At 34.1% G+C, this 71031-nt stretch overlaps 8 protein-coding genes across 9 annotated transcripts; 2 read left to right on the top strand and 6 right to left on the bottom strand.

The window, feature by feature from the left end:
- Window positions 1–12481: 12481 nt before the first annotated feature.
- Window positions 12482–20874, top strand: LOC125839736 (protein ALTERED PHOSPHATE STARVATION RESPONSE 1-like). 2 transcript variants are annotated; one of them, XM_049518729.1, is made up of 5 exons: window positions 12482–12693; window positions 13647–14921; window positions 15523–15734; window positions 16201–16424; window positions 19971–20874. In XM_049518729.1, the coding sequence occupies exons 2-5, from the start codon at window positions 13775–13777 to the stop codon at window positions 20683–20685; spliced, it is 2298 nt and encodes a 765-aa protein (XP_049374686.1). In that variant the 5' UTR covers window positions 12482–12693; window positions 13647–13774; the 3' UTR covers window positions 20686–20874. The 2 variants fall into 2 exon arrangements, with proteins under 2 accessions (XP_049374686.1, XP_049374685.1); XM_049518728.1 differs by lacking the exon at window positions 12482–12693 and adding an exon at window positions 12733–12812.
- Window positions 20875–22149: 1275 nt separating this feature from the next.
- On the bottom strand, window positions 22150–23592 carry LOC125839773 (uncharacterized). Its single transcript, XM_049518773.1, has 2 exons — window positions 23397–23592; window positions 22150–22491 (listed from the first exon to the last, which is right to left on the bottom strand). The coding sequence occupies exons 1-2, from the start codon at window positions 23510–23512 to the stop codon at window positions 22287–22289; spliced, it is 321 nt and encodes a 106-aa protein (XP_049374730.1). The 5' UTR covers window positions 23513–23592; the 3' UTR covers window positions 22150–22286.
- A 3564-nt stretch (window positions 23593–27156) lies between these two features.
- On the bottom strand, window positions 27157–28287 carry LOC125839763 (chlorophyll a-b binding protein 4, chloroplastic). The gene is made up of 2 exons (XM_049518764.1): window positions 27924–28287; window positions 27157–27809 (listed from the first exon to the last, which is right to left on the bottom strand). The coding sequence occupies exons 1-2, from the start codon at window positions 28067–28069 to the stop codon at window positions 27158–27160; spliced, it is 798 nt and encodes a 265-aa protein (XP_049374721.1). The 5' UTR covers window positions 28070–28287; the 3' UTR covers window position 27157.
- Window positions 28288–29588: 1301 nt separating this feature from the next.
- Window positions 29589–37294, bottom strand: LOC125839731 (nuclear pore complex protein NUP133). Its single transcript, XM_049518719.1, has 8 exons — window positions 37017–37294; window positions 36389–36513; window positions 34351–36177; window positions 32874–33592; window positions 32466–32618; window positions 32012–32342; window positions 31675–31742; window positions 29589–30729 (listed from the first exon to the last, which is right to left on the bottom strand). The coding sequence occupies exons 1-8, from the start codon at window positions 37205–37207 to the stop codon at window positions 30175–30177; spliced, it is 3969 nt and encodes a 1322-aa protein (XP_049374676.1). The 5' UTR covers window positions 37208–37294; the 3' UTR covers window positions 29589–30174.
- A 1138-nt stretch (window positions 37295–38432) lies between these two features.
- LOC125839767 (putative glycine-rich cell wall structural protein 1) lies at window positions 38433–39162 on the bottom strand. The gene is made up of 2 exons (XM_049518767.1): window positions 38966–39162; window positions 38433–38860 (listed from the first exon to the last, which is right to left on the bottom strand). The coding sequence occupies exons 1-2, from the start codon at window positions 39102–39104 to the stop codon at window positions 38433–38435; spliced, it is 567 nt and encodes a 188-aa protein (XP_049374724.1). The 5' UTR covers window positions 39105–39162.
- A 706-nt stretch (window positions 39163–39868) lies between these two features.
- LOC125839770 (uncharacterized) lies at window positions 39869–47545 on the bottom strand. Its single transcript, XM_049518771.1, has 3 exons — window positions 47245–47545; window positions 40565–40757; window positions 39869–40298 (listed from the first exon to the last, which is right to left on the bottom strand). Exons 1-3 carry the CDS (start codon window positions 47296–47298, stop codon window positions 40168–40170), a joined length of 378 nt encoding a protein of 125 aa, XP_049374728.1. The 5' UTR covers window positions 47299–47545; the 3' UTR covers window positions 39869–40167.
- Window positions 47546–49299: 1754 nt separating this feature from the next.
- On the bottom strand, window positions 49300–53002 carry LOC125839775 (CRM-domain containing factor CFM9, mitochondrial). The gene is made up of 4 exons (XM_049518775.1): window positions 52834–53002; window positions 52384–52633; window positions 51182–51583; window positions 49300–50626 (listed from the first exon to the last, which is right to left on the bottom strand). The coding sequence occupies exons 1-4, from the start codon at window positions 52905–52907 to the stop codon at window positions 49649–49651; spliced, it is 1704 nt and encodes a 567-aa protein (XP_049374732.1). The 5' UTR covers window positions 52908–53002; the 3' UTR covers window positions 49300–49648.
- A 15383-nt stretch (window positions 53003–68385) lies between these two features.
- On the top strand, window positions 68386–69432 carry LOC125839757 (mitogen-activated protein kinase kinase kinase 20-like). The gene has a single exon (XM_049518755.1). It carries the CDS (start codon window positions 68386–68388, stop codon window positions 69430–69432), a length of 1047 nt encoding a protein of 348 aa, XP_049374712.1.
- The last annotated feature ends 1599 nt before the right edge of the window (window positions 69433–71031 follow it).

The raw sequence follows: 71031 nt of genomic DNA, 5'->3' as shown, positions 1-71031 counted from the left end.
TTGTATTGTTAATTGTTGGAATATGAGGATGATGAAGATAGCCATGGAAAGAGGGTAAGTTGATCAAACTTGATAAATATTGTATAATTGGCATGAAATTGAGTATTGTGGCTTATGGCCTTTGAAAAGGGTGGTAAGATGGCTTGATCTCTTAGTATTAATATAATTGTTATTGGTTGGTTTGATCCACCTTTGGTGGAGGTGGTTATTTGTTGTATTATTGTGAATTGAGGCCATGAAGGGAATTATGTGAATGTTATTATATTGTTGTATTATTATACACATATGAGGCTATATGTAAAGTCCTATATGAAGCTATATGTAAAGTTTTATGTGAAGCTATATGTGAAGGTATGATGTGAATGAGTTTTATGTGAAGTTATATGTGAAGGTATGATGTGAATGAGTTTTATATGAAATTATATGTGAAGGTATGATGTGAATGAGTTTTATGTGATCTTGTGATGATCCTATGTAAAGTGGATAGCATTGTGAGTTAAAGTATGACTTCTCATGATGTATATATGAAATGATGTTGGATTATGAAGTATCCTTAAATGAAAATGTTGTGACTTGGTTGGTAGACTAAAGTGTCCCTCCTTGTTACTTAAAGTCTTGAATGCATAAATGTGTGAAGTGGGCAGAACTAAGAAATGGTGCCCTTTCTATAAATGCTAAAAGAGGAATTCTAGGCTAAGACTTGAATCGGCAAAACTAAGAAATAGTGCCCTTTCATAAGTCTAGCTTTCCTAAGTAAATGTAAAACCATGAAATCGGTAGACCTAATGGTGGTAGCCCTTCTCATGTGTGAAATGATGAACCTTGGACCGGTAAGCTTAAGGCATCCTTAATGAAAAATCGGTAGGCCTAAGGCACCCTTCCAGGGGGATTTAATGAGCTATCCTTAATGAACCTTGATCGGTAGATCCTTGTGGTGCCCTTCTTGGTAGATGTGCTATGGGTCGGTAGACCTAATGATGGTGCCCTCTCTAGCACATACATGTGAATGAAGTTACTCCATGGGAACTAAGGCTAAGCACCGAGTGGATATGGTTAAGATGGTAGCTCTCCCGAGTATGAGGTAAGAGTACAATGAACATCTTTGGATATCCCATAAACCATGTGCCTACATGGGATGTGTCCTAGTTCTACCCTTGGCAAGTAGAACACCTTCCACGGTGTAGGGTTTTATGACACCGGATTCCATGTCTAGCTCGCATGGTCTATGTCGGTTAATGCCTATTCCCATCATGTGGGATGTGCACTCTAGTTATTGGATAGGTTCTACAACGTGTATGTAGTAGTATGAGATGCTATCTACACATGGCACGAGTAGGCTTTTAAGATGCTAAAGTGAGTTCCCTAAGCCTTAATGGCTAATGTATGAAAGTCCTTTAAATACATGAATGTCTCCAAAATGGTTTCTTAAAGAATGTTGGTCTATTGATGTTAGGTTGTGAAGGAAATGTCCTTATCTAAGGTAATCTTGGGGAACACTTAAGTGTGCTTGAAGAGGTTGTATGGGCGGTCACTTCTTGTCTCACTCAAGTGTGTCTTAAGATTATATTAGGTAGAGGTCCTACGGTAATGAAATGACATATGTTCTTTTAAAGTTAAGCATGGGTTGTATATGGACATATGTTGAGTATATGTATGGTTGGCTATGGTCTTATATGTTAATGTTGACTTGTATTATGTCTCTTATACCTATAAAGGAAAGGTTTTATCAAATGATATGAAAGCATTTACTTCGTTGAAATTGTCCTTTTTGGCATGTTTTTGCATGGTCTCCATACTTAGTACTTAATTGAGCTAACCCTTTTCTTTCCCTTTTTGGACTAAAGTGTAGGGATTTGGAGATGATGACATGTCATGGCTATTTGATAGGTTTCTAAGTGTTGAAGATGAAGACTTGGTGAGTCCGCATATATTCGAGGACAATACCCTATATGTTCTTTTATGTCTTTTTAGTATTGTTTAAGTTGTGTATGGGATTGGTCCCGAATTTTGTATTCTAAAGTATTAGATGGTTTTGAGACATCATGTATAAAGTCTAGAAAGTCTTCCGCTTGCTATATATATATATATTTTTTATTTTTTTTATGAAATGTTTTCTTGGTAAAGAAAGTTTTAAATTCCTTACGGTTTTTTTGTGTCTATGCGATGAATGAATGCTAAGAGGCTTGTATTAGACCTCTTCGAGGTCGAGTACGCCGGTTACGACTAGGGGGTGCTCCCGGGTCGTGACAACGACCTTTAGATCCACTATTCTTGCTTCTTCGGGTGCCATTCCGGTAAATGTTCTAGCCTCTTCTTCTACAATCCGCCTAAGAAGAAGCATCATGCCTTTGTTGTAGCCTTTCCAGTCTGGTCCATTTTTCTTTTTATTAATATTTCTTGAGCTTTATAAACTCTTTTTTACTTCTTACCTTTCATTATTGCAGGCTAATGTTCTAACGTTTGAAGGTCTTAGAAGAATGATCGAGGACAAAAAAATAGATGCAGGATGAAATTGATCAACTAAAGGAGAAGCTTCTGACCTCAGAAAACACCAAGCTTAAGATAGAGGTTAATCAGTTGACGAAGACTCTGGAAGCCTCGAATGTTGACCTCGCCTCATTGGGGCGTGAAAAAGAGGCATGCAGTCAAGAGGTCGATCGATTGAACTTAGAACTGGCCGAGTTCAACAAAAATGTGATACATTGCATGGAAGACTTAAGAATACATATGTTGGGGGAGTCTTTTCCTGTAGAAGATCTCTAAGCAAAAATCGAAGAGCATAATTCTTCAAAGGTGGCATTGATTATTGGTACTGATCATTTTTTTTTCATTCTTACGAGGTGGATAGAGCAATTTTCTTGATCCTTTAGACTTGTATTCTCTTGAACCAATATTTTGTGCAGATTATGCATGTTTCATGGCGTTGTAGTTTATTTGAAAGACTCATACTTGGATGGTAATGAGTTTACGATAAATTGCACAACAAAATTCATATATGCCTTCATCTCCAAGATATTAAGTCTTGCAATTATATGTGTTGTCAATGATATGTGTGTGCATGATACATGAATTATCAAACTTCTTGGTGGTTGAGGTACCCATTAGTGTTCCAAAAAAAAAATACTTATCAGCAATTTCTGAACACTCTTTCATAAGCTATAATTTTTTTTTAGAACTTTAAGTTCTTGAAAAATAGCATTAATGTTGCCGACGATATTCGTTCGTATAAATATTAGGCTTAATCTGTTAGATCAATTCAACATTGCTAATTTCAGTAATAGTAGTTGATTTCTTAGTGTATAGTGCAATATCAAAATCTAAAATTTCAAAATGAAATTTAATTTATTTGCACCAATCTGAGAAGTTGAGTCTATTAAAGATCACAGAAAGAAAAAAAACAAAGTGCAAATAAAAAGCTAGTGTTGAAAATGAAATAGGCTTATTTGTTAATGCAAGACATTATAAACTTGAACATACTTCATATTCATAAATGTTTTATGTACTCTAAAATTTATTTTGGTGTCTTTATTTGGGACAAATATCAACATATAACTTTGAACATACTAATGGTGTAGAAAGAATCTTATTTGATAATCTTTAATGTGTCAATCACCAATATTTATTATTCTTAAATATAGAAAAAAACTAATTGCACATATAAATTATTGATTTAATATTCAATAATTAGAAGAACAATTAATCAACATTTGGGCGATTAAGAAATAAATTATAATCACGAACTTCAATTTATCCATAAATTCATTTAAAAGCATTAGAATCATGGATAATTGAACATAAATTTATTCATTATTTTAAAATTGATTATCATAAAGATTCGAACACATCAATTATTAAATAATCATACATATTAATTTTTTTTTTTTAAAGTTATGGATAACATCTATGTTGAATTCATATCAACATAACAATAAATGATTAATCAAACTTTACCGTGTCAGGATCTTAATGAATTAGCCAACTCAATATCATAATTAAAATTCTTAAGGTTGAAAATATTGACGAAAAATAATTAGTTCCTAAATTATGCTCTGATACCATATATAAAATTTTCTCGATATAAATTATGACTAATTGAAAATTCGACATGACTTTAAGATATTGAAACTTAATAATTTTTACAACACATCATATAATATTACTTTAATTCAAAAAATATATTTAAATTCATGACGTGTTCTTGAATTATCTTTAGCAAAAGTGATTAAATTTTTAGGAGAAACTGATTTTTCTCGCTTGCACTGCATTCTTTCTCACGTTATTTGATGAGAATGTCATGAATTACTGTTTAAAGAGTATTATTTTTTAAGGTCTTTATAATCTTATTACACACAGAATCGTCGTATATATAGTTGAGATATTAATTTCTTCATGTATAACTATGAAGTCATAATGAGATAATTATATAAGAAAGAATTATACAAGTGTGACACAAACACGACATGTGTCATAAGGTATGACACATTTCTAGCATATTTGACATGTTTCAAAATGGCTATGACAATTCTTATATATGCTTGACATAACTCATACATGTAACTCCTCTTACACATATATGATACTTGTTCATCATGTATCGTGCAATATGACATATGTCACGGTGATTAATTATGTTGACATATTATGTTTCTTAGACATTTTTTTTATAGATATGAAGACCTCTCAATTATGAAATAGTCACTTGGTAAGACTTTTTATTGAAGTGGGAGTTGTTTAATTGTCTTAAATATTACTTCATAAATTTTAGCTAATATTTAATATTAATTAGCTCCTTAATGATTAAACTCAATTTAATGATATATATCTTACATGAAAATCATAGGAATAATAATTGATTAGTTGATGAAGCAATCAAAAAATTGGGAATTCCAATGAAATGTTACTTTATAAGAAATTAGAATTTTATTTTCATGCTTCATTGACAAGTACGGAGAAGATAAAAAGAAAAATGAGAAATCCTCCTCCTTCTCTTTATTGTTCTCATTAAGCCTCAACATTGACATATGGAGTATAAGAAATAATTTTTTTTAAAAATAATCCGAACTTGTGATGTTTAAATTTTTCATTTTATTTATTTGGTTATAAAAATATGTTATTAAGAGTAAAATGAAAAAAAATTAATCAAATAGTTTATGCATATATAAAATATAATAATTTTGTAATATTAATAAGGAGCTGTGCGCACAGAACAAAAAAGATAGGTTATTATTTTTTGAATTTGGGAACACTTGGGGAGAATTGCATTTTTAATTATTCCAAGCATTTACTTGTGTTAATTAATTAAGAAAAAAATCAGTAAGTAATGATCCTTAATCATATGCAATTAGATGTGTTTCCTGCTAATCTTTTCCTATATTACAAGTACTAAAAAGTTGAATAGAGAAAAAACAAATAAAACTTTAGATATGTTTTTTTTTTCTTTTCCACAATTTACAATATCTTTTTCTTTTTAAAGCTATTGTGAACTCAAACCATTATGCAAAAATGATGCATCTTCCTTTTCTAGTTTGTATTTTTTAATTCAGAAAGACATCCTTCTTCACTAAGTTACTTTAATCCACCTATTAAGTTATTAATTATTAATCCTAATTGATCTAGTTAGTGCAACTATATGTCAATGTTCTTATCACCTTCCATTTTCAATTACTTTCTGACTTACCTTTTCATAAATATTTATATCTCTAAAGAAGTAGTGAAGTTTAAAATATACCCCTCAATCTAAAATAAGTGTTATTTTATTTTTAAAAAAATTATATTTTAAAGTAAGTGTCATTTTAACTTTATGGTCAAATATATTTTTGAACATAAGTCTTGAAAATCTGATTCAAAATTTATGATCAAACATATTTTTAAACATAAATATAAAATCTAATTCAAAATTTATGGTCAAAACCTTTAAAAATTAATTCAATAGATATGGTCAAACAATTTTAAACATAAATCTTCAAAATTTGATTCAAACTTTATAGTCAAATAGATTTTTGAACATGAATCTTTAAAATCGAATTCAAAATTTATGGTCAAACATATTGAACATAGATCTTCAAGTTCTGATTCAAAATTTATAGTCATACATAAATTTAAACATAAATTTTTAAACTCTGATTCAAAATTTATGGTCAAACATATTTTTGAACACAAATCTTTAAAATGTAATTCAAAATTTATGATCAAACAAAATTTTGAACATGAATCTTCAAAATATGGTTTAAAATTTACGACCATATAGATTTTCTATACAATGGGTTTTCCAATACTTAAATCAATACTTTCGGTCTTTCTCATTCATTTTACTTCTCCAATTTATTAAAAATAAACATTATTAATTTGTATTTGCCAGTTTAAATATTCAAAAAAGAATATTTTTCGCGTTCCTAATTTCCTTTATCAACTATAGTCATTTTCTAAAATGTAAAATTATTATATTTAAATAGAAATATAATAAAAATATTTTATTATTATTTTTTAAATAAAGATATGCAGTCAACACACAATTTATCTTTGGTTTGTATATAAGTTATGTTGAGATTAGTTATGATGAAATAAATTATGTTGGGATAAGTTATGCTGAAACTATTTCTTATTAATTTTCTTATTGATTGTTTGGTTTGTTGTATTCAATATAATATGCATTGCATAAATTATAAGAATAAGTTGGTTGTTTACAAAAATATCCTTCACTTAATTTGTTTTTTATATTTTCTTTGCAAGCTGAGTTATTCATTCTTAATATAAAACTTTCATCTTGTTTAGCATAAATATTTTTGTGTGTATATTCCAATGATTATATTGTGTGCATTTAAAATAAAACGGTCATCTTATTTTGCTTAAAAATAAAACTTTCATCTTAAGTTTGTTAAAGTAAAAGATGAATTATTAGTTATGTCATTTTATTTAAGCACATATCAGTCTTAAATTGTAAAGTATTAAAGTTATCTTTATTTTTAGTGATATATAAAACATAAACTTTCAAGTGATTAAATATATAATTAAGAAAATATGTAATTCAGCAGTAGATAAATTAATATACAAACAAACATAATGATTAGTCAAATGAATTTACAAGTAAAAATTATATTTATATTGTGTAATTTTTTAATGAAAAAATATGAAAGAATAATCATAAAAATAAGAGGTGGTGAATGTTATTATACATAATATTAAAATAATGTGAATATACATAGATGTGAAAAGTGAAATATAAAAAGAATTTCAAGGGACACTTTTATCATTTAACCTATTTTAATCCAGAATAAGTTATTCCGTCATTACTATTCTATTAAAAGAGAAGAATAATTTATTTCGATACTAATTATTAATTTCGCAAGATGCAGTCAAGAATCAAATGCACGTGTGAAGGGAATTAAGAATTTGTAGTCTTAACTTTAAAGAATAAATATGTAGGACTAGTTGTGCATTCTTTAAATAAACATGTGAAATGAGAATCCTGTGTTATACTAATTTGTTGAGGTGCATAAAAATTAGGGGTAGTAATTAAGCGGATTGGATCAAAATAATGAATTAGAATAGGTAGTGGTGTTTGTGGTTCGGTTTGGATTGATTATTGGTTAAAATTAAAATCAAAATCAAATCAATTTAATTGATTTTTAAATCTCTAAAATCAAATCAAACGAAAAAAATAACCGTCGATTTGGTTTGGTTCAATTTTCTAATTTTCAGTTCTAAAGTAATAAATATTTTGATACGTATCTCGATAAACACATACACCTAATACATGAACAATCTATTCGAAAACTATTATGGATTCAATTAAGCAATACTAAAGTTATTATTACACGAACAAAGTGATTCAATTAAGAGAAAATGTGACTATTTATGTGAAGTAGAGTAGGTAAATACCAAAATAATGGATTTTGATGGACTTGGACTTAGGGTTATAATAGTTGGAATAAAATTTGGGCTTAAAAAATGATAAAGTTAAAGACTTAAGTTAATTAAAATTTAACAAAATACTTATATTTTATTTATGAATAATATATAAATAATTATAAAATTTATATATCTAATTTCTCGGTTCGATTTGATTATTTTTGCGGTTTTTGTTTTAGTAAAACCAAAATCATACCAAATAATATCAGCTTTCAAAATTTAAAACCAAATCAAATCAAATATCAATTTTTTTAATCGATTTAATTCGGATTGCGGTTCGATTTGATTTTTTATGCATAACCATAAACAATCTTATGAATAGGTTTATAAAAAAAAGGATAAAGATCCAATCCAATTCAAATTTACTTGGCTCAAAACAAGTTCAGTAACGGATCACAATTCAATCCATCTATTTTTTACTAAGTTTTAATTGTTTTATTTATTCTTTTATGAAAAAGTTTATAAGTATCTAATCAAATTATTATTTTTCTTTATTGTGTCATTTTAAAGTATTTTAACAATATTTCTCATTAGACAATCTACATTTCAACTCAACTTTTAATGAGCTAAAATATGTTGGATTGAAATGAATTGAGCTAATAAATGAGTAAGTCAATAACTCATCCAGACTTAGAACGGATTGAAAGGATCAAATTATTTCATGGATCAAATAAATATTTATTATTTTTAAAATTTTAATTAATATGTAATGTACTTTCAGCATAACCTATTTCCTGGGCATTTGGGTCAGATGAGAAAGTAAATTTTGAACATCGTCCCACCCGTTATAATAATATTGTCTTATTCTTTGGCTGTATGACAATTAGGAGAAGCAGCCAGACAAGAAAAATACAAATAATAATAATAATAATGGAGCTTTTACCCCAAAGTCAAATATTTGCATTATTTTTTATTTTGACATCAAATAGACAACAATTAATTTAATTTAAAGACTAACAGCGGCATTCATTTTTTTAATAAGAGTAATATTTTGTCCTTCTCAAGATTTGATCCGATTAGTTTTAATTTTAAAAAATTGGATCGTGAAAAAGTAAAGTAAGTAAATACTTTCTTATATTCTAATATAGTTGTCGCGTTTCATTTTGAAGAATTAATTTTATTAATTTTAAATTAAATTAAATTAAATTAATTTAATATTTAAAATTAAAATTTAAATATTTAGAATATTCAAAAAGTATTATAAATAATATTTTTTTCATATCAAATATGATTAAAAATATATTTTAAAATATTAATAAAAAATTATATCATTTAACTTTAACTGCAGAGTGTCACAAAACAATAAAAATGACCACGTGATATAAAATTATAATTTAAAATCATAATATGAAATTATATGAAATGAAGTTGAAGCTTGTTTGGATATGCATATGGATTTTTAAGTTGTATTTTTTAATCGTAAAAAAATCCTAAATTGTGAAAATTATCAAATTGCCCTAATTTCTTATACATCAAATAAGTAAAGTTTATAACTTTTTTTTTTTTGTTTTTTATACCATATATAACATATCAAATGAAAAAAATATTTTGATAAAAAATTTCATAAATCAATTTAGATTACATATCAATCTAAATCTTAATGGACTGAACTGAATTGAGTTAAAATAGATTGAGCTGATAAATAAGCGAATTTTAACCAAATCATATTTGAAGAATCGAGTAAATTGAATTGATTGAGCTTGATTTTGATACTCATAATATAACGATTACCTCTCTCGTAACAATAATATATATAATTATTCATAGGAATATATATAACCTTAAAAAGACAAATATGAATTAAAGCACGTAAATTAAATAAGAAAAGGACGTTTATGTCCCACAATATAGAATAAGAGAGGCAATTTCCTTGGAATATGAGTAAGTGGAAAAATTGTACGATTATGTTTTTTCATAATGACTTTGTTTTGTCCCATATTATCTTCGTCAAAATGGAAATTATTAATTAACGTATATATAAGTTAGAAATTAGAACTAATGATGAAGTAATTGAATTTCAAAATTGATCATCATCTAAAGGCAATGGCATTATTGAAATTTTGTAAAGAAAGAGTGGCATTTTCATCGCAACTTATTTCGAGGCATCCCGGTGGTGGTATTAATTAAAGCTGGTTTTGCTTTATCTTTTTTGCTTTATTGGGCAACTTTTTTTTTGTTTTTGTTTTCTTCAAAATAGTTTTCTTTCTTTTTAGGAGTAAGCTATGATAATGTTCCTATCATTTTTTTAATTACGTGATTTCAATTTATATATTGGAAATAATAAGATGTTAATACAGTAAACAAATGTATTACAATTGTTTATAGGTTAGGTTCATTTACGAAAAAGGAAAAGGTTAATCTGTTATTTATTTACTTGAGTTCAGGATCGACTCATATATAATAATTTTATTTTATTTTAGAGGTTATTAATTAGACATAGTGTTTTAAAAAAAAATATTTAGTGAGTTAAAAACGATTATGATTAATATTAAAATTATATGATGAGTTAATATTAAGCACTAGTTGGTGGTTGAAATATTATTTCTCTGCTCTTTCGATATTCAATCATCACAATAAAATATGATATGATATGATATGATACATTCCTTATTATTTCGATATAAGTTTGTGTTAAAAAATTAACTATCTATTTTAATTTTTTTACTATACTTCATCTTTAAAATTGATTAAAACTGAAAGAGTACTTATAAGTCTTACGAGAGAAGTGGTTGTCATCCTAGTTCATTAGCACTAAGGGGAGATAAGATCACGTTTTATTCTTTTAAAAATATATTTTAAAATGATATAGCAAACACATTAAGAATAAAAAAAAAGGGGAAATTCAAAAAGTAGAAGTTTAGTTCATACTATGAAAAGGTGTTATGCTCGAGTATCACCTATTAATTTATTTATTTGAGACTTTTCGTTGGACGTTTAATATTTGAACTGAGACACGATTAAATTTATTTATGTCGCAAATTGAAAGTAATATTGTTTCCTAATAAAAATAATTTTATATTTAATAGGACTCGAATTCAAAATTAAATAAGAGTGAAAAAGTACTTACAAGAGTTACAACTCCACTTCAATCCTATATGTCTTTAATAGTTGATTAGAATTATATAAAGTATTAGTTATGAGAAAATCTGTATTATTTTATGTAAGATTTAGTTATTTATGTACTGATTTTTCCTTCTTCTCTATCATGCATAAAATAAAACCAAACATCATATTAATTATATATTACATAAATAATTTGCCTATGAACCAACTATTTTTTAATACAAAATTTAAGACCTTTATAATTGTATCTCCAACCAGCTAGTGGTAAATGAAGGAATGAAGAGGAATATGATTCCTATTCAAATATTCTTTCTAAAATCAAACACATGAATTTCATCTTTAATTTTAACTCCACAAATTTTAAATAGCATAAAAAATTATTTTAAATTATTTATGACCAAATGCCTACTAAAACTCATAATAAAATGGTGATTATTATCGAGAACCTTTCGAACAAGTTTATATGTGAACACCATCTTTTGAAAATGAATAAAAACAATAACTAACGAGCTTTACAAAAAGAGGTTCAAGTTATTGATTTGAAATTAATTAATTTTTCATAGCAATGAGTGAACTAAATAAATTACCTGAAAATAACTAAGATTTAATTATTTTTCCTATGTTTTTTTTTTTGTTCTATTATTCTTTTTTCTCCTTTTTTAATTTTGTAATTCCACAGTTTCACATAATATATCATGCATTAAGAATTTAAGATGTTTGGATATAAAAAAAAGTACTTATATAACTATTGAAAAATATCAATTATCTCTATTCTCTACACATGTTCATCATTATTTTTATATATATTTCAAAAACTTGATCATAGTGTCAACAATTTAATAGAATAAATATTAATCCAAATTTAATAATATAGGGAGAAATATATATAAAAAAAAAGTTGGAAGAGAAGTCATATCTAGTCACACACAACAAATCATACAGATATTATGAAATTTATGAACACCAAAAAGAAGGGGAAAAAGTAAAAAAATAAAATAAAATAAAATAATAACAAGTGTCAAAAATCATATGAACAGTATGGCCAACAAGCAAAAGCATATGAGTACATTAGTACATCTTAGCCGATAACTTTAAATAGTTTTCATTTATTAAACTCAATTTATTTTACTTCACTTAAATTTAGTTCAAATTATTCATGTACCACCACTCTAGTCATGCCAAAGTGTACATATATATTCTATTTAGGGACCATCATTTAAATCATAATCGCAATTAGTAAAAATTTATAAATCTACTCTCTTCAAATAATGGTATTCTTATATAACTCTTCAGCCAGTTAGCTATCAATCATACACTAGAGATATTTTTGGATCAAACAATTGACGACAAAGATAATTTTAGATCAAAATATTAACTGAAAAGTTATTACAGTATGAATTTTTTTAGAATGAGTGGTATTTGCGTAAATAAAGAGAAGATGAATGGCAGTAAGTATAAAAGCGTCAAATATTCTGAAACTTCACCATATTCTTACTTTACCTTATTTTTTGCTTTTCGGTGCTACTATTCTTCTTCTTTTATGGGTTTTGCTTTTTTTCTTCACTTTAAATCTGTTTTGACCGTTGCTTTCTCTCTCTAACCCCCACAACGTCTCTTTGTTTTTTTCCTTCTTTCTTTCTCTCTCTCACGCAGTCACACACTTAGCATTGATCACAAATTCCCACTTGGGTTATTCTTTCTTCTTCATCTTCTTATTGCCAGGTACGGATTTTTCTTATCATGTACAATTCTTCTGTGTTATCTTCATTTTGTTTGTTCGGAAAATGGGTTTGTTTGTTGTCAGGGAGTGAGAAAATCATGAAAGCAAGTTCAGTTTTTGTGTGAGCTTCGTTGATTCACTTTTCTTCTGCTTCAAGATTTTAGCCCTTTATTGTTAATTTCTTAAAGGAAATGTTAACATTTTTGTGGGATTCTTTGTGTTTATTCGAAGATTTTTGTGGCTAATTTGGGAAATATTAAAATGGGTTGCTATTTTTTTGTGATTTATTAGCTGAATGTACTGAATCCACTTGCTATTTTTGCTTTAACGTGTGAGGGTGCATTGCAAACTCAGTTTTTAGTTTTTGGAATTAATAGGTAATTTAGATTATTTAATCTCCATACTTTTCCTTAAGAACCCTTCTTTTTTTCCTTTTTCGGTTCATCAGTTTTACTGGCTTGTGGAGTAGTAGTAAGCTGCTCAAAATCTTTGCTAAATTTGTTCTTATTTTTTTGCTAATGATCTTCTGTAAATTGTTATTGCCTTTTCAAGCAGATAAGGATGGTAAACTGCTTACATAATTTTGTTCTTTAGTTGCTGATAAGTACGAATTTATCGATTTTTTGGAACTTGATGTGCTCTTACCTGAATGCGTGGAAATATATCCTTAATTGTTAACGGTTTTTTGGATATAAAATTCAACATTTTTCCTGATATGATCTTGATCTCTTGGAGATGAAGCAATTCTATTTGTTGAGACCAAGCTATTGCAAGTGCTTTCAAGTTTTCTTTATTCTTATGGCTTATTAACAAGGCAAAGAACCTAAATATGCCATTGTTTCCAATAATTTATGTATAGAATAGCTTCTTGTTTGTTTCTTTTCTTGTTGGTTATATTTCTTTTGATTCTATCTGAAAATGTAAATTCTGAAACTCGCTTTCTTGTTTTGAACAGTTTGCTGGTTTCCATATGAATTTGGTGACCATATTAAGAGGACTTAATCTCCTATCCTGTTTTGATTCGGGCCTGAAAAATTCGTAGGCTTTTAGAAGAGAAGAGAGATAAAGTTAATTTTGAGAGAGATGGGATGTTCTTCATCCAAGTTGGATGATGAAGAAGCTGTTCAACTTTGTAAAGATCGAAAGAAGTTCATTAAACAAGCAGTGGAACAGAGGATGCGATTTGCTTCTGGACACTTGGCTTATATCCATGCCATGGAAAGAGTTTCAGCTGCTCTTCGAGATTATGTTGAAGTCGATGAACCTCGTGAATTTTTGCTGGATTCTTTTAAAACTCCACCCTTTACACCTGTTAAGAAAGTAAGTCCTGGTTTCATCTCCATAGAACCAAAATCCTTTTCCATAACACACTTGAAGCCTGAACCAAAACCCAAATCTACTATAAAAATAAATTATCTTAGGTCAGGTGGGAATCCTGCTGTTTCTGTTGAAGAAAGACCTCGGTCACCTGAAACAGTTAGAATCCAGGCTTACTCCCCAGTGCATCAATATGGGATGGATAGTTTCTTTTCTATGCAATCCTCACCGATGAACCCTTCGATTTTTCAATATTCCCCCAACAACAGGCCTAATTTGCCTCCCCCTTCACCACAAACATCACAGTGGGATTTTTTCTGGAATCCATTTTCTTCACTTGATTATTATGGTTATCCTACGAGAAACAACAACCTTGAGCAGACAATTCTCGACGATGACAATGATGGGCTAAGACAAGTTAGGGAGCAAGAAGGGATTCCTGAACTAGAAGAGGAAACAGAGGTAGAAGAAACTGATCATGGAGAGGATGTGAAAGAGGATCGGACCAAAGGAGTTCACAGTTGTGATAAAGATGAAGTTATGGTGGAAGATGTCGACGATGACGATGACGATGATGATGATGATGATAGCGATGAGGAAGAAACCGATGATGAACATGAAAATGTTCCCCATATTCAAGAATTACTATCTAAGCCCAACCAAACCACAACAGTGGCAAAGACTCAGAATGTAGGGCAACTCAGCAATAAGGAGACAGCAGTTGCTGATCCTGAAGCAAAAGAAGAAACACCTGGATTTACTGTTTATGTAAATAGAAGGCCTACAAGCATGTCAGAAGTTATTAAGGATCTTGAAAGTCAGTTTATGATTGCTTGTAATTCTGCTAAAGAGGTGTCAACTGTGTTAGAAGCTATCAGGGCTCAGTACTCATTGCAATCGAGTGATCAGTCAGGTAAGGTGTTTACATAAAATGCTTCACAACACTTTTCTGTTTTTCTTGTTCTTCATGACTGTGCACCCTAAGTCAAATATGTATGCAGTGGAAGTAGAAGTCACATTATTTTAGCCTGTTCAAGATCCAAGAGCTAGGTCCTTGCATGTTCCTAGTAGCATGGAAAATGCTACTTTTTTTCTTGCTTCTAATCTGGACCGTTCTTTAAGGTCTATTGCCAAAAGTAACTGATATATTACGGGAGAAATGGCAAGCTTCAAACAGTATACAGTCGCATCGTTAGAAGAAACCAAGGTTCTTTGAGCAGGAACAATCTAATAAGAAGAGTTGTTTTTTCACTTTGAAGCTCAATGTTATTCCGAAGTGATGTGCTTCCTATGAAAGCTTCTTTATGCCATTTTCTCATGCAAATGACATAGAAGTCAACTAGAAGCAGTGCCATTTTTTCTGTTAAAGAAGTGAGCAAATGCTTATTTTTCTGATTGTCATCAATTAATCCTAACACCTCCAGATTTGTCATTCAAAGGATTGTTGCCATGTTATTTGGTCAAAGTTTTGAATTATTTATGTTTGGATGCTTATCTTCTTATTTTATTTGCAGCGATGAAAATGTTGAATCCAGTAGCTCTGTTTCGCTCAGGATCATCAAGATCATCCTCGTCGAGATTTTTGATTAATCCTTCAACTTTAAGAGATGAAGGTTATCAGAGCAGTAGTGACTTATCCGATGAATCTAGCGTGCTCTCAAGCAGTCATCAATCAACCTTGGATAGATTATATGCCTGGGAGAAAAAACTATACGAGGAAGTCAGGGTATGCTTCTGCTTCTTAAAGAAAATTTAAGATATAAATCAATTTCGACTAGTTTGTCTAAAAGTAGGACGAAACACTAAACTGTTGGAAAGAGAAGAATTCAAATATGACTCTTGAGCAAGAAGAAGAATTATCACTGTTCATTCCAGAAATAACAGGAAAATGCAAGACATGCATGTATATATAAAATGAAAGGGATGCATGAATTCCATTTATTACCTGCTGAAAGTAGAATGAATTCAAATGTGATTCTTGAGCAAGAAGGATAAAAATTATTGTTCATTCCAGAAATAACAGGAAAATGGCAAGACATGCATGTATGGATAAAACAAAATTATTGCTTAAAATTTCTTTTAATTTATCTGACCTCCAAACATGTTTCTCTTAAGTAACATTTTCCTGTTAACCTAATTACTCTAAGATGTTGTCGTGAACATCAGTTATTCACTATTATAATGTTTGATAGGCAGGTGAGCGGATCCGGCTAGCGTATGAGAAAAAATTGGCTCAACTCAGAAATCTAGATGTGAATGGAGCAGACCCTTCGTCTGTGGATAAAACGAGAGCAGCCATTAGGAATCTGGACACTCAGATAAAGGTTTCAATCCACTCTGTTGAATCTATCTCAAGAAGGATTGAAACTTTAAGGGATGAAGAATTGCAACCTCAGCTTTTAGAATTAGTGCAAGGGTATGTTTATGATATCCCTCTTACTGTTCTTCAGCTATCTATACTTGCCAACCATTCCAGTGCTATGATTTATTTGCTCAAACTGTCATGTTATTGAAGCTTCCCCCATATCCATACATAATACATACACATGTATGTATGTACGCATAATCTGCTCGCATAATTTAATTGTATATATTTGTTACCAAAAAAGATTTAAAAGAGAACTTGAGAAGTTCCTTTAATGATATAATCAAGTAAGACATAAGTAAAACATTTTGAACGGATAAAGTATACGACCCGCCCATATTTGATATGGATAAAAATTGGTTAAAAGAGATGACAAACATTTCTTTTTTTTTTTTTTTTCTCTTTTTAGGGTGTGTTTGATATGAAAGGAAATATTTTCCACGGAGAGTTCCAAGTTGGGTTCTGGATGGGGGATCAGGGTTAGGAGTTAGGTCTCAAAACGTGGTAGGGAGTCGGGTCCGAGAGATCAGGGTCGGGTGTCAGGTCCTGGGTCGAGGTTGAGAATTGAGTCCCCAATCAAAGGTCGAAAGTTGGGGTCAGGATTGGGTCCCAGGTTGGCATTGGAAGTTGGGTGACGGGTCAATGTGAGGAGTCAGAGTCAGGTCCTAGATCAAGGTTTGTAGTAGGGAGTTGGGTCTAGGGAAAGGAGTCAAAAATTAGGTATAGGGTCCGGAGTTGAGGGTTAGGTATAGGGTTGGAGTTGGGTATTAGGTCTCATGTCAGGGTCGGCGTGAGGAGTCAGGTTAGGGTCAGGTGCCAGGAATTAGGTCTAGGGTAGAGTCAAGGTATAAGGTCGGGAGTTGGATTTCGGGTCTCATGTCAAGGTTGGGATAATTATCCCAGTTCGAGGTTGGATGTCGGGTCCCAGGTCGGGGTCGAGAGTTGGGTCGTAAGTCACGGTTAAGAGACGATGAGTTAGGTTTTAGGCTGAGATTCGGGTATAGGGTCAGGAGTCAAAGAGTTAGGTCCTGGAGTCGGGGAGAGGAGTTAGGTCCTGAGTTGAGAGTTGGGTCTCGACTTGGGGTTGGGATTCAGGTCTTGATCAAGAGTCGGGTAGTTAGGTCCCAAGTTGAGAGTTAGATCTCGACTTGAGGTTGGGATTTGGGTATATGGTCAAGAGTCGGGGAGTTAGGTCCTGGATGAGAGTTAGGTCTCAACTCGGTATTGGGATTTAGGTCTAGGTTCAGGAGTCAGGTAGTGAGGCTCCAGCTTGAGAGTCGAGTCTCGGTGTGAGGTTGGGATTTTGGTCTAGGGTTAAGAGTTAGGTCCTAGGTTGAGAGTCAAGTCTCAAATTGAGGGTTGGATTCGAGTTGAGAATCTCAAAGGGTTCTCGGGTCTTAACTCAGGGTTGGGATTCGAGTATAGGGTCAAAAGTTGAGGAGTTAGGTCTTGAGTCAAGAATAAGGTTGACTCGTGGTTGGGATTCGAGTATAGGGTCAAAAGTTGAGGAGTTAGGTCCTGAGTCAAGAGTAAGGTTGACTCGTGGTTGGGATTCGACCCTCGAGTCTAAGATCAAGAGTCGGGATTTAGGTCCCGAGTTGGGATTTGGGTCTAGGGTCAGAAATCGGAGAATTACGTCTCGGGTCGAGAGTTGAGTCTCGACTCAAGGTTAAGGTTTGGGTTTAGGGTTAGGAGTTAGGGAGTTAGGTCCTGGGTCTTGACTCGAGGTTGAGCTTCGGGTTTAGGGTCAGGAGTCAAAGAGTTAGGTCCTAGGACAAGAGTTGGGTCTCGACTTTGGGTTGGGATTCGGCCCTCGGGTCTAGGATCAAAAGTCGGGATTTAGGTCTAGGGTCAGGAGTCGGAGAATTACGTCCCGGGTCGAGAGTTGAGTGTTGACTCAAGGTTAAGGTTCGGGTCTAGGGTTAGGAGTTGGGGAGTTAGGTCATGGGTCTTGACTCGAGGTTGAGCTTCGGGTTTAGGGTCAGGAGTCAAAGAGTTAGGTCCTAGGACAAGAGTTGGGTCCCGACTTTGGGTTGGGATTTGGGTCCCAGGTCAGGGAATTAGGTCTTGGGTCGGGTCTTAAGTCGTGGTTGAAATTCGGGAGCTAGGTCTTGGATTCCCACTCAACTTGGGGTCGGGATTCGGATCTCGACTCAGGGTTAAGGTTCGGGTCTAGGGTTAGGAGTTGGGGAGTTAGGTCCTGGGTCTTGACTCGAGGTTGAGCTTCGGGTTTAGGGTCAGGAGTCAAAGAGTTAGGTCTTAGGACAAGAGTTGGGTCTCGATTTTGGGTTGGGATTCGGGTCCCAAGTCAGGGAATTAGTCTCGGGTCGGGTCTTAAGTCGTGGTTGAAAATCGGGAGCTAGGTCTTGGATTCCCACTCAACTTGGGGTCGGGATTCGGGTCTCAGGTCAGGGTCTAATCTGGTGCTAGGTCTCGACTTTAGGTTGGGGTTCAGGTCTATGGTCAAGGAGTTAGGTCATGGGTTAAGAGTCGGATCTCGACTCTAGGTTGGGATTCAGGTCTATGGTCAGGAGTCGGGTCCCAGGTCAGGGAGTTAGGTCGTGGGTCGGGTCTCAAGTCGTGGTTGAGATTTGGGAGCTAGGTCCAGGATCGGGTCTAACCTCCGGGTCGGGATTCGGGTCCCAAGAAAGGGTTCAATCGGGTGTTAGGTCTCGACTCTGGGCTGGGATTCGGGTCTATGGTCAGGAGTCGAGTCCCAGGTTAGGTCTCAGGTCGTGATCGAGATTCAGGAGCTAGGTCCTGGATCAAGTCTCAACTTGGGGTCGGGATTCGGGTCCCACGCCAAGGTGCGGCTGGTGTTGGGTCTCAGGTCGAGCTTGGGAGTCGGGTCCAAAATTAGGTTCGAGATACATGTCCTGTATGGAGGTCGTAGTCGGGTGCTGCGTACCCATTTTTGGGTGGTGAGGTTGAAATAGTTTTTAAAGAAATGTTTTACTTTATATACAAAAGTCATTTTTCTTAAATTTAGAGGAAAGTAATTCCATTTTAAAAATATTTTTCAAAACATTTCAGTCAACCAAGTATATGAGAAAATTGAATTTTTTTTTCATAAAATGTTCTCCTTCATACCAAACACACCCTTAATAAGTATATTTTTTTGAGGTTACTACACCCTTTCATACTTTAAAGGAGTGCAATTGGTGGATACCCATGGGTTTCCTTATTTTATGATGTAAATAATATGGGTTGATACATATTTGACCAACTTCTCAAATGAACGGACATCTGAATTGAGCGAATAACGGTAAATTTTATCCATTTAATCCACCCCTAGCTGTCTACTAGAATTATTTACAGCATATCAACTATGTTTATTTCTTTCATATCAAATTTTCCAGAAGGATCCCTAAGGTCTTGGTTTTTGCACATTTAGTTATTTAGAGCTTCAGAGACTCTGTTCTTTTGATGTCCCCCAACTTTCTCAATTTGGTTTGGTTAGTCAATTATTGGAGCTAAACTTTGACATCAATACAGTTGCTAATTAAAATTCAATGATCGAAGTTAGGTTTCTTCTGCTATTAAATGTTATTTGCTGCTATGTACTAAAAACTTACAACATAGCTCCTTTGATGACAGGTTAGGAAGAATGTGGAAGGTTATGACAGAGTGCCACCAAATGCAAAAGCATACTCTAGATGAAGCCAAGCTCTTACTAGCTGGCACACCTTCAAAGAAGTCCGGTATAAGGAAGTACACAGTCATGTCACCTTCTGAGCCTCATAGGCTAGCCCGTTCTGCTGCTAACCTTGAGATGGAGCTCAGAAATTGGAGAGCCTGTTTCGAGTCATGGATCGTTTCTCAACGATCATACTTGCATGCTTTAGCAAGCTGGCTTTTGCGCTGTGCTCGTTCAGATTCTGACACATCAAAATTTCCCTTCTCTCCTCGTCGTTCCACGGGAGCTCCACCAATATTCAGCATTTGCATCCAGTGGTCCAGGTTATTAGACTCCATCCAGGAGACACCAGTGCTTGAAGGACTAGATTTTTTTGCAGCAGGAGTAGGCTCACTCTATGCACAACAACTAAAGGAAGATTCCCGCCGGACTCCTGGTGGGTCAAAGAGTCTCGGCGGAGAATCTGATGGGAACATGGATATCGTGGAAGTTGGACAGCTTGATGAGGACATAATGACAGCAGAAAAGATGGCTGAGGTTGCCATTAGAGTGCTATGTGCAGGAATGTCAGTTGCTCTGACCTCACTGACAGAGTTTGCCATAGCTTCAGCTGATGGATATACTGATTTGGTAAAGAATTGTGAGAATATCAAACAGCCACAAAATGCATTGTAATTTACATTAAAAATATTAGGTTAGGTAGGAAGGAATGCAATGTAAATTATATGTTGAGTAACTTGAGCCATAGAGGTGCCTTAACCAATCTGGGCTACTGATTATGCAGAACACAGAAGGAATAGAAAGCTATATAGAGGTGCCTTGATATATCTATATATATATTAGTTTCAATCTGAGCTTCTGATTGATTTTAAGTGTTGTAGATTTAAATCTAACACCAACTTTAAGGTATAATCCCATTCATAACAAAGTAAACATACTATGTTGCACTAAAAATGCTCTTAACATATTAATCAAGCAATATGATTCATGGGTTGGCTAGCCATTTGAGTATTTCAAGTGTGGTGAAGTTGGTGTTGCAATAGGATGGCGCTTGACTTGTTCAATCAAATGGAAACAAGAAATTGGAACTCGATGATAGCCTGATTTATAATGAACGACAAGTATTTGGATTGTTTGGGCTTGTTTTCTGCTATGTTGAGTGATAGCCTTATGCCATAGACGAAAAACCGAAAAAATTGCACAATTTCTTTAAGTTGGCTCCCAAATGTCAATAACATATCGTGGATCATGGTGAGACTACGTATTGCTCTCCCAACTTCCTACGGAGGTTTCCGTAAAGGTTTGGCAAAAAAGCCGTCCGGAAGCCATTTCCCTAGGATATTAATGGGCTAACACACACGAAGAACTGAGAAAATCACCTAATTTCTGTAAAATTGCTCCTAAATGCCCAATATATGTCCGAAAAATGTTTTGGTTTCACGTATTGCTCCCCCCAACTCCCTACGGAGGGTTTTGTAAAGGTTTCGAAAAAAAATCGTTTTAGAAGTCATATCACCAAATATTTATGAGCTAACACACACGAAAAACTAAGAAAATCGCCTAATTCTTATAAAAATGACTCCTAAATGCCCAAAATATGTCCGAAAAATGGTTCGACTTCACATACCTCTCCCCCAACTCCCTATGGAGGGTTCCGTAAAGGTTTGCCAAAAAAAATTGATCGAAAACCATATCACCAAAAATTCAGAATATTGCCTAATTTCTGTAAGTTGACCCCCAAATGTAAAAAATATGTTGTGGCTCATGCTGAGACTATACGTACTACTCCCCCAACTCCTTACTTTGAGTTCCGTAATGGTTCTACCAAAAATTGACTGGTAGTCATATCAACCAAATATTCATGGGATAACACACACATAAAACTGAGAAAATTGCCTAATTTCTGTAAATTGACCCCTTAAAAATATGTCATGGAAATGGTGAGACTATACGTATTGCTCCCCAAATCTCAGCAGTATTAATCATGTGTTTGATTTCTCTATGTCAAATTCAATTCACTATACATCCAAATTCTAAAATAAACAACCAAATCGTACATTATAATATGTCTGTGAACCAACAAACCTATCGAGATCCATTGCAAAGTAGATCCACAGAGGAATCAGAATTATCATGAAATTTCATATAATAGTAGATAACATTTCCAGAATAACTTTCGTGTATGATCAAATTTCGACAGATTCTAAGCAATTCTTTAGCAAAAGCAGCATCGACAACTATTTTGAATATAATAAGCTTGTATAGTGTAAAGTAGATCAAGCCTGACTAAGTTTAGAACACTCAGGGCACTGAAAGTGTCCTCTAGCTCGACATTTCGTACAAGAAGAAGAGGATCCTACTTTTGATTTTTCCTCCAAAAGAATGAAATTGAATGCTCCTCCTTTAATTGTACCAGATCCTTTGCAACTTGAACATGCTATCAGTCTCAAATCTCCACATTTTTTGCACATTCCCAGTGAACTGCTCATAGGAAAAACCATTATGTATTAACACTGAAATAAAAAAGCAGTTGGGTTCTTGATGATCAATAAGAGCTATGAACTATAATTAGTTGAGTTTAAGTTGTATGCACCAATATTCAAACCACATTTAAAGTAGTGATGAAGTGGCACACTGTTCGAAACTCGGTGAATAACTGATCTGTCCCTCTAAAGTTCTCCCCTCCATTTCAAAATAAGTTGTAATATTACTAATGTTCTTTCATTTTACCCTTTTCCATGACCATGAAACTACTAAAGAGCTAATCTTTTTCAAGATATGTTAGTAATGTTGGATAAGGCACAAGTACCCCTAGACTATGAGCGAAATCTCAGAGACTCACCTTAACTAAACTACGGTCATATTACCCGAAACTCATTTTTTTTTTTGTAATTTTGTACACCTTTTGGCTTACGTGGTATGCTCCATGACTTCACACCGTAAGAGATATTTGGATGTCAGGTAAGCCAAAAACGTGCACAAAATTACAAAAAAAAAATGGGTTCATGGTTAATAGGACCTTAGTTTAGTTATGTATATCTGTGCGATTTATGTCATAGTCTAGGGATACTTGTACCTTATCCCTAGTAAAGTTAGTAAATACTTAGTACATTTTAGGAATGAGTAGTTTTATAATTAAGGTGTATGCTCAAACTAAAAACATCACTTATTTTGAAATGAAGGGAGTATCAGTAGTCTTTTGTCAGGATTTGAATCCATGACGTGTGCTTAATCCACACATTAGGTAATTTAGAGTACTATTAATGCGTAAAGATTCAATCATTGGTATTAATTTACTCAAATCGTAATTCATTGACATGGATAAATATACAAGGCAAAACCCAAAAAGGCAAAAACAAGAAATAAGTAGTTATAGTGCATAGTACCTGCGTTGAGAAGTAGAGATGAAGGAATCAATTTTGGGAGCATAAATGGTGGCAGCAAGTAGTAAACCACCCACTCCAAATCCTGCTATTTCACTTGCTGTTATGTGTTCGAACATTTCCCCCTTTTTTTTCTGCTTAATTAATGTTTACAAATTTGCATAAATAGAAAGAGATGATATGTTCAAGAAAAGAAAGCAATACTCTCTTATCCCAACTATTGGATAAGATATGTGGGGTTATTTGTTTTGCAAATTATTTATTTATTTTTTTAAAAAAACTTAAATTTGGAGCAAAGAGATCTAGGACAACATAAATATATTTAGTGTAATTTCATAAATGAAATCTGAGAAGGGTTATTTCTATCTTTATAGGATAGAAATGTTGTTTTTAATAGACACCCAGCTTAAAAGAGGAATTATTCATAAAATGATTGCAGAAAAGAAAAGATGACAACAAGATATCAAGATACAAAACAAATGAAGCAACATATAGTAAAAACTAAGCAAAGAATACGAATTATGCGATTACTAAATATTACTACTAATAAGGAGAAAAAGATATGAGGCTAGCCTCCTACCTCTCCCACCTAAGCTAACTACTAACTTCTAACCTAATATTCAACCTCGTATCTTCCTATTTAAGATCGTGTCCTCAATGAATTGAAGTTGTGTCATATCTTATTTAATCATACATCATCCCACCCCTATTCTTTTTTGACATGCCTCTAAAAAAAATATTGATGACAGTGGTGTCAGATTCAACTTTCGTGCACCTCGACTAATTCTATGAGATACCTCTTAAGAAAATTAATGACTGTGGTGTCAGAGCCAACTTTTGCGCACCTCGACTAATTCCACGGGATACCTCTATCTCTTCTAACTCTTACTATAGTCAACCTCTCACACATCCTAACTGGTGCATTTGCACACCTCCTCTTAACATGCCCAAACCATCTCAGTCATGTTTCTCTCATCTTAATTGCCACGGAGGTCACTCTTTCCATACTCCATATAGCTCCATTCTTAATCATATATCTCTTCTAATATGCTCACACATCTATTTAAGTATCCTTATCTTCGCTACATTTATCTTCTAAATGTAGGCCTTTTTGTCTTGCTAATTACTTTGTGCTCTATACAATATCTAATCTAACCACCACTCTATAGAAATTACGCTTAAGTCTTGGCGACACATTAATAATTATAGCATTATCATTTTATTTATATCTCGACACTAGTAAATAAAACACTAGAGAAATTCATTAAAGTTTTCTATTTAATTGGGAGAAAAAACATAAAGTCACCACTGAAGTTGTCTCGAATTTTCAAAAAGACACATTAACTTTGTAGGTGTCCTATTTTCCCATTGAACAATTTAAGAGTGTTATAAATATCCTACTTTTCACCCAACCTCAATTGCAAGAAAAGAAGTGCAATCACGCATCAATTGTTGTTTGCCACGTATTAAATTCTTTTAATTTTTCATTTTTAGTTTCATTTTCATTTTATCTATTTTTATTAGCTTTATTTTTATTTTTTCCAAAAATAAGAATAAAAATGGAGTTTCATAGTACTCTCTAATCAATCGAATAATGGAGTTCACATTTGTTTTTTTTTTTAAAAAAAAAAAAGAGGATAAAAGAAGAAAAAGAAACAAAGAAAAGCAAGAGACGAGAAAAAAAGTGATAAAAATGGATGAAGTAAATGGATCTTCTATGTTGAAGAAGATGAAGAAAAGGTAATTGGGTTTTTGAATTTGGGTGAAGAAGATAATGGAAAAGAATGAATTTTTCAAAGAGAGAGCACCAACTTTGAGCTTGCTTTGGAAAAAAAAGTTGAAATCGATTTTAGACCTACCAACGACTCTTTTCTCTTTAAATTTGGGGAAGATGATGTAAATTAATTAAATAATTATTAATAAAGAAATAAAACAATACGTGTCACTTTATAGCTGGTTAATGACAGTGAAAACACTGCCTCATGTGCGTGGTAACAACCCAGACGAGGAAATGGGTCAAAATGGCCCATTTACAAAGATATTAAATAGTTCTGTGGAGTGATAGGACACTTCCAAAGTTAAGGTGTCTTTATGCAAATACGAGACAACTTTACTGGTGACTTTATGTTTTTTTCTCATTTAATTGGTCATATAAAATTATTTATCAATTTTGTGTTTCTCAACTTGTATCTTATAGATATATATAAGCCGATTAAATTAAATTCGTGTTGAAAAATTCCACTTTCGATATAAGTGCATCTTGTCAAAGAAATTTATTTCATTTCAATTTTATATCTCTAAATAAAATTTTATTCTAGACTTCCAATTATGTTAAGTCGACATGATACCCTACCTTTAGTATTGTCGTGACTCAATCATTCTTTCACTCATGCAAATAAGATAATTAGATATTTTTTCTTTAAGAATCTTAGAAGACTAGCAAATTCATTCATTTAATCTGGATGAATAATGAATTGTCTTAGATAATATGAACTATATTAGTCAAAGTGAATAAGTGAGATTAAGTGGTGGAGTTAAAAATATAAAAAGATATGTTAAAAGTGATATTCTAATTCAGGCTAATATTAAAATAGTCTTACATACTCACTCAAGAGTCAGTGGATCAGTCAAATTATTTGTTCATTAAGAGTTTTATGTTAATTTTATACAAATACCTTTTAATTTTTACATATATATATTTGAGTGTTCGAACACCCGAATAACTCTCCGTGGGTCTGGCCCTGGTTAAGGATCATTTTGGTCATTTTCTCCATTTTCCCCACATCAACTTGCAATCCAAAAATGAGAAAAATATCATACAAGTTTTTCAATTTCGTCTGTATGCAGTATGTGGTGGAGCTACACTTGTCCAAAAGGAATTAATTGACATAGTCACTATCAGTTTGGAAAATTATGATTGGTTGAAATTCATTATATATGTATATTTTCCTTATATTTGAATATAATTACTGAAAATGCTAATAACCACCGGTTAATCTAACGCTTTGACCTTACTATTCATAAATTTCAAATTTATGGTATGCATCTATATACTAAAACATGAATTATCGTAATTTATTTCCTTAGTTCAGAGTAAAGGACTTCTGCTGCCAGCTGAACTTTACATGTTTTAATGATATTCATCCTTCTTATTTCATATTTTCGTTTTTCATTCAAGGTGATATTCTAATCGCCTTTGTTAGGAGCGTTTTACCCTCCAATATGGATTTTTCGATACCAATCAGGATTTCGTAGGGTTCCAATGTGGATATCGGACACCGAATGAGAATCCAAAAAAATAAAAATAAAGAGAAACATACTTAGCACTGGTTTATGTTAAAAAAATATACGATAATTATGTTTCAATCCAATTTTCAAAGGTCATTGTGTGGACAAGTGATTTAGTACGAGGAATAAGAGAAAATAATTCTGGAACAAATGTTGGATTATTAATCTTTCATTTGGTTAGAGGTAAAGCTAGATCCGGAATTATTCATCCCACCATCAATTCAATAATGATGGATAAATATAACTAATCATATGAGCTATCCCAATCCATGAAAAAACATTGTCTATCCCGTCTCTCGTACCAAACGACCCATTAAGCAAATATTATACTTAGGGGTAAAAAAAGGAACACCACTGAGAAACATGTTAAAATATCAGCATGTTTAAATAGTGCATCAAGGTACAAACCAATTTTTCACAAGCATAAAACTTCATTAATTAGCCCAAATTTTACAGATTACATACTACTAATTACTTCACTTTCCGGGTACAAAGTTTGTGGCGTAAGCCCAAGCGTTGTTAGCCACTGGGTCATTAATATGGTCAGAAAGGTTCTCAATTGGGCCCTTTCCAGTAACAATAGCTTGAACAAAGAATCCAAACATGGAGAACATAGCCAAACGTCCGTTCTTAATTTCCTTGACCTTCAATTCAGCAAAAGCCTCGGGATCATCAGCAAGACCGAGTGGGTCAAAGGCACCTCCTGGGTAGATCTTGTCAAGACCCTCACCAAGTGGGCCTCCACCAACTCTGTAACCTTCAACAAAGCCCATAAGAACAACTTGGCAGGCCCAAATGGCTAGAATGCTTTGGGCATGGACAAGGTTTGGGTTTCCAAGGTAGTCAAGCCCACCTTCTGAGAAAATCTGAGATCCAGCCTTGAACCAAACAGCCTCACCGAATTTAACACCGTTCTTCGAAAGGATTTCGGGGAAAACACAGCCCAAAGCACCAAGCATAGCCCAACGGCAATGGATCACCTCAAGCTCACGGTTTCTAGCAAATGTCTCTGGATCAGCAGAAAGTCCAGCCGTGTCCCATCCGTAGTCACCTGGGAATTCACCAGTCAAGTATGATGGTGTTTGCTCTGAAAATGGGCCCAAGTACTTAGGACGGTCTTCTCCGTACCTATTTCATAAAAATAAAAAGTTCCTCAGATTGAAATTTCAAAATTACTGGATGATTGTATTTATAATACTAGTAGAAATATTTCAAACAATAAATTTGGATAGAAAGAAATACCAGATGCTTTGAGGAGCGCTTTTAACAGTTCGTCTCATGGTAATACGGCCTTCACCGAAGCTACCAACTTTCCTAACAAACTCATTTTGTGATTTACCAACTGCTTGACCAACAAAGGCTGATTGTTGAATTGCAGAAGTGGCCATTTTTTTTTTAATTTGCTGAAGTTTTTCTTTTTTTCTGATGATATGAAAGGAAGAAGGAGATGTGGGGCAATATATATGCAAATTAATGGATTTTGAGGATTACAAGATGTACAACTAAGCAATTGTTGATTGGTTATGGTTTAGTATTTGGATTTCCCTTATGACATATAGAGGCCTCTGTTCTGCCACGTGGAGTTGAGACATCTGTTGGGTGAGATTTTCTCTCAGTTTCAGATATGCAGCCACCGAATAATTTTGTATGGTTCCGATCGTGACATTATTTGATTTGACATGATATTTATAATAAAAGAAATTGATATTTATGATCTAAAATAATCTTAAGCTTTCTAAAGTTAATTTATTTCAAATTATAATTGGATAATATTCTTTTGAGTAAATTAAAAATGAAAGAATTCACATAAAATGACGGGAGAAAATATTTCAAAAGAATCTTTCACAAATGTACCAGTTTTACAAGGACCCATCAATATTCCAACTCAGCAAATGAAAATTATTTTATGTGGGTGTTAGTATTGAGGGGCAAAAGTGAATCAATATAATACTAAAGGCTAGAAATTTTTGGGACAAAAAATCGAACATAAGGTATAACTTGCTTAATTAAGTGAATAGATTAATAAAACCTTCTTAAATCGTCGTTATTTTTTTATTTTCGCATCTATATTATTGGGTGGTTATATTACTTCTTTTGGACTTTTTTATCAGTAAAATCGTATAATTAAAATAAATAAATTTATATAGGATTTAGAACACGCGTTTTAATTTAATCCTTTTAAATCTGCTTAGTAGCAATTTGAATATTGTTAAATTAATAAGTAAATATACAAGTGAAAGGGTAAGACAGCGAAGCGTATAGAGAACGTTGGACTTAGTTCTGGTGATGTATGAGAATGAATATGCTTGGAAGATAATACCTTAGTGAACAATATAAAGTTGGAGCTCTAAGAAATTGTATAATGATGTTAAAATGCTAGAATTCAGAATGTCTTTACAAATGAGTAGAGTAGACAATTTATAAACTATAATAGTGAGGCATCTTCCAATAAGAAAGCTCCACTAGAGTCAGTGGACCATACTTGTCGTTAGTGGTGCCAGCTAATATTCCTTCCACACTTAGGTGGTTCGTACAAACTCGTCTATGCACCTCACCTGATCTACGACTCCTTGTCCCTTTTGCTTACACAACAACAGTGATAGTTGGATGGATTTTTTAACCTATTCCCTCAAAAAAAATCAACATATACTATCACTTCAAACCTTTTGGAGTGTGATGTCACGTAGCACATCATATTGCTCTCGAGAGTATTTTTTTAACATGAGTGTATGATAGTCAAGGGTTCAATAAATACTAATAGTTTAGGTATAACATTCGCAAAATAATTATAGTTCAATAAATACCAATAAGTTTAGGAAATTTTTGACCTATCTATCTTTTTCTAATTTGAATAGTTGAGGTAATTTTGATCCTTTTTACATTATTTAAAACCAATCACGACTCATATCAAGTGTGAATAACCCTTTTCTATTTCAAGAAATGATCTCCTTTGCTGTAACAATATACAAACACCTCACAATCAACATAAAATGCACTGTTTTCTTCTGAAAGAATCAGTATAACTCTCTGAAACTCATATGCCTGACTAATAGTTGTCACTTGTGATCATCAAGCCAAAATACCTTGGATTTGTGATAAACACGCAGTATGTCTGAATGACAGCAAAACAGAGCTCCTACGAAAGTAGGCAAAAGTTTTTTTAAAAGAAAATCATAAAGTACATTTTAACTAAATTTACAAGGCAAAATCTCCCCTGCTTGGTGACTTAGAACTCTTAAAAGAACCCAATGTTCCGGCACTGCTCATCAATCATTCTAAACAAACTTTGTTTGACACCTCCAAGCACTCACCCTGCATTGACTCAACTTCAACGAGCACTGATAAAGAAACACGATTGCCATATACAATTTCATCCATCGGTGTTAAAGAACTGCAGATCAAGCTGCTCATGCTCATGCTCAAGCGGCAAAAGAAACACTGCAATTATGCAGGGTTAGCTCAAATGTCCCAGTCATTCAAAATGCTAGGACAATTACTCCATTGGGGTAGGTCCCTCCTCTTCCACAATACTAATGGTATCGGAATGAACACTTCCTAGCATAACTGATGTGAGCATTAACTTGCCGGCATCAGGATAATCCTTGTGCTGCATCAGTATTGTTTCCACAGAGGATTCCATGTTCTTTAAAGTCACTTGCTCGGAATTTTCTAGCCTCAGTGGCAGCACTTCCTGGAAATTGCCCTCAAAAGTTTCAGCTTTGAGGCCATAGCACCTGCTGGAAGCCTGGAAAAGAATGGTGTCTTTTAGAATGCTCAAAGTCTCCTCATCACCCCATCCCTCATCTACTGATGCTTGATACAGCCTCTCCCAGTCGTCCTGATTGGAGGCATTTCTCCAGCAGTCCTCCAAGAGGCTTGCATTAGACTTGATAAAAGAGGAGCTGGTCCATGCAAAAATGTCAAAAACTCTCAACGAAAGCTCCCTATCCTGAGTTTTAAGGCACAATTCAATAAGGTCCACCGGAGGAAGAAGCTGCTGGCTAATATTTTGCCTTTCATCGTCCGGAAGGAGTTTCATTATTTCTTCCTGCGAGAGAAGTAAAATTGACAATAAGAGACGCCTGCACATACGCGCACACACACAAAGAACAAGTGATCAAGCACAATGGATATGGATAATATATGGGCACCCAAGGGGTGTGGCTTAGTGTTCAATAAAATGGGTGGAAACCTTGGAGGCCACGACTCAAATTCCAACACAGACCAAGAAAATATTAATTGATTTCTTTCCCATCTGCCTAAGTCTTTGGTAGGCAAAGTTATCTAGTGTATGTGCTAATGAGAGGCTATGTTGCTTGGACTATTCAAAAATGTCGATGGGTGTGTGTCTGATTCTACAAAAGTGTATTTTGAAGAATCTGGCATGGGTGCTGCATAATTTTTGAAAAGTGCGAGCAACATAGGTGAGAGGTACCAGGTACTCGATGGAATAGTTGAGGTGTGCGCAAACTGCCCGAACAACACCATTATTTAAAAAGAAAATAGTTAACAGAGATGGAGAGAATAGGAGGATATTCATCTATCAGAGTTCCTTCACCACAACAACCAACTGGACCATTAAAAGAAAAAAACAGAAAACAACAATAACAAAAACAGAAAGTGGGGCACTGACTGGTTGCATTTGCCTGGATGGGGCACTAAATTTGGCTTGTTCAACCACAGAACTAAAACAAACCTCTCATTTCCTATTAGATTCTCATATCTTTCTTTTAGAAAAGCTGTCTCTGGCTGATTACAGCCTAACAGTAAACCATACAACACATTTTCATGTCAAGAGATAGATGGACCATATTAAGGGTAACAACCCCCGAGATAGTAAGGTAGAAATTGATAGTCACTGCTAGTATTATGGCTAATGTCCTAATAACTTTTATGTTTATCATTGTACATCTTCTCTTCACCAACTTATACTGAGGTGACACAGAAATCCTCAGCTCCAATAACCGAATAAGCAAAAAAACTAAAATGATACCTGCAAGTTCAGAATCTTTAAATCAGCCTCTATGCGCTTCACCTTTGATTCAAAATTAGCACTTCTTCCTACCAAGAGATGAAGTAAACATAAGTTGTCACCAGTAAAAAGCATAGAAGCAATATGAAAATGATAAACTGGAAACATGAAATTTGCTAAAAAGATATGGAAAAATGAAGAAGATAAAGATTCAATAAGCTCAAATAATTATAACAAATCTGGGATCAACTGATATAATGAGAATAAATCAGCCATTTTTACTATTTGGAAATTTTAATCAAACTTCATCAAAATCTTCTCTAAATTTCTTGATTTAAATAGTTAAAGGAAAAAATACCTGCCAATGCAGCTACTTTCGAGAGATTCAGAAGCCTCCTTCTTTCCACCAAACTTGTTTTTATGGTGGTGCCAAATGAGTTGGTTTCAGTATCCATAGCGGAGCTATCATTTGGTGAAAGAGACAAAAGATGTAGAGTTTCAGAAGCTTCAGAAAATTGATGAAGGAATATTTCATGAAGCCAAAGGAGATCCTGATGCTGTTTCAAAAATATTTCTAGGTCTTCCTGAAATTCCTCCCCAAGTCTCATAAGCTTAGAGAACTGTCTGTTGTCATACAGTTGTTGAAACACAAAGTAACTAAAGCCTCGTTTAGGTCCCATGCTGTCATGCTGCACAAGAAAAGGCTTTTTAAACAGAAGTAGGCAAACATCTAAAAAAGCATGTGATCTACAATCAGCTTACCAAGATAAACAAAAACAAGCAAAACACACACAGAACAGATAAATACTTACCATAAGATTTTTAAGTAGGTCAGTATTATTGATATCACAGCATATACTCCATAGAGTTTTGTAACCTTCATGTCTTTTTGCAAGAGACAACAAGGCTGAGGAAAGCTTTCCAAAAATCTCTAGCCTTTGCTCCTCAGCTGCTTCACCTAAATCCTGCATGGATGAATATGTTTGAGCAAAAAAAATGACTGGGATAAGACTCAATGCCATATTCCTTTTCAAGAATATCTTATCCTTAGGTGAATCCTTTTATTACGTATACTGACACTAACAGACAAGTACAGGGGAGAAAAAAAGGACCTACTGCATTTTCTTTCTTTCTTTTTTTTCTCTTTTTTGCTGGGATATCTTCTGGTACATAAATCAAACCTTCCAAGAGAAATGAATAAGAGGTAAGGAGAGATCAACCTGTAGTTTGCCTTCAACTAAATCTTTCACTTGCTGGTAAAGACATTCCAAGAGTTCATCTCTTCTATTACAGTACTCATCTAACAGACTTTTGTGTCCTTCTCCACGCTCAACTTTCGCACAGATAGCACCAGAATATGCTTCCAATAGTACATCAGATAGAACTTCAAGGTGTGCATGAAAATCTAATTTTACGGTATCATCCAGGGAATTATTTTCCTTCACCAGTTGAAGCATAAAATATGCAAGGCTCCAGAGCCCATTCCGCACCTTTTCTTGACAAGTCCATGGAGTCAATCCCTCAGACGGAGGATACCAGAGGTGATTTTCATTTCTGCAAGTCATGGCTGTGCGAAGCAAAGTCACACAGGCACTGGAGAGTTCACATGCTCTTTGGAATAGAACAGAAACTGTCATCTTTTCACTGATAATGTAATCGAGGTCTCTCTCTAAGCAATAAAAAAATTCGCCAAGGTCTGAGACCTTACTGTAGAAAACTTCAGCATTATCCCTATCCATCAAAAGAACTGTTCTTCGGCGAGCTCTTTCGCCTACCATTTGGATGACATCCCACAGGGAACCAGAAACCGACATCTCAGTAGTTGAATAAGAGCCAGCTCCTGAGGCACGGTTCTGATTGAGCACGTTCTGCAACTCTCTCAATTGGATCATGCCAGCAAGTTTTTCACCATGTTCCATGATAATATGCAAAGCATGCCCTGTCACAGATTGTAAAACTCTTAGGCCCATGGTTTCTAAGAGAAAAAAATGCATTAGCATATAAGGAGCACAGAAAAGCATGTAGACAATATGCTTTTGCAGTCGTTAACTTATGCTGTTGCAGTAAAATGATTTAAGATAAGCAAATAGCATCCTGGCAATAACTGCTTATTAATCATAGTAAGGACTGTAATCGATCATCTAATTAGACCAATCAAGGAATATTGGAAGCTAGTTAGTCTGACTTGCCTTCAGCAGTACCTGTGATCTCCAAGGGTACCGATGGCAACGGGGCAGGTTTGACCATACGCGGAGCAGGCCAGGACAGGCTGATACATATTTTTGAATATCCAATTTACAGGTGAAGCTACTGGGCATAGAAATGTTGCTGCACTTGAGGTAATATAAATCTACTGATTTATACCCTTCATTTCTTTGTGCATTACATTTAATGTTTTCTTTTGCTATATATACAGATTTTATCCTCTAAATCCTCTCGACTAGTCTTTTGAACGTGTATTTTGTGAGCCATGAAGCATTAACTAATCTTTTGATTGTAAATGATTTTTTTTTTCTGTTGAACTTAACCAAGGACTAACAATGGGTAAGAATAATAGAGTGGATATTATCTTAATATGTGTAGCAGTGTGTATATATTTCCATAAAAATTACTTTCGTCTTACCAAATACACTTAGTTCAACCACACTTGGAGGCCTAAGAGGAAGAAGCAAATATAATATGGTGAAGAGGTCATACTCTGTCTAGAACATAGTTCTTCATGGCACTTGGATAAAGCCAGGAATTGAAGGAATCTTTTATGCTTCTGCTGCTTCTCCAAAAGTTGCGAGGACACGACAGACGAAGTCACAATCTCAGCACCTCTGGTGGTTGTCCAATGTTTTGCAAGGGTATCCACAATTGATTTGCTTGTCCTTGCAAAAACATTTGTTTCACCCTCTCTTTCAAATGCCCCTGACGTCTTCAGTTTATCGAAAGCACCATCCGCATGCCCAGATAAAAGAAACTCATGGAAAAGCTGATTTAGTAAAGCTTCAGATTCTTCATCTTGAGCATTTCGACGTGCAATTCCAGTTAGACCAGGCCTTTGTTTATCTCCAGCATCCCATGCTTCTGAAGTCGCCCTTCTTGGAGCAATATTACCTGCAAAAGATAAATTTTTCCTATCTTCCAGAGAGGACCTCTCATTAGAGCTTCCTTTACGTGACAAACTTCTCTCCGGTGGTTCAACTCCACCAAGTAAAACTGCCCTCTCAGGTATAGCCCAAACTCCGGCTTTTTCAGTTAGAACAGCCCAAGCGCCATCCTCACCATCATCGGAAGGGAAAACTGATGCATCAAGAACCCTTCCAGCATCATATGGAAGATCAAATTGATAAAGACGGGTAGAATTTCTCCAGTAATGTGAGACAGTTGCAGTGCCATCACCAGAAAGTATGATCACTGAACCAGCTGGCTTACCCCCAACCTTCAATCTCATAGAGAATAAAAACTCTTCATCCTCAAGTCTAGCTTTAGGAATTATCACTTGGATAGGAGCCTTTTTCTCTAAAATCCTTTCATGTGGCTGCAAACATTCTGAGGAGACATTCACTCCAGATTTATATTGCATGGTTAGAAGTGAATACTCAGTGTAGCTTGAACTGGTGATCCGATCCTTGCAAAAAATTGCAATGAGAATAGTAATAACCTTGCCATCATTATCAATCTGCAAATCCAGAGGCCAAATACGCTTCTGCCCTGCCAGATCCTTCTGGATACCCAGATCACCATCAGTGCCAACGATTTCATGAGTCCAGATCTTAGAAACATTGAAAGAGGGAGAAAGTTCAATAGCAAAACATTGTATTTCATGATCTGTCAATAAAAGAAACTGCCTGTTGGACTTGTCCAAAGAATGGGAACGAGACTGCCAAACCAGTGATCTAGGGTAACCCCTGCCTCCAAAGAACTGCCCACCATCATTTCCTTGAGAGTTCTTACTTAACGTGTCCTCATACATCTTTCTGCGCTGAATACCACTGGGGCTGCAGACAAATTGCCAAAGTTCGCCATTAGAACTACAAGCAAGAGCAACAGAGGCATGATTGTGATGAGCCTCAGGGACGGCACAAGCAATCAAACAGTTGAGAGAATTTGAATGAGTAACACTGCTCCCAGGTTTATTCTGCTGCCGCAACTTGGTTGGGGTGCCTTTCACATCAGAAGAACAACTCACCTCAGACTCCTCGGGAAAACTTACTACTGGTTCATTCTGAGTTGCAGAGTAGATATCTGGCCAGTATACGAGATTTCGAGTTCTCCGATTACAGGCAACAATACCAGCAGAACTGCACTGTGGGGAAACTTTATTGGTATTCCTATCCCAATTGATGAGACAAACAAACCAATCATTAGAAGATTTTCCAGTATCTTCATTTTCAGACATCATCGAAGGAAGATCAAGAACAATGCAGTTCCTAGAAGCTGTAGGTGATAAGTAACTCCAAACAAAGAGTTTGTTGCCACATATAACCCACGCCAAGGAAGTTTCCTTATCCATTCCGCCAGAGATGGACGCATTACCTTAACAAAAGCAAAAGTGTCATCTCAAAATCAATCACTCAAGAATAACACTTCATGGTAGCAGGCATTCAAAGCACTGGGGAATATTGGAATTTATTACTCTATCTTAATTATTGAAAAATGGGACACAACTAAGAAAAACTATTTTCTGAAAGCAGTACTGATCAACAAGTGAAAGCAAACAAGACAGGTTATCAGCTCATTCACTAACCAGGAGCATATTTCTGAAGCAAAATGTCCTGTTCATCGCGTAGGACTTGTGGGAACTCTCCGACATAGACAGGTTGAATTGGATCAGTCTCTTCTCCTTTATCACTCTTCTTCGCAGGTGGGATTCTATGACAATTAACAACAAACACTATCTTAATCAGTTTCCATTCAAATATACTTCTACAACTTATATCCTTTCATTAACAATTAACTAACCACAACCACCCTCACAATAAATATGCAGGTCCAACCACATATTTGTTTCCTAGTAAGAAAGCTCAAAACAAATAAATACGCAATATTTGAAACACTGTAATCTTTTAATTTAGTGAGATAAACATGTCAAATTGAAAAACTGAGCAGAATTGCATTATCTAAAAACAAACAGAATAACCAAGTAAAAAATGAAAACAAGCAAAAGCATTCAGCTAACTATAGAACTACATAATGCAATCAATAGTACCACCAGGATAATTACATAACCATTTCACGATCCAGAGTACATCTAAAGTCTAAACTAGAAGCGCAAACTTCCTAATGAGATAAACATCAACATTAGTTCAATTTATGTGAACATATGCGCAATGTAAAATATATAAGAAGTGAATTTGAGTGCGTGTGTGTCTTACCTGGCGAGAACAGAAAGACGGGAAGCCCAGGGAGCAGGAGTACCAGTATTAGGGCGATTAGGTATAGGAGAATTATCATCAAGCGGCTTTCTATTCTCGGTGAACGGCGTCACCGGTGAACCAGTAGTAGGTTTTTCACGGCCACTCTTACGAGCACTGAAATTTGATCTCTTTGTTCCCGGAGAGAACATTTTGGTTAAGGGAATGAGAAGTAGGGTTTAAAGGGGTTTGAGTATAAGAATGGCGTATTAATGCTTGCTAGTTTCTTTAATGGCGAAAGCTAAATATAAGACTTCACTTAGTAAGAGATTAGAAACTTGAAAGCAGAATCTGAAGAGACTTTCAGATTTTTGAAAAATATGGCAGCGGTTAGGGTGCTGCTGTGCTCGTTTTTCTCCGGTGGTCTTTTTGCTTTTCTTCTATTTTTTGCATTTTACCTTCTTTTTTTTTTGAAGAAGAATATGAAGAGCTTTGTTTTTTTAATTTTACTAGGCGTATAATTAGATTATACCACTTATATTTAGAAAAGTATAATTGTTAGTAGGCTAATGAATGTTTTTGGCTGAATTTAGACTGATCCAGATAGGCTCAATTATCAAATAGACGGGCTAATGACTCCCCCCCACCCCCACCCCTACCCCTCCAAGTTTTACTTGGCTAAAATGAGTGAATCAAGGTGGTTGTCGGGAGGAGTATGATTGAAAGGCTGAAACTTTTACGATGGTAAGAGTTGTATTTATTGATGAACTAATGTTTAACTTGACCAGCTATATTCTCCTAGTCCGAGTTGATTCATAGCACAATTCAAAAATGATCCATAAATATACACCTTATTCTAATTAGCAATACAAAATATTTATACATCTTTATTTTATATTAAACCACTTATATTTAAGGAAGTATAGTTGTCCATAGGCAAATAAACGATTTTGACTAGATTTAAACAACTAAAATAAGCTCAATCACCAAAGAGGCAGGTTAATAATTTCATCAAATTTTACTTAGCTAAAATGGGTGGATCAAAATGGATTTTGAGGTATGATTACAAGGTTGAAACTTTAAAGAACTGATGGAAGGACACCATTAAGAATGAATTATGCGAGTTAAGTTAAGATGAAGAAATGAGGCTCAAATATAATAAGGATGGATAGAATGGAACTTTTTTTTTTATAATTAAAATAGAGTAACATGTCGTAATTAAAATAGAGTGTTTTTTAAATTTTCTAAATTTCATTTATTGAATTTAATTATATTGTAGGTACATATGTCAAATGAAGAGTACTCCATACATAACTTTAAGAACAACTCTTAAGCTCAAAATTGACAAAATTATGAATCGCTATTTATTTAGTGAAAAGGGGTTCATGAAAGAATATAGTTTAATGTGATCACCAAAGCCGTATAAAGAGGCGTATTTTAAACTTCAACTGGATCAATTGCCGCCATAACTCCATGGCCTTCACCTGCTCCGACACCAAAACCACTACCGCCATTTTCACCTCCTCCTCCGCCGCCACCACCGCCACCTCCGCTGCCTCCATTGCTACCTGATCCATTACCATAGCCACCTCCTATTCCCCAGCCAGATCCACCATCCGCACTTCCTCCTCCTCCTCCGCCACCACCACCACCACTGCCGCCTCCTTCGCTGCCTGATCCTCTACCATAGCCACCTCCAATTCCCCAACCAGATCCACCATCCGCACCTCCTCCTCCTCCACCGCCGCCACCACCACTGCCGCCTCCTTCGCTGCCTGATCCTCTACCATAGCCACCTCCAATTCCCCAACCAGATCCACCATTCTCACTTCCTCCTCCTCCACCACCACCGCCACCGCCTCCGCCTCCGCCTCCACCACCTCCATCGCTACCTGATCCAATACCAATGCCACCTCCCATCCCTCCACCAGATCCACCATTCTCACCTCCTCCTCCGCCTCCACCACCACCGCCTACAATACCTCCCATAATTTTGTCAAGTCCGCCAATGCCGGGGATGTCCATGGATGGAAACTGAAGAAGCTTCCTTGCATATGTCGCTTGCACGAGAACACACACAACAAACAAAATAATCAACCTGCTACTCATCTTCGTAGTTGCGGCTAACACTGCACCAGTAAGTACCACAGCCTCGTTAGTAAGTACTCGTACTATTCAGAAAGCGGCAGGTACAGCACATATTTGAAAAAAATATATATAAGAATGGAAAATATAATTGTGTAGAATTAACAACAAATTAAGATGAGAATTGCTTCTTACCTTGGCTCTTTCTCTCGTGTGTGTTTTGAGCTGAAGTGACCTGAGGGAAGAGCTAATTAGCACTTGGATGAATAATCTGTGATGTTTAGGACGATTTAAATACTATAGATTAGTGGTAAGGTAACATACATTGTTAATGAATGTAATTAATATCACATTTACAAAATGAAAACGTCAGAAGCATAGTAGAGTTGAATGTGATTAAGAAGAGTTACGTTATGGTAATTAATTGTACATGTTCTTAGATATTATCCCGAATAAAATATCCCATAAGAGTTGGTTCTAAGCGACAAGAAGATCATGAATTCAAGCGGTGAAATAACCTCTTGTAGAAATGCAAAGTAAGATTACATACAAAAGGCTCAATACATTAGATGGAATTGAACATTAGAAACCAAACATTTTATTAGTTAAACTGTATACGGAGATTATATAATGAGAAAATGTTATTATAACCAATTTTAATACAAAGATCAATTTTGTTTATACATCAAAGCTACGACAATAAAATGATGATTCGATGTTTTTTGAAAATCTAGAACTGTTTGGCATAAGGTGGACAGTGGACACCAGATTTTAGGATTCAGTCTCACTACAAAATAAGCAAATTTCTATAACAACATCATCCAATCTGCACCAAAGTATTGGAGTAGCAATTTTTTTTTCAATATGAATAGCGCAGGTTGAGATTTACATAAGTGTATCTCTTTGCTTCATTTAAGTATATATTCATCACAACTAATTTAGAACAAAGACAGACTACAAAACTATGTATAAGAAATGCTTGGACAGGGGAGAGAAAGCGAAAAATTATACGTAGGCAAGTGATTTTCCTACTCCCTGTCCTCTTAAGATACAACTTAAACATACATACACAAGGGCAATATCAGTGTCAAGGTTCCAGCTTCAGCGAAACCACTCTAGACTGCCTGTTACGCTTGGCCACCTTGGTAAATACTATAGAGAGACATGACGGTGCCCACCAAGGTTGGCGAACTTTTTGCTCTCCCTTCAAGCAAGCCACTACATGAAATGAGTTGAATCAATGAAAGTGTACTAAAGTATAGCAAAAAATACATTAACATTATAGTCATCCTTTAAAGCAACAGAAGATTCACTGATGTTTTGCTTATCAATGGTTACTGGTAACAGCACTCTGAGTCTACAACATCCTCAAAGTCTTTTTGATTAACTAAGTCATGCTTGAGACAGTGGAAAAGCACAGGACAGATAACAGTTAAAATTAATAAAGAGATAGAGAGATGGAAGGGGTAGGGGACTAGATGCACCTTTTATCCTCCTGAGCTCCTTGCACAGTGTTATGAAGTCTCCCCATTTCATGTGACACCTTCTTATAAACCTTAGTATCTGTTCAGTCGTGAACATAGACATACCCTCCAAGTACTCCCCATTAACACCATTCTCTTTGAAAATTTGACGATAGCCACCGAGATTTATTTCTTCCAACCATAGACCAACATCCTGCCAGCAAAATTAGCAACATAAATCCGGCATTGAACAAGATACATTTCCTTCTCATTTTTTTTATTTCGTTGAACAAGATACACATCTCCTTGCTGTGTAGCATGTCATTGCCATCCCCAAACCACTGAAAAGAGCTGGGAAAGAACTCTACTATTTCCTACTATTTTTAATTTATAATTTTATTTGGGGGTGGATTAGGCGCAAGGAAGATCTTCATCAACTTGATGAGTGTGGATTAAAGCCCCAGGAAAGCAATTGTGAAGTGAATATCTGGCTCCATGTCTGATGAAGTTGTGGATGAAAAAAACTAAATGTGAATACATGAAAGAGGACAAAAGAAAGCGTGCAAATCTTGCAGTAGGAATAAAACACTTCTTTTCATGTACTTGGGGTCCTTTGGTAGCTGGTTACAGGTATGCAAATATTAGTAATACATTGATTAGTTATGAGGAAATCTATATATTATTTTATGCAAGGTTTAGTTATTCATGTTTTGGTTAAATATATAGATTCCTTCATAACTTATACATGCAGATTTCTAAATAACAAACCAAACATGGTATTACTTATGCAGGATTTAATACATGAATAACTTAGCTCCTAACCAGCTACCAAATGACCCCTAATCACACCAGCTTAAAGCATACTCGGTGTAGCTTGTGCTAAAAATGATTTGAAAAACGAGGAGAGTATCTACTCAAATAGTCACTTAGTCAGTTTCAATTCTCAAGAAGATAATTAATCAGGCACTTCTAGGAATTGATGCTAGCCTACACATGTGCTTCCTCTTCAAAGAAGGATGAATTACTACGGATCTCTTTAGATATTCATTGATGCTAACCCCTTTATCAAATGAGTGATCACTTCAATTGTAGCACAATCTGCTCATTAGACATTGTGGAGATTGTATATGTACACACACATTCAAGGATTTCAAAGCAAATTCATGGAATTCAAGCCAGATTCTATCATGCGTCTGTCCTCTTTGAAGAATGATAAACTCCTATAAACCTATCCAGGTTTCTTTCATACCTGAATTCGATCATATGATTTTTTTGTCACTACTTAAAAGGTAAATAAGGGCTTCTGCATTGCAATCACCTGCAAGGTATATATGAGAAACTTGATACCTGTAGGCTGTAGGTCAAAACAAGCTTGAAACTTTGGCAATCGCATTGTCAGGTATAGAACCCCTTCGAGAATGGCAAACTCCTATCTACCTCTTTAGGCTTCCACAAATCACAAGCCTTCATGTCAATGCTTAAGAGGTAAATCACGATGTCTACCTCACCCCTTTATTTACAAGGTATATTTATAAACATTATACCTCCCCTCGGAAGATTGACTAACCCCTAAGTCCTAACTACATTTCTTTAGCCTTCGGGGGCATAAATCTGATTGTATGACTTCCATGCCATGACCTGAGAGGTAAATAACGACACCTAAAGTTCATTTCACCCAGTATAATTCACATTTCTTATGAAGCTTTACACCAAAAGACTTGCCATTTTGGAAGTCATGACATACATTATACTCCCTCTATCCAATATTAACTGACCTTGGGATAATTTATGATTGCAATTTAGATGGTTATCCTCAGCTCTTGATCATCAGAGCTTAACTATTACTCTATCCATCCCAATTAATACGGCAATCTTTCTATTTCAGGACATCCAAATACATTCAACAATTCTACTAAAATTCCTTCATCCAAATTTAGGACTATCATCGACTTTTGTCGCAATTATTAAGGTAAGAGCTCAGATTTCATTATATTTCAAAAGTACAGACAAATTAATATTTTGAAAAAATGGAACAATTTTTAGAATTAGTTTTCATTTTAGGAAAGGGGAAACAAATTGGAACAATCCAACATAGAAAGAACGGTCAACTTGAGATACAAAAGTAAAATTATATCATACAATTCTCATAGTTCTCCAAAAAAAAAAAAATGTTAGTTCATTTAACTGTTCAAATTAATTTTTTATATGTTATTTTCTCAACTAACTTTTCGACAACTATGTCAATATTTTCTTCTACTGCTTCTAATACAACGTACAAGTCAAATTAACCTTTTGAATTTCTTTCATAGTCTTATGGTGTAACATAAAGTAGGATGGAAGGAGTATCTTTATTGTTTGAAAAATACTATAGAACTAGTCAATTTAACCACTAGAATTAACTTAAACCCTTTATAGTTAGCTGGAATGAGTGCACAAACAAAAAAGAAAGTGCTACAATTTCCAGAGGCGAGTGCTATACACACTCCACTTTTAGCTCTATATGCTCTTCATTTTCTCACTAAGAAATGAAGATAATCCATTAAATGCCTTAAATCTCATTTAAAATCTAATGGTCATACTTACAAGTATCTCCAAAAGCAAAATCTTAAAACTTATTTTATATGTTAAAAGGCTAGAATTTTCTCTAGTTATGATACTCAAATATGACTTTCACAATTCAAATTCAGAGACGTGTGGTTCAGCAAATCACTTTTCGAGGTACCAACCTTAGAGGGAAAGTTGGCCGTTAAAGTAGCTCTTGTTAGTACAGAAAGAAAAAATCATCACCATGTTCATGTACTAATGTCTCCACCATCTAAAAGGGCAAAGTCCTCAACTTTTGCAGATGGCTAATAGTTGAGGCCCAGAGTCCAAGTAATACTTTCAAGTTTAAATTCCATCTTATAACACATATTAGTTTCTTTTCACATATAGATATTTTAAATGTGAAAACCGATTCACAAAGTAGACTGATGCATGTATGTAATTTTTCAGTAACTCATGGTTGACCTTACAAAGAATACAAGTATATGGACTAAAAGTGGAAGGCGCATTTAATTTTTTATATTTCAATATGCTATAAAACTAGGGAGAAACTGGAAGAATATTACAACTCAATTATAATGAAAAAGATGATAAAATTGTGTCGAAATGAAACACAGCAATTATATTATATTGCTTTGGCTGGAAAAGATGTACAGGATATTCCATTATGATGACATCTCAGTCACTACAACTGAGCTATTCAAGAAAGATAGTAGAATTAACAGATCAACTTTTAGCAAAAGAGCATCACAAAGCATCTTACATGCTATCCCCAAACTCTAGACTATTTTTACCAGAAAAGATAGAAGTACCATTAAAGCGACCTTATATGTTGAAGTCCAATGAGCTATTTCTTTAGAAGTACAAAGTATAACTTTGTAAATCATCCCCAAGAAAAGATCCAAAGAGAACTATTTTCTCCAATCAACAAGTCACGACTATCTTCTATTTCATAAGACCATTATCAAGTCCTGCTCATTGGCTATGTTGAAGCTCACACAACCCAAAATGACTACATATTCTTGTGTGCATCTCAATGTATTCCATATCTACTGAAGACTAAAGAAGGATTAATATGTAGCAAAGATTGGGCAGGTTTACATCTCTTGCCGTATCTTAGCCAGGCAGCTAACCAGCATCTACAAGATGATAGCATTCTTGATGATCAGAATAAAAACTTTCTGGTGTATATTAGCCAGGAAGCTAACCAGCATCTATACAAGATAGCATTCTTGATGATCACAATCACACATGTAAAGTCATTCTAACTTGCTGAACTGTTCTCCACCTCCTCCTAGGGGTCCTAGTGCAATCTTCTAATTCTACACGAGATACTACATATACTACTATGAAGTAAAGACCCAAAAGTATTGTCTATCCTCCTGTTCATTCTATCATTAGACATCTAGAGAAAGACTCGAAATTGCAAAAAATCAGTAAAACTATCCAGCTAAGTAATCTTCATCACTTAAACTGATTATTCTATGCATTTTTTAAGATAAGAAGTCCATGCATATTAGTAGATGGGCTTTTATGTCACGAAATAGTGCGCAACAACGATACTACATGTGCTTGTATTATTAAGGATGTAATTGATAAACTAGCTCCTACTGAGGTATATAGGATGTAGCCACCTGAGAAGTAAGTGTTTTTCAAAAATATGAAAGAAATACTAACTGAGTCCAATGGAACCTATATTTTGAAACTCCGTGCGGTATTTGTGCAACTGTCAGATGAACTTCTTAGTTCTTAGTAATCGTGATGCAGAAGGCAACGGAATCTGATAACAAGAAGATTGTTTTTCTGATGAGTTAGTAACAAGAAATTTGTTATCATAGTAACGAACCATATAAACACAATATCTGAATGTAGACATTACAATTGCACTCGACCACTTATCATGTTTTGAAAACAATTAACGATCCCCTCATTAGGTACACTTTCATACTTCATTCTCTATATGATAAACTGGACAATCATTCAAAAAGTCATCACCAGCTGCTTCACAAGTCATTTTTAATAAACTTCCTAGAAGAAAAAGCTCTGTTGTTGCAGTAGCAACATGTAAATCAAACTTAACAAGCAAATAAACAAGTATGCATATATGTTTCAACCAATGTCTTGAAAGATCTCAAAGTTAGAAAAGGAATTATCCACTTCTTGCACATAATCAATATAGTTGTTAATCTCAAAACTGAGATCTTCAAGCTTCAAAAATTTCATGATCTAGTTATTATCATAATTAGCAAAAGAATAATTGGGGCTCAACTAGGCATACCAAAAAGCACATTAACATTCACTTCATTAAAAGCGTTGTTGAGCTCTAAGAATTCCAAATCAATAACAACATAAAGAACTTTTACACACAAATGATGAGGATATGTAACACTTGAGCTCTTACGCTTTAAATTCCAAGACCATACTTCTCATCCATTTCTGAGATCACAATTCCATGCTTACAAAATGAGAGAATTCCATTTAGAATCCCTCTCGATTGCAATTGCCTCTTTGTGAAATCAACAAGCTTCATAACACTTGCAATATCTTGGTTTTTTTTTAAGCATATTAAAATCATATGTAATTGTCAACACTTTCAACATCAAATATACAAATTCATATAATCTTATTTTTCTACTAGACCTTTTGTCATTACTTTCTCATGATAGATTGAACCCTTGTTGCAAGAATTCCAAGTACATGACAATAAAGAAAGAAAGTTACGCATTGTCTTAAAATGAGATCCCTAATGGATATCACCTGGTCTTTGAAGTTCAAGTTCTTGACCCATATACACTTCACCAAGCACTAGTAATTCCATTAGTTTTTTGCTTGATCATCTCCTTACGCTTAATAGAACCTCCAGCAATATTCAAGATTTTAAAAATATTATCCACATTAGAATGTTTCTTGGCAACAACTACAAGAGTTAATTGCAATAAATGAGCAAAGCAATATGCCAAATGAGTACCTTTCAGAATCAACACTGGAAGAGTTTCAGTGAAGTTCATCAAAATGATTTTACAAGCAAATTTTTTTATGATTGGTAAAAGATAATGCATGAAATGTTCAGCACCCAGAAGGTGTTGTGAGGAATTTACATAAGGTGGCAACTTTGCGTATTGTGTAATGAACTCAAAAATTCTATTATGGCCTCTATAATTTCCATGTTACACCAAAAAAACAATTGGGATAAACATTTGTACTTGGTATTGACTACAGATTCTATTCTGTTTTCAGAAATCCTTGCGTTCCTTTCCTTCCAAATGGTCCACCATACTGCTGAAGGAAGATAAAGAATTGGTGATGACTTTTCGAATAATTGTTTAGTTTGTTATAAAGAGGATGAAGTATTTAAGATTGTACATAATAATGTGATCATTGGTTGTTTTCAAACCATGACAAGTCATCAAGTGCAATTGCAATTGTAATCTTTATATTTATATATTTTGTTTAAGTGGTTCGTTGCATTTTGAAAAAGCTGCAATATGTACTATATGGGATATCTAACTCCGCATATCTTACTTCAAATTTTCCACAACTCACATATTTTAAGAATCCAGAGCAAAATTACACGAAACGTGTAAACCCAAGATTTTATAAAACAAATTCCAACAAATAGAAATGTCAATAAGCCATGGTCATATAAATGGACTCACTAAGAGAGTCCTATAGTGAACAATCAATATTTTTTATATTTTTTTTGATGATTATAGTGACCGGGCCAGCTTTTGCGCACCTCAACTATTCCATGAGATACTTGTCACCTCCCACCAGCAACAAGTATCAACTAACTCTATTTACCAATGTTATGACAGATGAGCTAGTGTTTTTAGTGAACAACCTATTTACTTGCTTTCCAAATCAATAAGTGTTCTTTTTGATAATCATGGTGTACGGACAGCATACACATTAGCAGAATTTATCATATGCCTACAAAGTTCAACAGCAAGGTCAAAAATTGATAAACAGTGCATTTCTTTTAACTGCTGACACCTACCTCATCAGCAGATTATCAAGAAAACTCATCAATATACACAAATCAAATAACATTCAACATCCAATAATCAAGAAAACCCTCATTACAAAATCATAATATCATAGCTACTCCCAAGATCTGGAATACTAATAAATCAAAAATTAAGAAAGAAACCCCATACCTCAACAGTCCAAATAAAGAAATCCAGTGGCTCTGGTGGCCTTTCTTTGCTCATAGAGTCAAATAGCAATTCCCAACCCAAAAAAAGGGAGTAAAAGAAGCTGAAGAGAAAATCAAGATTAGATCAAAAAGATATTTATTTTTTTTCCATTCACAATACTAATTAACTACCAAACAAACACTCCCACACTCTTAAAAACATACCTAATCAACCAAGTGTTTTTGTTTTTCTTTTCCACTGTGCAAATTGGGAATTTTTTGGCTTTCTATGTTTGTTGCAGAGAGAATTGAGTGTGTGTGAGAGAGAAAAAGGAAAAGTGTATAATGTGTTTGAGAGTGATTTTATTGGTTTCCCTTTTTCTTGAAAGTGTAGTGTCAGCTGTGCTTTTTGGTAACCACGTAGGCCCTACATATAGGCCCCGTTGACTATTATTAGCATTTGCTGAATTATATGTGTGTTTATATATGTTTAATAATAATTTCCCTTTTTCGGTCGTTTGGTAATTGGTTAGAGTTACGGAGATATTAGTAAAGTATGAATTAGTTATGAGTGAATTTTAATGCATTATTTTATTGAAAATGGTCATATTTACTCCTATACTCTCACAAAATAAGTTATGTCTGACATTTTTATCTAATTTTAAGATTATATTTATCCTTGTAAAGGTCTAAAGAGTTATGTTACTTAACATTAAGCACTCATGTCCTCTAGGGATGACAATGGGGCGGATTGAGACTCGCAATTTTTTTAATTTGCTCTGCATAATACCTTTTTTTATTTTCAACCGCTCCATCCACACTGCATAATTTGTTTAATATTTTCTTTTTCTAGTTAAGTTTGATACTAAAAATAAAATTATTAAAACAAATTTATTTTTTTAAGTTATATTAATTTAATAGATAAGGACTTAAAATTTTGTTTTTTGGAGGTCAACTGGAAAATGCGTAAGAAATTGTATTATTTTTTATTGAACTATTTTTATTTACTATCTTCAATATTTTAGTAGTTTTAAAGAAATTGTCTTAATAAATAATGTTCTATCACTTTATTAATAAGTGATATAATATGTAAAAAATTAAAATTAAGTTTGAACCCGCACAAAAACACATATATCCGCAACCCACCCCATCCTGCATTAGTTTTTTTTTTTTAAAAAAAACAGTTTAACCCATCCCACATCCCTCCCACCCCGCATAACCTTAAATATATCCCCGCCCTGCATTTGGCCCGCCCTATTGTCATCCCTAATATCCTCGATATATATTTTCTCAAAAGGGATCATATTTACTCTTGTCCCACCTTAAATCATATTTTAATAAATCTCGTCCAAATTAAAATATGTCCCGTATAAAGACATAAATAAAGGATGAAATTCCTGAGTTTTAATTTATTTGATGGATAAGTTTAAAAGAGTTTAAACAAGTTAGTAATTTAATTGGAAAGAAAATAACATTAATAAAGGTCCAAACTTTATTTTCTTTAATCAATATGGTCCTACTTTACCATTCATTTACTTTCTATGTTGGTATAGAAAAATATCATAACTGTGAGTTTCAAAGTCCACAATTAGTTTTTTTTTCGGTGAGTAATTGACTTTTAATATTATTGATCTATTATACAATAGTATAATTAAATAATGTAAATTAGCATCCATTCAATATTTGTATACTACGGTTCAATTTGAACTTTATAGTAGGGTGCACATAGTCGGGTTGGTTCGAGTTTTTCAAATATTAAATCAAATTATTTGTGTTGGATTTTTTTTTTTTTAATCTAACTTGGACCAATGTCCATTTATGAATTGATAAAAAAAAGATCCAGCTTGTGCTACAGAAAGCCCAAAGAGAAAGACCAAACCACTAGTCGAGTTTTTTTTTATTTGACTCGATTTGTGATTTGATTCAGTCTTGTACACCCCTACTTTATAGTACAACTCTACAAAATTGATAGCATTATAGTACACGTATTAAAAAGTTATTTTTCATGGTAGAAAATTAATAATATAAAGTAAGCATAAAAAAAATTCATTATAAACTAATTGAAGTCCCGAGTCAAAATTTGGTTCACTGTTAATATACAAGCGTTACCACTGTAGATTTATCGATGTACTACTCTTTCTGCAGCAACAATTGCTTTGACAAACATTATGAGAAGGGAATTGTTGCCTAAAACAATGTGGATACAAGAAAAACTACAAATAAAGAAATTTAGGTGCACAAAAGCAGCAAACAGGAAGAATAGCTAGCTTGATTCCTTGCCCATGTGAAGAAAGCATTCAACTAGAAATCACAAACTTCCATAACCACTAAACTTGATAGTCCATACTTTTCTTCCTGATCAGTTTGCATAGATCAAGTACCATAAATAACACCAGCCTCAATGCCTGTATCCCTTGGCATCCTGGTCAATCGCTGTCCCAAGTTTCATCCATGTCTTTTGAGCTTTTCACCTTTCTCTTGCTCTCGCGGGTATCCTCATTTTTCCTCATTTGCCCTTGACCGCTGGTCCTAAAGCTATTACCAACCCCTCTTGATGCCCTCGAACCAGGTGCATCCTCTACATCTGATTCCCATGTTGCAATCTTATCATAACCCTCCCCCTCATCACTACTACTTCTATACTCACTTGGTTGGGTTGAGTTCTGCCCACCCTCATCGTCTGAAGCCCACATGGCTTCCTCAAGGTCACTTAACCTATCTGAAGCCATCGTTCCCTTCAAATAAGGATCAAAATTTCTTCTTGAACCTCCCTCATTCATAGGTCTATTGCTCTTACCTTTCTGCCATTTCTCTGTTTTATACTTTGGATGCCTGACAGGAGCATTGTACGTGTGGGTACATCGACCATCATCATCATCCAATTCACTGTCATCTTCAGATACATCATCTTGTTCATCGTCATCACCCATCTTCCTTCCATACGTCTTACTCCTGCCACTTGACCTTCCTCCTGTCTCATCATCTGATTCATCACTTCCAAATCTTCTGAATCGACCACCTATATCTTCTTTGTTCCAATATCTAATCCTCCCCGATTCTTCTTTTTCTGCTTCTTCCTCAGCTGCCCATTCGTCATCAGCTGCCTTTTCTATCTGAGCAATGAAATCGTCAAGCTCCTCCTGGTCACTGTCTTCAGCTGTTGAATGTTTTTCGTCTACGCTACTGCTGTGACTCAACTTAGTACCATAATCCTCCTGAAAAACATATGGGCTTCCTTCTTTCTTATCAATGGCATTGAAGAATGTGGATGCTACTCGCTGGATGCTGGCTCTGGCAGCTGGATCATCAGGATTTATTCCCTTCCTCCGGAGCTCTTGTTCTATTTTCTTTATGTTTAATTTCTGTGAATCTAGTGCTTGTTCGAATCGGGCTTTAAATAATGCCTACAAAACAAGAATAACATTGTCAAACAGAAGGTGTGTGCTCATCAACCAAACATGTTCAAATTTTCAGTCCTAGGCAAGTTGCAGAAAATCCAGCTCATTACATACAATAGGTATTGGAAGAGTTCACGATTCACATGGATCAACAAATTTTCAATACTACGTCCCAAAAGCAGATGGATCAACAAATTTTCAATACTACGTCCCAAAAGTAGATGGATCAACAAATTTTCAATAGATGAGACATTGTACATGGATCAACCCATTGTACTACTTCCACATGCAAGAGAATTGGAACTTCGGTTAAACTGAATACAACAGATGGACCTGGAGTACATGTCAAATATTGATGCTTAAGATACATAGCTCCCTGAAGTTTTACATCATACGTGCATGAAACACAGATAGAACTGAGGTTCCCTCGAGCAAATACAAAATTAAGGAGTTAAAAGAAACATATACCAATTCATCAATACAACTTACTAGAAGGCCCATACATAAGTAATGGATTGACACACAATGGGCAAGGAAAATAAAAGGAGATTTGTAGCTCACCTTCCTTTTCGTAAGTGTGTTGACAGGTATCAAATTCTTTGGCTGCCGGTAGTTTCTGCCACGAAACATAATAATCGTTTTCACATTATGTATGTTAATCACTATTCCACCACTTAGTCGAGCTAGCATAGAAGACATCTCCTTAATTTTTTCCTTGGGGAAGTTATCACAACAAACTTGCACAGTCTCATGAAACTTCCAGTGGAGGTGCATATTTTGGACAACTCCTCCAAAGACTCCACGGACACCAACAGGGACATAATTTTTATTCCTGAAACCAATCTTCTTATACGCTTGCAGTTGCTCAGGAGTCAAAAGCTCAGGATCATGCCGCGGAGATGGTAAATCTGGGAGCTCATATTTTTTCAACTTCTGAAGTAGCAAGGCCACTTTTTTCTTTGCCTACACTAGTGAAGGAAGTGAGAAAGTTGAGTTGGATTAATAAGGTTTCGTTGAGTAGATATGCACAAGACCGCAACAAACTAAAGTTTGACAAATGAAACAATATGTGAAAAAACAAAACACTCAAAATACGACAACAGAAGCAAGATGGCACACTTTGCTGCATTATTTAGAACAGCCAAAACAAATGGTTGTGCACCAATCGCTAACCATATAGACATAAGAAACAGAATAGGAGTCTGACTTTTGAACATACTGATTGATGGAATGGTAACAAGTTGAAACACTGCATGGTAGAAAGGCACGCAGAGAAAAGTTTTTAAAATGTTTGGTAAGTACCAACAAACACATAAGATCATTTCAAGTGGACTTTGGAAGTCTGTTCAACTTGATATCTTTAAGAGTTTAACCAATTGACTCTTATTGTGCTAGTCTAATTATACGTATGCACCACTAGATGAATCCACAAGAGAAATTTTTGCTCAGCATCATCACCACGAGCTTCAGTAATTACAAACACACAAGCAGCAAAGCACAATTTGCTAAGAAGCAAAATGGCACATTTATGGCAAAACTTCAGCACACATGAAGAATTTCACCAATATACTTTAAAGAAAAATGATTCTTTCTTTATGATTATCATAGCTAGATAGGAAAAGTATTTTGTATGCACGAAAAGGGGAAGAAAAAAGAATGCAAAAGCATTTCTTTCTAACGAGCAAAAAGGGAGGACGGGAAACAGTAAAATCTGAGATGATTGCGCATTTGGGTGTAAATAATTTAGGAACAATTGAACCTACTCTTCTGAGATTATAAATTAATCGTTCTTCATCAGTCATGAGCTTCAACTTTAACTTCTTTGACCTTCGAATCTCTCTTAGGGTTTTGCTGGACTCATTTTGCATTCTAGCTGCCACTCTGCTCCTCATGCTTTTCCCTGACATCCACCGCACTCCAACATTGCAAATAGGAACTTTTACGTGTTTGACCACCATATTCCCACTGCTAGACATTATGTTCACCGAATCGTATCTCCTCGGAATCTCATGCCTGCGTTGTTCAATGTACACACTGTATCAAATAAGTGAAAATATAGTGCTTAATTTGTGGATTTAAGTAGTCAGGTAGCTGGATAGTAATATTTTTTCTTTCAAAAAAACAGATAAAAGGTCCATTAGAATGATTTACCCTAAACAAAACTAGAACGAGAAAAAAAAAAAAAGAGAGAGAGAGAGAGAGATGGAATATACTGTAAGGAACATTGAGAAAATAGAGATGTTAGGGTTCTGAGAGAGCGCCGTTGAGTATATCTGGAAACGAACATGACGACGGCAATGGAGAACTTAGTCACTGAGTGATGGATATCCGCCTTCTCAGAGTTTATCGAGGTTTGCCGGAGAAGAAAGACTCTTTGGATTTTGGGATACTGAGTGCGGGGATTAGTTCGGCGTGGTGGCGTTCAGAGGGGTTCACCGGCTAGTGGTAGCTGGCGAGAGAGAAAACCAGGGGAGGCAGAAGAAATGGGCTATTCAGATTGGGTTAATTGTGGAATTGGTCTGGGAATTTGAAATTGGGCCACATTTGTAGAGACAAGAACCTAAGTAAAATTGGGTCGAGATTGAATTAGGAGTAGGGATGGCAACGGGGCGGTGCAGGGCGGGGGGTGTGGGTTGTGCTTAACCCGTAAAATTTTTAATCCGTTCCGCTTCGCCCCTCATAACAATTCTTTTCATTTTCAACTCACCCGCATAGATTCGCCCTACATAAATTTTTTATTATTTTCTTTTTCTAGATATGTTTGATACTAAAAGTAAAATTCATAAAAATAAATTCATTTTTTCATTAAGTTATATTAATTTAATAGGATAGTGACTTAAAATTTTATTTTTTAGAGGTCAATTGGGAAACATGTAAGAAATTGTATTATTCTTTATTGAACCATTTTCATTTATTATCTTGAATATTTTAGTAGCTTTAATGAAATTATCTTAATAAATAATGTTATATCACTCTTATAACATGTAAAAAGTTAAAATTAAGTTTGAACTTTCATAAATCACATATACCCGCAAGCCGTCCCGCCCCACATTAATTTTTAAAAAACCCACTTCAACCGCCCCGCATCCGACCCGCCCCATACAACCTTGAACCCACCCCACTCCGCCCCACATCCTCCCTCCCCATTGCCATCCCTAATTAGGTGGTTGTTTGATGGGAAATCGTCAAAAATGACTATAATTTTGGCTTAATTAAAAATCGATAGTTATCATTTTCTTAATTACAATATATCTACATGTTAGGGGGAGGAGAGAGACGAGCAAGTTTTGGGAGAGAGGTTGAATACATGTTGTATCAGGTTGTATCATGAATACAATTGATACAACTAATTTGTAATACATGTTGTATTAGTCATAGTCTGAATAAAATTGATGTAGAATACAAATACAGTTGATACAAATACATATTATAATAATTTGTATGCAATTGATACAATTGATTTGTATTATATATCAAATATAACTGTATCAATTGTATTGATGAACACAATTGTATGGAGGACTACAAATGCAAGAATACAAATTTCATAATGTTTTTGATACATAATGTGTATACATTTGATACATAATACAAAATACATTTGATATGGAATACAAATACATTTGATACATAAAACAAAATACAATTGTCATATTTATGTGAAATGTTTTTTGGTCTAGAGAGAGAGGGGTGAAAGGCAGAGAGAGAGGGAGAGAGGAAAAAATTGTTACAAAATTCTACATATAGCTACAAATTGTATTCTTTTTAGTGATTTACATATCGTAAATACATATCACATGTTTACCTTGTTGTGTAGTTTTTCTTGTTGGATTAATAAAATATTGTATTTGCTTTAACTGATAAGTAATCGAGTAAATAATAACACTACGTAAGATATCCTTCTTTAGATTAGTTACAAGCAAAATAATAAAATTATGTAAGAATATGAATAAATAAAATACTTATTTAATCAACATGTGTATCGTATCTATTATATATTATACATAAAAAGTTTATAATAATCCATAACAAATATTCACGAATATGCTTCATAAAGTGTCGAGATAATAATAATCTATCTATATCTATATTATCTTAAAAGTATGAACTCCTAACTTGAATGTTAAATTATTATAATATTTCTAATTTAGGTTGTGACTTTTTCTGAAGGGTTGTGATTTTTCGATGAGTTGTGTCTTTTCCAAAGAATTGTGACTTTTTCAATAAGTTGTGACTTCTCATAAGGTCATGACTTTTTCGATAAGACACAAAAAAATACTTGTTTAGACACCCTTTGTTGACTATAAATAGAGGGGCTTACTCTCATTTTTTTCAATCACAATTTTTTTTAATCTTCTATTCTTCTTCTTCTTGCATTTTAAAAGATTTCGTGTGATTAATTGTCATTGAGTGAGTTTGAATAAGGCTGTAAGTGATGCCTTTGCTCTTAGTATATGCTTATTACGGTCGAGTTGTGAGTGGAAAGAAAGATTTCTTTTTGGTGAAAACAGAAACTGTACATTTTTATCAGTTTATTACTTGTGACACTAGTTGTATGACAGCTTGGTGCGGCCTTTTCTGCAATAATTTTATCATATCAAAATTAAATCAATTTCTAATAGTGATCCATTTGTAATGGTTGTGGTGTTCAATCCCCTTTGATGATATATTTCAATGTTCTACCGACAATAGAAGATAAGCAAAAAGAGGAGAAATTTATCTTGAGGATTACAGGAAACATATATGTCCTTTCTCTTCACTCAATATTTCTCTAGTGTCTCTATTTTGCATTTGGTACCTGCACCTTTTCTCTTCTTTTTTAACAATTTGTGAAGGAACACGCCGTCATTATTATTGTCAAAATGCGGTTGTCTTTACCTCCCCTTTTGATAGTCATCTTTGATGTTTGAGTGAACTACCTTTTTTTTTTTCCTCAGAGTTGTTGACTGATGAACTTCTCGATTGCACTATCGAAAGGCCATCAATTTGCATAATATATACATTAGTATGTAATGTTCCAATATATGAAGTTAACATTATGTAGTCTAAATTCATTTGTTTTTTTTTTTACATTTTCTCTTGTGATGTAATTATATGCTTCTGAACATCTTTTCCCAAAATTATTAGACTTCTCAAGAGTTAGAGAATTGTCACAATTTGTTTTTTTTTATGCTCAATACAAAAGAATGACTTTATTTATCATTGTTACTTAAGTGATTTAGAATGTTAGGAAGTTTGCTTCAAAATAGTTATTACTATATAAACATTGCCCTTTTGTTTTACTTATTTATTATTTCTTAATATTATAATATTTTAGACTAAGAAAAGTTAGTATATATATATATATGGGTAGATATTTGTATTTAAATTAAAGAATTACATATGTCACAAATGTATTATCAAGTTAACAAGATCTTTTAACTTCAAAATATATTATTTTTAATTGTTCTGAGTTCTTTTAAAAAAAAAAAAAAAACTCACAACAAATGTGAAAATATGAATCATTTAAAAATTATCATTTACAAAATAAATTTTAATTTCAATAGTATGGAATCATCATTTTAATTTTGTCCCTACACTAATTAAAATCTAATAACTATATAAAAATATAGCAATATTAATTAAAAGTCCTATTTATTTATATTAGTATAAAATTTATTAGAAATACAACTATTGCATCTTTAGTATAACATTATAAATTCTCTTAGTTATTACTAACTATTGCAAATGTTATTCACACTCTTTAACATTCTTTAGTTATGAGATTATGAATTCTCATAGTTATTACATTAATTATTTCTATCTTTCATCTTTGCTTATCTTAACTTTTGACCAATAATTTTTCATATTGTTATACCGTCCTTATATATGTGATAACACATTGTTGTTATTTTTCGTTGGACAAATCATGCTTTATTGAATAAATTGAAAATTGTTTACAAGTATATGAACTACATCATATATGATTTCACAGATAGAATATATTCTTTAATTTCAACTTTTAGTTTTTCCGTTAAAAAAAAAAAGAAAACATTTCTCAGTTAACTATGGACAATCAGATAACTAGCTTTGATTTATTTACACAATCAATTGAGAAGTCAAATATGAGAGTCAACAACAAGAACATCATTTATTATGTTATAACTTATAAAATAAAAATTACTATACAAAAAATTAGTTCTAAAAAGTAAAATGTAGTTGTTCTCTTCACATGTTCATATGACATCTGAATAGTTTAACGTGAAATACACGTGCAAATACATCTGGTTAGATGACAAGAAAAATACACAACAAATATCGTCTATAAGGTAATATTATTGAGATACGGCCAATTACATGATTGAACCTCAGCAAATTGAAATAGATATATGCATTTAACTAATAAAAATTTTCATTGACCATCTTCATAGGTTCGCGTGAATAAGAGATATATATGATGATATACATTGAACATTTACAAAAAAATCTGCAATATTATTTTGTGCAAAACTTATTATTCAAATCTTTACTTAAATAAGTAATACTATTTACTATAACATATATTTTCTGAATTGGTAATCACGTGAAAACTAGTAATAATAAAGGCATGATTATTTAAGTAACAAAAATAACAAATACATAGGTAAAAAGAAATTAATTTCAAAATAGTAATTAGCCAAATAGCTACCTGGGTAGAGTATAAGGAAGTGAAAATTGGGTGTTAACAGGCATCAGATGGCGGAGAAAGTTGTCCGTTCAGAGACAGAATTATATATACGAAGCAAATATTTTTAATTTTCTAATCTTTTAGGTACTTTTTTTACTTAGCTTTCGAAGATGAATGCATGTGTGTTTTGTAGAGGATGATGCAACGATTTTCGTGGTTGTTTTTTATTTATAGCTTTCTTTCCCTTTTTGATCATTTCCATAGATTCATAATTTATTATCTCTTTATGACTTGCTAGGAATTAGGATGAGAGTTTTGTAAAAAAAATTCTTGCATATAAAATAATAATGAAGAGATGGAGAAAATTGTAGAAATTCTTATTTTTCAATAATATAATTAAGGTAAGAGAGTCTCTTATTTATAGGAAGATAAAAGCCTTGTTCCACAAGAAAAAAGTGCCAACTTTAAGAAAAGAATTCAAGCTATACCTGTATGGTGCAGAAATTGAGCAACACCAACACAATTCTTTTGGAATTTGCTAGTCTAAAGCAAACTACTTTGAATATTTCTTGGCAAATGAAATACTGATTGTTGATTACCTAATTAGTTTGAACCCATACAAAATCTTGAATAGAATGAATATCTCCTTTGTTTCCTCCAAGCAATTCCCATATGCAAATTAAGTGGACGTTTGGTCATGAAAATTAAATATTATTTATTTTATTTGAAATTTTAAAGTTGAAGTTAGAGTTGTGTTTGATCATACTTTTTGCGAAGAATATTTTAAATTTGAATGTACTTTTTCTAAATATGATTTAAATCTCCCTCAATTTCTAAAAACTAACAAAATCACTCAATTTGACTAACTTACATGAAATATACAAACAAATAGTATAGTAGTATACTAAAAGTGGGAAGAATTTTAGGCAATAGTTAGATTTCAGTTTTACCCTTGTATTAAATTTAAATGTTATAAATTATTGAATAAATTAAATATTAAATAGCAAATCATCATATTAGTACATGAATCAACCACCATAAAATCTCCTAAATATGTATTCTTTGTATTAATATCATGTTGGAGTGAATTCATGATTATTTTTTTTTGTTCATCTTCCAATTGGAAATATGAATGGTTCTGTTTGCCCTACACAAACAGAAATAAATAATAAAAAATCATACAAACCTCTATTATATTCTTTTTTTAACATAAATTTTATTATCACTAACTCTCCATTTGTCACGATCCAAAAATGGACGTGATGACACTCATCTTAACCCTCCAAGACAAGTTAGCCTAAAACTCAACCATTACAATAAAATGCAGAAATTTTTATAATAAACTCAAAAATGCCCCCAAAATCTGGTTGTCACGTGTACAAGCATCTAAAGTATTACAACTAATTCAAAAGAAAAACACAAGTCTCAAATGACATTGTTTCTAGAATAGAACAAGATCATAATTAAAGAGAAAGAAGGTCCGCTGAAATGACAAGCAGCTACCTCACAAACCTCCACAAGAAGCCTCAGACAAGGAGAAGAGAAAATATCACAAAGGTCCGGGCTAGTAACCTACAAAAAAAATGTAGTAGCAAGGGGTGAGTACCAAACCACGCGGTACTCAGCAAGTAAACCTCTAAACACAAGCTAAAAAGATAGAATACGGGTACTCCTTACACCCCAACCGAACCTCCACAACTACAACATGCATAAAATCAGCACAACCTAACAGTTCACAATTCACATAGCAGATATCTCAACAGCAACACTCTAACAATTACATATCCTCAACAACAAGCTCAATATTCATCAATTACAATCTCTACGACTACAACCTGCTTAAAACCATCTCAACCTAACAGTTCACAATTCAGATAGCACATATCTCAACAGCAACACTCTAACAATTACATATTTTCAACAACAAACTTAATATTCACCAATCAAAGTTCCACAGAAAGGCACTCACAAGATCAGCAAAACACAATATCAAGTTCAATAATGATAAATATGTGCAATGCAATGGAATGCAATGTCAAGTATAGTGATGCATGTCTGACCTAGTGATACACACCCACTGTTTCTCAGTCCGGGACCCATGGGGGACATATCTGTCCATGCATCCATCGCGGCGCGCGATACGACCCTCGATAATAGTAACCATCGCGGCATGCGATACGTCCCTCGAAATATAGTATCCGTTGCGGCGCGCGACACATTCCTCGAAATATAGTATCTGTCGCGGCGCGCGACACGTCCCTCGAAATAAAGTATCCATAGCGGCGCGCGATACGTCCCTTGAAATTGTACATTCTCTTTAATTTCTTATTCTTTCTCAATGCACATAACACTTGTCACAACCATGTCTCAGAACAATGCAAATGACATGTTCACACGAATAATGAAGAGATAACCATTTTCATAACATTGTACAATTCACAACAACACAATCATGATACAACTTCAACAATGATTCAACAAGTCTTTCAAACAATTCTCAACACATCACACAAACAATAGATCACATTACTCCCAAACATAAACCACAAGGAAATACACGAATTCCATACGCTTAACAAGGGTTTAGAAATCCACTTGCCTCAATCAATCAAGAATTCACTCTGAAACTTGAGTCTTCCCCTTTCGTTGAACTTCCAACTCAAAGCAATCTATTCAAATAAATGACACACAATAAGTTCAAAACTAACAACACTCATATTACTATGTGTTTAGCTTTGACCCAAAAATTCACCCAAGTTTATAATCAAGTTCCTAAATCTTGATGTCACTTAACATTTCAATTATCATATTTTCCATGTTTCAAGCCTAGGGTTAAGTTCCAATTTCTCTAATATCATAAGTATGGTGAAATTTATATAATATAATACGCCTAATATTTAATTACGTATACCAATAAATCACAGTCAAGCTACAAATAAGCAAATCAATTCACTGGAGACCATAGATTACAAAACCTATGCACACTATACTTTTCAATCTCATCCAGACACCATTATTACTTAATCACTGCCTCAATACTAATCATTATTAGCCAATCGTGACATCAAACAATTTCCTCCCCCAAAACATCAAAAGAACGATCTAGCAACATTAGTTGCACTTCACTTTGCAATATTAAATTTAACTAAATTCTATTACTCTACATTCTATATTTATTAATGCTTAATACTAATATAAAACGTGAGATCAATCTTACCCGAAGCCAACCGTGCTCGTGTTGATAGGGCTAGATAGGTTATCACCTCTTTCTCCATTTCTTTTCGTTTTTCTCGTCTGAAATTTTGACCCTATTCCGTTCGTTTGTTTTCTTTTTCCCATTTTGCTGACTTTAACAGTTTAGGGCTTTTTCCCTTAATTATTTATTTATTTATTTTCTATTATTATCAATAAAATAATCCTTTATTAAATCTGAAAATCATGTCACTCATTCTTATAAGTCATAAATTGTTTATAAAAGCTACTAAAAAGGTTAATATAAAAATAATTATTAAAATTCATAAAACGACTAAGAGGGTCGTTACATTATCCATCACTAAAAATCATGTTCGTCCTCGAACATAAAGAATGAGATGATAGAACAACCGACGTTACCAAAAGTCTAAGTTAGGACCTACCAGTCGGTGTTCATCTCTCTAAGTGAACTCCTCCTTAAGACCATTCCATCAAGATCAACTACTAAGAACTGAACTTTCTAATCAAACTTTGGCGAATCTATAAATCAGAAGTAATTACCAACCCACAGACTAACCCATGAATCCAATCTGAACCGAAACCCATTGGACCTTATCACAATCATCGTGATGAATATTTTCTCACATGACCAAGATAACCTTCTGAATCAATACTGACTACAACTAGAAATGAGCCTGAATCAACCACCTAACGCTCACAATGCACAAACTATCACAGATCTTTTCAAGATACCATTCACAAAAGAATCTTTCCATGAGCTTAAACTATAAAAATTGATCTTTAGACAACGGGTACCCATCAAGAGAGGATCACACTTATCTAACACAAAGAAGCACAAGATCAACTACCAACCCAACAAGCGGTACACCCAGGATGCAGAACCTTTAACAATACTATCTGATAACTGTAATTATTCACAGAAGCTCTTCTATAAGTTCTCATAAGCAATGTCGTACGTGTAGAACCAGTGGTATACCTCTACTGTCCCAAACAACACTAAATCTTTCATAACTGAAATGACCAAGTCTGACTAAGGATGCCACCCTACCAGGAGGACAATCACAGGATCGGTACACCCGATCCACCACTAGAAACTCACCTATGGAAGAGAAAACACACACAAACGTAGAAAGTGAATCATACTCTAAACCATGTCCATAATGAAGTAGTTGGTCACATAAGAATATACAGAACCAAAGTCGAAGAAATCTAGATATTCCTTCCATAGTGCCTATATCAAACATTTTCATTCATCTAACTCTATCACTTTGATTTTCTAGCTACCCACAATCACCAATCTAGTCTCTATTATAACTGCACACATACTCAATTTATCAAAACCTTACATACTTCTCGCAATACTTCACTAAGGCCACAACTTTTAATACTAACAAACATCATAATCACACAGACCATTTACCTTACTCTCAAATCAACATTTTTTATCAAAATCTTCTTAGCACATTGTTGCCTACAAAATTTCAAACTATGGCTCATTCTCTTTCCATTTAAGCATCTCATGATAGATATGAGTCCCACCCAAGGCTTATAGCACTAGTTACCAATCAGAAAGAACTTTCTAATCGAGCTAAAGTTATTGAATCTCGTCCAATGTCAACTTCATGTAATCTTTCACATACCAAGTTTCAACTAATATTCAAACCATCATATACCTTATACAAACACTTAAGAGTCACACCAATAATTTTATGTATTATAAGCACATTATCTCCATCAAGTATCTATGCAACACATCACACCATTTTGTGTAGTCCCATTTAAAAGAGTAGTTCCAATCCCCTTAAAATTCTCAATAACCATGTATAACTGTAGGTCCATACTACTGCGCATCCATAACTCACCTACCATAATCTCAATAATTTAGCCCTACCTAACAACACATAATCTTACACACATCATTGCTTGTTACCCAAATCAAAACTCAATCTTTATAAAAGTCGATGATAAGCCTCTAAAGTCTGTACCAAACTAGTTCACATCTCACGGTCATATCTAAACTCATAGGTAAAAATCAATACAACCTTCAACTACAAACCAAGGATTTATATAAGAGGTCTTATTCTTTCACTTTTCTTAAATTTTTCCATGACACAAAATTCTAAATATCTTGAACTCTTCAATACACAAGACACTTGTTCCTTTTGCTGACTCGCTTACCAATCTTATTCTTTGGCAAAAAACCCTTAAGATTTTCACCTTAGCCTCTAAACCAAAACATTACGTGAAACCCCCATTAGGTCCTTTAAGAATCAAAAGTAACCAAATTTCTGACTCAAATTAGGCACACGTCCTTCTAAATGCTTCATACTCCAGGTGATCGATCATTTCTTACCTTATCAATTTATACCTTAAAAAAAACACTACCACAAACCTAAACTCACAATGAAAAACTTGGATTTTGAATCCAATTGTGTAACCCAATCCCTTTATCTATCAACATTAGCTCATACATCGAAGATATTTATGAATTCATGTCACGCCCCGAGCCTACACCCTGGGCGGGACCGACACCCAGAGACCATTTCTGGCCCCAAGCGAACCCTTGGCCTGACTTTCTTAACTCAGCGGAAACCTAACTCAACAAAATAACTCAATGCAATGCACGGTTACAAAACAACTCAACTTATAAAATCTGGCCACAAAGGCAACTCGAATTCTCAAAATAGATATTTACATATATACATAGAAGAGAGACTCAAAACTAACTAACTGACTGTTTATGAAGCCTCTAATATACTGAGATGGATGTTGGGACAGACCCCGCAACATCCTAATAGAACAAAACTAAGTACACAAAATAATTGAGTCCTCCGGAATGCAAGGAGGCTCACCACTGACTCTGGAGTGCTTAGCTGGATCAACGACGTGCAGGAAGCTGGTCCGGGGTACCTGTATCTGCATCATAATAAGATGCAGGCCAATTGGCATCAGTATATGAAATGTACGAGTATGCGAGCTGGAAAGCTAAACCACGACTTAAGCTTGAAAGGAATACAAGATAACCCTTACCTTGGCCCTGTACGACTCAAGAATAACTTTTAAAACATTGCAAACAACTTAGTTCGTTAATGATTGAAGCAATAACAACTCAACTTTATTTATATAAAAGTAGTATAACTTTTAGTGGGAGATTCTTTAATCGACAACCACCACTATGAGCCCTAGTGGTGGTACAACGTTTTACCTCACGTTGCCCAAGGACCATCCTATATCTTGCCGTGATATAGAACCTTACTTTTGCTTAGTGGATCCACTAGCCTAATGTTACGTGATCATCTAAAAAGAATGATACGTTAAGTCCCATGTTGGCGCATGGTTCTTATGGAGAGTAGAGTTAATATGAACTCGGGTCCCTAATTCGGTGTTCAATACTACTCCCAAAAATGCTTTGGCTCATAAGTGTTTTTGAACACATCTTTCTTTAATTGAGATAATTGCTCAAAACTTAGCCAAGAAGGCTCTTTTTGGAAAACATGGTTTCCTTTTCACTCAAATGTAAAAACATTTACAAACCTTTTTGGGAATACTTAGTTCTCCAGTAGCTTTTGATAAAATGACTCAACTTTATGTTCTTGACTTAACTTGAAACTCGAGACTTTTTACTTAACTTGGAACTCTACACTCTTGCTTGACTTTGAAACTTGAAACGAAGTTAAAACATTCAATAATGACTCTTGAAAAGCTTGGAGGACTTGCTTGGACTTACTACTTAACTTTACTTGACTTGACTCTAACTTCACTTCGATTTCGATCATAACTTGTCTCAGATTGAACTATGGATTCAAGGTGTATGATCACACGTATTTAAATGGGTTCGGGATGTTTAGAAATACTTTGGAGTGTTGGAAACAACTAGGAAACATAGGTACAATACCTAGGAACATGCATGAGAAAGTGTGGAAAGAAAGGGAGAACATGGCGTCATTGGCGCTCTGCAAGGCGCGGAGCGCCAACCCTCGAAGCTCAGAAGGCACCTGCTGGCACTCTGAGAGGTGCGCCGCCCCAAGGGCTGGACTTCAGAGTCCCCTTTGGGGGGCGCTGGCAGGTGCGACGCGCCAGCCCCTTCCCCAGAAAACCCGACTTTTCTCCCTCTTTTCTCTAACTCTAAACCTTCTAAACTCCAAGGTTTCCAGCCCCAAACACTTAACATCATCAAAACCCTTTATATACAACAGATTACAACTCAAAAACCAACTGGAAACATGTCCCAAATCACAAAGGACTTCAACAACACAATCAACAATAACAACAACACAACCAACAACTTCAACACACAACTAATCCTTTTTCTCAATAATAAAATGAGTTTGGTGTGTGGGGGAAAGGATCAACCCAACACTAAGAACTCACATACCTTGATAGGGATCACCCCCGACGAAAATCCACGATGATCTTGACGAATATTTGCTTGATCTTCCCTTTCTCCTCTTCTTCTCCTCTTATTCTCTTCTTCTCGTCACTCAAGCCCTAGTTTTCTCTCTTTTAAATGGGATAAAAATGATCCAAAATTAGCCTAACACACAATATAACCCCAAAAAGAAAAACTAGGGAAAAGACCAAAATGCCCTTAAAATTTCCGGACGAATCCCCTGCCAACTGCCCAACTTTCAAATGGTATAACTTGCTCAAACTCAGTGGCGTTGGAAAGATCATTCCACAAGCTTCGCAACCATAACTGGAACTACTCCTAAATCATCCTGAGCTAGGAGTTATGACAGCTCAAAGTTGGTCAAAACTCACTGATTTTCACACTTGGCCAAATTTTCCAGATTTTTGAATTCCTTCCAAAAATGTTTATTTCCGATTTTAAGCCTCTTCATAGATAGATATTATTGATCGCCTATCCATCGACCTTACCACACCCTTTCTTAAAAATCCAATCGTACCCGTTACTAAACTCGAAATCATAAAAGAGCTTATCACCACACTCGACTCAAACGTTCGTAGAATTCTTTCTCAAATCTTATCCAACAACTTTTTATTGATATGAATGACATGTAACACTATCACAATAAGCACAGTAAAACATATGGAACCACGTATCTTTGAACGCGATTCTCAATTTTAAATATTCGTTTAACAACAGTTAATTAATTGATGGGTAATTATAGATAATTGACTTAATCAATAGTTAATGGGCTAAAGTGATAATTTATTTAAGACCCTACACTATTTGACCCTTGTATATTAAAATAAGTAATAGGGTTTTTCAATTTTATACTTGATTATTTTTATATGAAAAGAAAAGATAATAAGAAGAGGACAAAATTACCTGGGCGTCGGACGAGAGAGGCGGAGGGCACGGGTCGATGCCATGATAATTGTTTGTGTGATGTGTTGAGAATTGTTTGAAAGGCTTGTTGAATCATTGTTGATGTTGTATCCTGATTGTCTTGTTGTGAATTGTGCAATGTTATGAAAATGGTCATCTCCTCATTATTTGTGTGAACATGTCATTTGCATTGTTCTGAGACATGGTTGTGACAAGTGTTATGTGCATTGAGAAAGAATAAGAAAATAAAGATGATGTACCATTTCGAGGGACGTATCGCGCGCCGCGATGGATACTATATTTCGAGGGACGTGTCGTGCATCGCGACATATACTATATTTCGAGGGACGTATCGCGCACCGCGATGGTTACTATTATCGAGGGTCGTATCGCGTGCCGCGATGGATGCATGGACATATATGTCCTACATGGGTCCTGGACTGATAGACAACGGGTGTGTATCATTAGGTCAGACATGCATCACTATACTTGACATTGCATTGCACTTCTTTATTATTGGTAAACTTGATCATGTGTGTTGCTGATTTTGTGAGTGCCTTTCTATGGAACTTGTGACTGATGAATATTGAGTTTGTTGTTGAAGATATGCAATTGTTAGAGTGTTGTTGTTGAGGATATGAAACTATTGTTGTTGTTGAGGATATGAAATTGTTAGAGTGTTGTGTTGAGCTATGTGTTTTGTAAATTGTGAACTGTTAGGTTGAGCTGGTTTTATACAGATTGTAGTTGTGAAGGTTCGGTTGGGGTGTAAGGAGTACTTGTATTCTATCCCCTTAGCTCGTGTTTAGAGGTTTACTTGTTGAGTACTGTGTGGTTTGGTACTCACCCCTTGCTTCTACAAATTTTTGTAGGTTACGAGCCTGGATTTTTGTGGTACTTGTTATTCTCTTCTTTTCTGAGGCTTCTGGGAGATTTGTGAGGTAGTTGTTTTTCTTCTCAGCGATCCTTCTTACTCATGTTTATGATCTTGTTCTACTCTAGAAACAATGTCATATGAGACTTGTATTTTTCTTATGATTCAATTGTAATACTTTAGAGGCTTGTATACGTGACAACCAGATTTTGGGGGTATATTTGAGTTTATTATAAAATTTCCGCATTTTATTGTAATGGTTGAGTTTTAGGCTGACTTGTCTTGGTGGGTTAAGACGAGTGCCATCACGCCCATTTTTGGGTCGTGACAAAATTCCATTATGTAAATATGTGTAACTCCAAATGATTATATTCATTAAGATTTTTACTCTCACCTCTCATCCGTATCCATGATCTCAAATGGATTAATGTCATATTCATGACAATTCTTTGTGTTCTCAATCTTATTCTATAAATAATGACATTTGACACAATATTATACACACTTAAAACAGTTGAACAAAAATGAGAAAATCTCTATGCTCTCTTCTACTGTCTCTTTTTATTTGTTCTATTTAATATTTATGTTTCTTATTTGTTGTTATTGTACAACTTTCAATTTTAGTATCCTCATTTGAATATTGTATTTGTACAATAGTTAATTATTTATACTTTACTTTATGCACTTTTAGTCAATTTATAATTAATGATGTATTCTTTTAAAATATTAGGAAGATATGTGTACTTTCTAACCATAGAAATGATAGATTTTTTTTTAGTAAATACCAATAGATTTGAAGTGGATAAAATATGTCATTTACAATATAAAATTTAGATGAAATATTTTGGAATAAATGTGCAACACACGTTTCCAAAACTAATCTATTCTAAAAGAGTAATATTAACTCAAAATAGATTGTCACACAATGTCATGCGTTAAATCTCATATTCGAGCTACTACATGCTATTACTAATATTTTTCACTTTATTTGAAACATTTGAGGTTAAAATTGTGTTTGGTTATAATTTTACAAATAATATTTGGTATCTGATTGTAATTACTTTCCTAAAAACATGAAATGTGATCAAAACACTAAACATAGTTTAAATAGTGAAACAACAATAATAACAATAAAATAGTCAGTGAAATTCCACAAATGGGATCTGGAATGGTAAAATATTACATACCTTACCACTATCTCCCGAAGGTAGATAGGCTATTTCCGAAAGACTCTCGGCTCAAGTGCAATAAATCCAACTATAGGAAGAAGGAGACAACTGAGTAGTTGAGATTCCTTTTAGTTCAAATAATACAATTTTTGATAGGAGCCTAAATCAATAATTTCACATTTTGGAAATTAAATTAATTTAAATAGAAGCAATGCGATTAATTTATAAAAATAAAAGAGGAAAAGAAAATAAAAAATTCCCCACAAAAGTTATTTCTAAAACTTCCCGCCAACAATATGAGCCCGGAGACGAAATTACCCCTGTCTTATTCCCAAGACTCAGCGTATAACCAAAGGGTAAAACCATAAATATCCTTCAACGAATAACAAACTTTTTTTCCTTTGTAGAGCAGAATTCACCTTCCCAAGTAGAATGAAAAACGGAAAAGCCTAAATAAATTTAATCCCAAATAGAATAAGATTAGGAAAACAAATAAGCATTATAAATACAATACGTATAATCTGAGAAGCCATTAAAGCATCAAAAGAAAAACTCATTCATAAATAAATTATGCACTGGAAAAAGCTTAAGTTGTTGGGCAGGGGTTCTTATGGTACGGTGTCTCTTGCCACGCCATTAACCGATTACTATACATTATTTGCTGCTGTCAAATCCGCCGAAGATGATCGCTCGTCTTCGCTCCGAGCGGAAGCACAAATATTGCATGCGCTGAGAGGGTCGGACTACGTAATTAAGTGCTTCGGAGAAGATGTAAGCATTGAAAACGGTAAAAAAACTTATAACCTCTTCCTCGAGTATGCTGCTGGTGGAACTTTGCATGACTTAATCCATAAGTCGAAGACAGTGCTCGGAGAATCAGAGGCTGCCTACTATGCTTTTCAAATCTTAGTCGGGATTTGTCATGTTCATCGTAAAGGATTTATCCATTGCGATCTGAAACCAGCTAATATACTTGTTTTTCCTGGCGGACAACATGGCCTTGCAAATGTGAAATTGGCTGATTTTGGGCTATCGTTGAAATCTGAAACAAACACATGTTGGGACACATCATTGAAGAAGCGTCGTCGCCGCAGAGGGACTCTACTATATGCAGCACCGGAATCTGTAGTGTGTGGGATTCAAGATAAAGCTGTTGATATTTGGGCATTTGGATGCATACTTGTAGAAATGCTCACGGGAAAGCGGGTATGGTCAGAATGTCAAAATAAGAATGAATTAAAATTGAAGATTGCACATGAAAAACTAGAGATACCAGATAATATATCTAATGATGCAAAGGATTTTTTGAGTAAGTGTTTGGACAGAGATCATAATTGGAGATGGAATGCGGAGATGCTACTTAATCATTCATTCATCACGAACTATGTTAATAAGAAGATGATTCATGAGTTGATCCAGCGGCCTTTTGGTGATGCAGGACTCAAAACATTGGTTTCTTTGGAGCACTTATTTACAACAACTAGTTTCTATTATCCTCATAACTCCTACTTGAGAGAATCAAGCAGTATTATTACAAACCTCCCTGAGACTAATAATAATAACGCAACAGGAGACGAGCCTCTACTATGGATGAGTTTCAGAAACTTACATATTTAATGAAGCTTACTTACTACTCATCCCTTTTTTCATGTTGGGTGTGCGACTCTTCAACAAACCTCAACTACTGAAGTGAAGACTAACTGGCTGATTAGGAAGCCTAACTGGCTAAGCTAGTATATGCATAGTTGGTAAATATAACCAATTTGTAATCATATTAATGTGATCTCTTAATTTTTAATCGAAAACGATTTATGCATGTGTTAATTACACAATGATTGTATCTTTATGAAGTAGAATTCCCCAATTGAATTAGAGTTTTCTTCAATTATCATGGGTTCTTTTCATTATTGATTTAAATGATTTAATTATGATATCTTATGCATGAATTTATAAAGTTCAATGATTTTGTGATGATTTCCCCCATGAACCCATGTAATCCTCATGTTTTCAAGTTATGATCATATAATGTGGGATTTTTATTATGAAGGAAGAGTTTTATGAAATTAAGCATGTATATCTAGATTTACATAAATTTATGATTAAATCCATAGATAAACCATGTTTTCTAAGTGTTGATGATTGAAAGTGGGTTTTGGACCTTTAAAGGTAAATTATGGACTTATGCATTTTCTTATGAAATCTACACAAATGTTTTAAGGATGCTTTGAGTGTAAAGTATCAATGATGATGATGTGTTATTGAGAGGATTCTCTCATATACACATAAAAGCAAGATGTGAAAGGTTTTTTTCACATTATAACGATTCTAAGGTTTAAAGGCTTTGTCATCTAATTGAATCAAAGATTAACGGCTATCCTAATGAACCTAGCTTGGATTGGTTATTTAAAGATACCTATCCATGAATGATTACTTAGCTTGGATTGGCAAGATGACGTGCCTTTCAATGGATAATAAGAACAAGAAGAATTGACTATTATGTGGGATTTATGCTTAACACCGAAAGGATATTGAGATGGAAGCTCTCCCGTTAGTAGAGGTCAGGTTTCTAGAAGCTATCTCTTTATCCCTTACTTATGTGCCCCCATAGGAAGATTTTCTAGATAGACATTAGCTAGTTGATCTACTTTAGCTCAGATTTATGGTCCTTACCTTGGAAAGTAGGACAACCCTTTTCGGTGTGGGAGACACAAGGGATCATGTTATAACTTACATGGTCTCTATATCGATTAAGGCTAATTCCCCACATTAATCCCCTATTTTAATAATTTGAAAAGTTGGTGAGAGTAATGTTTTCAACGTTCAAAGTCTATATGATGAGATTAATCTCAAGAAGCAAGTTATCGGGACTACATGCATGTTGCGTTGACTTGTATATACTTCTCCATTTACTTTTACTTGTTAAATATTTTAATTTGATTTCTATTTTTACTTGTCATGTTTGACAAATCAATAAAGAATACTCCATATGTCCCAATTTATGTGGCACTTTTCGTTTTTTGAGAGTCAAACTATTTAAGTTTGATCGAAAATTTGCGCATGGAATCTTCAAATTTTTTGAAATGAAATTTATATATTTGTAAACTACATAAAAAGTACTATAAGTCACAATAATTGAAAATTCAAAATGTTTAAAAGATTTATGAGAAATTTACGGTCAAAGATAAACTTGTTTGAATCTCGAAATCCAAAAAGTGC

This window comes from Solanum verrucosum, unplaced genomic scaffold (assembly GCF_900185275.1).
Source record: "Solanum verrucosum unplaced genomic scaffold, falcon-dt-bn FXZP01000175.1, whole genome shotgun sequence".
NCBI lineage: Eukaryota > Viridiplantae > Streptophyta > Magnoliopsida > Solanales > Solanaceae > Solanum > Solanum verrucosum.
This window is presented reverse-complemented; position numbering and strand designations above follow the sequence as displayed.

What these genes read in the sequence shown, in the direction of transcription:
- LOC125839736 (XM_049518729.1), top strand. Translation starts at nt 13,775, where the DNA reads ATGGGATGTTCTTCATCCAAGTTGGATGATGAAGAAGCTGTTCAACTT. An exon ending in GCAATCGAGTGATCAGTCAG is followed by an intron (nt 14,922 to 15,522) that starts GTAAGGTGTTTA and finishes TTTTATTTGCAG; the next exon opens with CGATGAAAATGTTGAATCCA. An exon ending in AACTATACGAGGAAGTCAGG is followed by an intron (nt 15,735 to 16,200) that starts GTATGCTTCTGC and finishes AATGTTTGATAG; the next exon opens with GCAGGTGAGCGGATCCGGCT.
- LOC125839773 (XM_049518773.1), bottom strand. Translation starts at nt 23,512, where the DNA reads ATGTTCGAACACATAACAGCAAGTGAAATAGCAGGATTTGGAGTGGGT. An exon ending in ATCTCTACTTCTCAACGCAG is followed by an intron (nt 22,492 to 23,396) that starts GTACTATGCACT and finishes TCCTATGAGCAG; the next exon opens with TTCACTGGGAATGTGCAAAA.
- LOC125839763 (XM_049518764.1), bottom strand. Translation starts at nt 28,069, where the DNA reads ATGGCCACTTCTGCAATTCAACAATCAGCCTTTGTTGGTCAAGCAGTT. An exon ending in AGCGCTCCTCAAAGCATCTG is followed by an intron (nt 27,810 to 27,923) that starts GTATTTCTTTCT and finishes TTTATGAAATAG; the next exon opens with GTACGGAGAAGACCGTCCTA.
- LOC125839731 (XM_049518719.1), bottom strand. Translation starts at nt 37,207, where the DNA reads ATGTTCTCTCCGGGAACAAAGAGATCAAATTTCAGTGCTCGTAAGAGT. An exon ending in AGAACTATGTTCTAGACAGA is followed by an intron (nt 33,593 to 34,350) that starts GTATGACCTCTT and finishes AATCTGTGACAG; the next exon opens with GGCATGCTTTGCATATTATC. An exon ending in ACCTACTTAAAAATCTTATG is followed by an intron (nt 32,343 to 32,465) that starts GTAAGTATTTAT and finishes TTTCTTGTGCAG; the next exon opens with CATGACAGCATGGGACCTAA.
- LOC125839767 (XM_049518767.1), bottom strand. Translation starts at nt 39,104, where the DNA reads ATGAGTAGCAGGTTGATTATTTTGTTTGTTGTGTGTGTTCTCGTGCAA. An exon ending in TATGGGAGGTATTGTAGGCG is followed by an intron (nt 38,861 to 38,965) that starts GTGGTGGTGGAG and finishes GTGGAGGCGGAG; the next exon opens with GCGGAGGCGGTGGCGGTGGT.
- LOC125839770 (XM_049518771.1), bottom strand. Translation starts at nt 47,298, where the DNA reads ATGAGCAAAGAAAGGCCACCAGAGCCACTGGATTTCTTTATTTGGACT. An exon ending in TCTTTATTTGGACTGTTGAG is followed by an intron (nt 40,758 to 47,244) that starts GTATGGGGTTTC and finishes TTTTGCTGGCAG; the next exon opens with GATGTTGGTCTATGGTTGGA. An exon ending in GGAGCTCAGGAGGATAAAAG is followed by an intron (nt 40,299 to 40,564) that starts GTGCATCTAGTC and finishes CATTTCATGTAG; the next exon opens with TGGCTTGCTTGAAGGGAGAG.
- LOC125839775 (XM_049518775.1), bottom strand. Translation starts at nt 52,907, where the DNA reads ATGTTCGTTTCCAGATATACTCAACGGCGCTCTCTCAGAACCCTAACA. An exon ending in TTTTCTCAATGTTCCTTACA is followed by an intron (nt 52,634 to 52,833) that starts GTATATTCCATC and finishes TGAACAACGCAG; the next exon opens with GCATGAGATTCCGAGGAGAT. An exon ending in TAATTTATAATCTCAGAAGA is followed by an intron (nt 51,584 to 52,383) that starts GTAGGTTCAATT and finishes TCACTAGTGTAG; the next exon opens with GCAAAGAAAAAAGTGGCCTT.
- LOC125839757 (XM_049518755.1), top strand. Translation starts at nt 68,386, where the DNA reads ATGCACTGGAAAAAGCTTAAGTTGTTGGGCAGGGGTTCTTATGGTACG.